The sequence below is a fragment of the Watersipora subatra genome, chromosome 9, assembly GCF_963576615.1.
Source record: "Watersipora subatra chromosome 9, tzWatSuba1.1, whole genome shotgun sequence".
In the NCBI taxonomy this organism is placed as follows: Eukaryota; Metazoa; Bryozoa; class Gymnolaemata; order Cheilostomatida; family Watersiporidae; genus Watersipora; species Watersipora subatra.
This window is the reverse complement of record NC_088716.1, coordinates 4,519,808-4,591,896: the sequence shown is the minus strand read 5'-3', so window position 1 is coordinate 4,591,896 and position 72,089 is coordinate 4,519,808. Positions and strand designations below refer to the sequence as shown.

The window sequence follows — 72,089 nt, the reverse complement described above, 5'->3', positions numbered from 1 at the left end:
CTTTTCAAAGATTTGGCAACATTTAAATATGCTTATATGCGTTTTGTATTGTTATTATAATTTAACGACTCTACAAAACCATGGTTAAATTTGTTGATGAGATTTCGAGACAAGAGTTCGTCTCATTGTTGATGAATAATTTTCGTAAGTGGTGTGCACATGCATTTATTATAAAAACTCTCAAAACTTCGCTCCCGCTCGCTCCGGCTCCTCGCTCCCGCTCCTGCTTGCAGTCCCTAAACTGCCTCACAATTAAAAGGCTAAACAGTTCTGATCACACCCATTGCTCTCACCATATACTGTATATCTTTCATTTGCAATTGCACCTAATAAATTACTATTTAAGACAGTGCTTCCTTAGCTCACAATGCTCCTGTAATAAGATTGCTTTTGCTAGACTACATGGAACCCAATGTTGTTGCTGTTTTCGGGTTGTTTTTTACCAGTTTTTTTGGAACTTTTTGCCGCCACATGATATCGACAAAAAGTGGTCTCAAAAATAAAGTTTGGCGCTCAATTTAATGATTACCACATAATAACAAAAATGCCTATGTGCAATTTGCTATCTTTCCAACAACGCCTAAATGAGCTATACAATGCTCGCTATCTCAGTTTCACATTATTTGCTATGAGTTGTAGTGAAGATGAAACCAAAAACCAATAAGTCATAAAATTTTAGCCCAGCACTCAGTTGAAAATTAATTTTGTAAAATACATAATAAAACTTCGTTTCAAGTATATGCTTAATAGGCTAAATTCAGTTAAAGTAAATTAAATGTATATGTTACATGTAGGCTATATGTCTTTCTCCAAAGTAAGAACTTCCCATGGTACGAAATACACATAGTACTTTGTAATGTTACATTTACATACAAATCAAAGCCACTCAATAAGCTAAGATGGTTTAGGTAACTGAAGTTACTAAGGCTAACATATTATTTTCCAAATGAAGTTTAGTATGTAAATATACAGTATGTGTATAAAACTTTGATGACTTTTACTAAAGATGTTTGCATTAGATAATTACTATGGGTTTTCATACTCCTCTTTTCAAATTTTTTCTTATTCAATGCCAAGTCCTAATGTAATATTACATATTACTTTAAGTCTGGCCAGTAATTTGTCTTGTTTCTTAAAGTAATAAGAGAGATTAAAATAATATAATTTTATGCCCAATAACTTTTCATTTTAATTGTAGCAAAACACAAATTACTTAGTCATTAATTGCTAATTATTTCCTATCTAAATTTAAAAACCTTCAAGATTGTTTGATTTTTCCTTTTAATTTATTTCGGCAAAAAGCTTTTTCATGATAGGAAATTTAATTGTTACATTGGTTTGAAAAAGTGTAAAAACGCTTACAGTTGCTTTATTTTTACAGTTGATTTATTTGAACTGAAAAATTTTGCTTTCCCTGATATAAACTTTGAAATTTAGAATGCTAACTTTTATTATATTTAAAATAAAGATAAATTTTCTGTGCAAAGATTTCTTTTATTACCCAAACAATTTTGGACATTCATCAAGTATAAAAGTATATAACAGATACAAAAGCAAAAAATAATTGGCTTTCTGCTTATTTAAAGTTAAGAAGAAACTCTGTGGCTTCAAAGTTCTAGTTTAAATAAAAACAGTTTAGGCCTAATTTAATTTTGCAAAACCTAAAGCTTTAAAATTGTGACTTGATTAAATTTTATTCATACTTTTTTCTGAAAAAGTATCAATAAAACTAATTTGATAAATATTGTTTAAAAGGTGTTTTGAAAAAAAAGTGTGTTGATAAGTTTTTAGCGTTTTCTCAAGTTTTTACCTACGCACAAGAAGAAGTAAGAAAACAAATAAATTGTCTAATAAAATATGTAATCAATTCCACAAATTGGTACTAGCTCGAGCTTATTGAAAACAATACTGCTTCATCGTTTGATGGAAACATTTGCTTCAAATGTAACTTATTTGAAAAATAACAATGATTTTTGTTACATAACTCTATATAAGTTATTGTTGTTGAATAATTTGCTATTTGCTCCGTTTTTCCAGCATTTGACCTACATGTACAATGATGCACTTGTACCAATTGATTGCACCGGTCTAAATATTAACTATTACATTTTAAAAAGCTTAGATTTTGCTAAACTTTGCTAAGTTTTAACAGGTTTACTTATTATGTGAGTTTAAATGAGGGATTTATATCCTCGCTATAGTTATAAATGTTATATTTAACCCTGAATTTGTTTGATCATGTACATTGTAGTTCCTGAGTTACCTGGAACAATCACCTTTACCTCTACAAAAACTAGGAATAATGATAGACAGAGATGGCAATACACTGCATCATGGCAGGTAATATGTTTGTACTAAAATCTAGCAGGCTTGAAAATTACAAATGTGTTATAGAGAGATTCAGTTAGAAAAGTGAGATATGGTAATTTATGCTAATACTCAGAAATTTAAAAACTGGAAACAACAATACCTGAACATTTATTTCAGCCGCCAACCAGAGCCAACTGTGGAGACAAGTTGAACTATCAATATAAAATAAATAAAGGCTCACTAACAGCTAAACAGGAGACAACAATTGCGGTATTCTATGTTGATGGAGTAGAAAAGTATGAGTTTGCTGTCAGAGCTGAAAATGGCATTGGTCCATCTGGGTTCAGAAATAAAAGTGGAACATCTGGAGCCCTGAGTAAGTTTAGTACCTACATGTAGTATGACTCTTAAGAATGAATATCAAATTACACTTTAAAAGGTCATGCAGAAAACAGTATATGTAGATATTTTTGACATATAGGCCTATGTATTTATTTGTGGTTTTTGCAAAACCTATCCACATTGTTCAGTGTATTAATGATTTGATTAGTTTAGTTTTATATAACAGTCAGCTAAAACTACTATTAAGGTATTTTGGTTTTTATACCAAAAATAACACTAAAACCACCAAACCTATCATTTGCTATGTGCTTTTCTAAGAATGAGCAATCAAACATTCATGTGGAATATATATGTCATAGACAAAAAGTATGAGAGCAGTGCGAAGTTTTTAATAAATCTAATACATAACCAATATAATTGGCTTGCTAATGACATTATTATTGAAAGGGTGGACACATACCGATGCAGAGTTAGAGTTCACTCTACAGAGCATCTACATAAAATTTCTACTTTGATATTTTTATACATGTAATTATATTTTTATATTTTTATATGTTAATTATATTTAAGTATTTTCTTGATAAACTTTAAAATTTATGTTGGTTTCTTTGATGCCGTTGTGAAAGTTGTGAAAGTAATTGCTATATGCAGTTTAGGAATAATTCTAAACAAACATGGCTAAAAATATTCATCTTTACCATTATGCTAGTTATTGTGAAATTGTTAATATCAGCAGCTGTAACAGCAGAACGTGGTGGCAAAGTCAGTAATGATAATAAAATTCTTAGCCATCGCAATCACAAGACCAACCCTGCTAGAAACCAATATGGGTTTAGCTATCAAGAAGAGCCCAGGATACCAAAAGCAAACCGAATAACTGATAGAATAGACGGAAGTACCAAGAGAGGAAACCGAAGGACAGGCAAGACGTCCGTGTAAATTAACAAAGGAAAAGGAATGGCGCCAAGCAACAACTTAAAATTTAAAAAGGGAGATGATATCATTCAGAAGTTAGAGTTATACCGCACACACTTTCTGCATGTATGCCCTTGCTAGTCATGCATGTATATTTTTATACTTATTTGTTAAATATATATCTCATTGCCGCTTAGCAAGCGGTGTTGTTGTTTGACAGTTTTGTGAAAGGTAAAGTGAACCAGCAGTTTTCTTTACACATTCTTCTAATTTAATTTTGTATTACACACTGTTTTATAAACAAGCAAGTAAACAAACCAGTGCTAACTTAGTCATTTATTATTCAATTAGAAAACAATTTCAATTCAAAAAACAAACAATTCAATTAAAACCATATTTGGCACTCATCTCATGTGAATATCTCTAGACTACAGGTTGAAAAAGGGTTGAGACCAATGTAAAGTAGGTATATGCTATGTCAGTTGTATACATCTACACAATCATCTCGTAGCCTAGTTTAAGTTGCAAAGTTTCTAATTCGACAACATATCAAAGTTAAAAACTCACTCTTCAATCTTTAAGTCAGCAATAAAAGCTAGGAAATAGGTTGTAGTTTCTGTGATTAGATATCCATTTTATATTAGCATTTACATATATGTTCCTTAGTCGTTTGCTATTTACATGCATATTTTCTCATTTTTAGATCCGCAGTTTAAATCTGTCCAACCAACTTTGACTGCTACAAGTCCTTACTGTGTCAGCTTCACCAGAGTAGAACCGGAATTTCCTGGAGGAACCATCACTCAGTATCAGGTATTCAGCTTCTTTAAACTAGGTGAGGTCAAAATTTTCTTTCTTTTCCAACAAATATTTACACAAGTACATACAGAGGGTAAGTAGCATAATATAACTCTTTTATCAGAAGAAAATCAGTGAGTCTGTTGTCCCAGCTAAACTTTCATTAAATTAGTGGCAGATAATGATCTAAAATGTGTTTTAAAATTCTAACCATCATTTTTCTGAATAATTACAGTGTTTAGGCAAACCATCAATAAAGTGATTTAAACTTTGTAAACTAAGCTAAAAAAATTAGTTGAACTGACTAACTACAATGCCATATCTGAATAAAATGAAAGCAAAATAGCGCTTACATGTTATTTTCATACCTCAATGTGTAGGGTTATAAAACCTACAGTATATTATTTACAGCCTATAACTTTTTTATGAATGGTTCAACAGATATATGCATGTTTTTGTTTCTAATGAGATGTTCATGTCGTCAAAGTAACATGTAACGACTGATAAAATTTTTAGAATAATTAATAACGGTGTTAATTGCCATAAAAAGAAGTGGGTTGAGTAAATTTGAGTAAAAACATAAACAAACTAACAGGAAATGGCAACCAGTTTGCTGGTAATTAAACTAGTCGCCATTGTACTAGGACTACTCAGCTGGCAGTATTACTTTTCGTACTACACTACCTTAATCAGAGTTTGTCTAAAAGATATCTTGAAGCAAAGATGCTTAATATTGTTGCTTAACAAAGCACTTAATGTAGATTTTTGGTTCGGACATTTTGAACTGGTTAATCATTTCAAGCATTGTGCAAGAACAAACCACTTTCAGTCAAATAAATTAAACTATACAGTATAATAATACTTATTAAGATAAATGTACCAAAATATTTAGTTTATTTTTCAAATAACACAATAAGTTAAATGAGAGTTGCTTTTAAACTTCGATTCTCTTCAATCACCTGGTCTTTCAAAAAGAAAAATGCTTTGTGAAGCGTTTTATTAATTTCTTAGAGGTCAGCTAATAAAAGTTATGTTTACCATAGACTATCAAATAGAAGATATAAACCTATAAACACCATTTTTTAAAAACCACTGCAGTTGCAAAATTTATCTTTTAAAGATTTTTTTTAGCTGAGAAGGTTGTAAGAATTTAAATAACTGGTAATTTTAAGAATAACTTCAAACAAAAATTTAACAGTACAAGTTCATAAATGATAGCAATTGTATTGATGCTAACAACTCGAAAAATAGCAATAGTTGTCATTAATATCATTGTCATATTTTTACATATGCTGAGCATTGTTACACGGTCTATTATGAAAATATTAGCAGTTGCAATGAACACTAAATGTATTACAGCTTTAGATCTGCTATAACGCTTATGATATTTACTAGTAAATTTCACACATGATGGTGAATCTTAAAGGTATTAGGTACAGTCATTGTACATATTAATTATCACGTACATGTATGTTAAACACACATATGAGCATGTTTCTGCTAGTGGCTAGTTTCCTTTATCGAAACTGGATATTTTTTTTTTGGCTCTGCTGATGCTGCCAAAATATTTACTGGCGATATTAGGTCCCGTTTTGCTCAGAGTCACTAGAATACTTACAGTATAAATGCAATGGTGCTGATAGCAAGTGGGATGATGCTGGCAACTCAATAGAAATAACTATATGTGAATATCTACCATACAGCAATGCAGAGTGTCAATTCAGGGCTACAAATATGGCTGGTTGGGGTTATTCTCAGAAGAAGACAACTACAACTCTTTGTGCAGGTAAAAAAATTTAAGCTTAGTGAAACACATGCTTGCTTGAAATATTGTTGAAGCAGTAAACTTTGCTTTATCTTTAACTTGAACGTTTATCAGTTTTTTGGCTTAGTATTTGCAAGCTAATAAATAAATATACTAGACTATTTATTCTGTACAAAAGAAAATGCTCAAGTAATCAGTAACAATACTGATCAAGAGGGTAGTTCTTAAAAACACAACTACACCTCAATGAACAGGCAAGAAAAATTAGGCACAGCGAAAAATGTGCGTATTTGAGAAACTGTTAAAGTGATCAACAAAGTCTCTCTAAACCCAACCGTTCTTTTTGCAACTGTAAATATCGAGAAAAGTTTAAAGTAAATATTAAAAACAATAAAAATATACATAAATTAGTTGAACTTAACCAATTTTAGTTCAAAGTAGAGTAAACCAATTAAAATATTATCATTCATTTTAGCGAGGAGTCTATGCATTATTTTTCGTCACACGCTTCAGGTTTTATTAGATTGAACTTGTACTAATAACATGTGTTCCACACCACTTGTTATTACTTGAGCAATTTTTATGATAGTTTATAATGCAAAACTACAGTGAAAGTTTTACATAAAAATATTGGACTACTAGCCAAACTTCTGACATTCTACAGGTAATAAAATATTTGTCCAACAAATTTCAGTCGCTTACCTTATGAACTAACAGTGCCAATGTTTACTGAAGCAGTAGCAATGTTTACAGCCATCTTAATAACCGTTAAGCATAACAATCAATAGTGCTAGTGTGATGGACTTATGTGTGGAGCCAAACTAAGCCGAGCCAAGCCGAGTCTAGTCCAATCAAGTGGAACAAGAGGCAGGCTCCCAGCAATATAAGCTCAAACGTTTGCAGTAGAGAAGCAGAGCTGTCTGTGCCTGTATCATTGACTGTTGCATGTTGTTCACTGTAACTGCTTATGATCAAAGCAAAATAAATGTATATACTCTTCACTCTTCTATACTGAGTCTTATGCTGGTGGAGTAGTAAAGGGAAGCTCACAAAACCTTTGCACTGGTGGCAGCAGTGGGATTAGGACGATCCAAAACAAACTCTACCACGAGACTCGTACTGGATTACTGGATTGCTAAATGAACTTTTGCTGCTATCAAAGTGACAGTAAAAAGAAACCCAGACGACAAAGGATAGGGTCTGCCTAAAAAACGGCAGCACTACTCCTACTGGAAAAATTTCCTGTTAAGAGGAAAAATACAGAATGGACGTGGACGGCCAATGCAAGGACGTGGTGTTTTGGAAGATTGTATGTTCATGGTAATTGCCAAATTTTTTTGAAATGAAATTCAAAAGGTCAATTATTCAAAACAAAAGGTTGTATAAAAATCAGACCTAATCTACTACTATCTCAAACTTATGTTTTACAACAATAAAATAAATATAAACTCAAGCTGTAGACCTAACCGACTGTACGTAATTTAACTAACAACAGCAATAAAGAAATACGTTTATTATACATCTCTGATATCTCTGAAATGCAATATTTCCTGCTGCCATGTAATATACATTTTGAAAACTGGTTGTGTTGTGAATGTAGAATGGGTTTGACAGCGATATGTAACAGTAAGTAAGCAATCATTAGCATTCATGCGTCTGAAAGCTTTCTGCAAACTGGAGTGAAATAAAGAAATATTCTTGTCATAAAGGGGCATTGTAGTTCCGCCCTAGCTTTTAAATAAGATGTAAAGAAATCTGACCAATGTTCTAGATAATTTTAAAAACCTTCTGTAATGGGACAAAAAATGTAGGCTAAACACTGTGTACCACATTTTCGTACCTGTAAATCGGTCTACGCCTCAAACAGTCTATGTTAATTACACAAACCTTTGGCAATTAAACAATGCTATAGACTGGCGAAATGTCTGCGTTTTTCTCGTAAAATGCTGGTGACTTAATATTTATACTCTCTGTTGCACGGCTTTATCTGCATTTTATATGCCGGTCTTAATTTTAATTACAATAGGCTTGTAAATTCTTTATTTCGATTTAAGGCCGAATTAATCTGTTTATTTTGGTATAATCCGATCAGATGGGTTAGTTTTAGGGTCTTGCGGTATCCTTTCAAAGACTTGGTAACCTATTTAAAAAGGTTTATATGTGTTTTGTATCGTTCTTATAATATTTAAATGACTCTACGCAAAAATGGTTAAATTTGTTGATGAGATTTAGGTACAAGGGTCTGCGACGGCCGTTAGCGAATAATTTTTGGGAGTTGTGTGCACATGTGCATTTATCATGAATCTCCCAACCAATCGCTTTGCTCATGTTTGGTCAAGGGACAACTTTTAGTCTTACTAAAATAAAACCTTTATTCTCTCTTTTAATCTGGTATTCAAACATACGGCCGTCAAAACAGACATGACTTTTATAGCGGTAAAGGTTAAAGATGTGCATGTGTACAGTTCTTGCAAGATTATCCATTAATTGACAGCATGGGAGCTTTAACTGAAAAAAATTGTTATTTATTTGAAACTTTTGAGTCTGCATTATGACATGCCAGATTTTTTCCATTAATCTAGTATAGAAAATTACCAAACTCTCTCACTGTTTATACATACAGTGAAACTCGGATAACCCGCCCTCGGATATCTCGAACACATGGTTAACTTGAACGAATTTGTTTGGTCCATTCCCACGCAATGATAAATTGCTTTAGATAACTCGACTTTAACTTCGTTAACTCGAATAGTTTTTTGCCCAACGGCTACTTAGACAGTTGTTATCGTTTTAGAATATCATCTTATTCCAAGCCATAGAGATAAACATCAACTGTTAGTAGTTCTTAGACGTCGTTATCAGCACTATCGGCAAAATATTTTTGTTGACGGCTTTTCCAAAAGTTTGCAAAAATCAAATTTAATAAACATCCGCTTGAGGATAGCCTTCCGAAAGCAAATAGAAGCTAGGTTACCTTCATATAAACTTAAAGAAAAATTGGCAAAATCGGTTTTTGTTAAAACGCTCAAAAAAAAAATAACAGTGTAGGTCTTTTCTTACTGAGCGTTTCAACCGCTATCAAGTTTTTCCTAGTTTAATCTGAAAACGTTCTGGCAATCACACCACCTAAAACAAACAAACAAATCTCAAGTAATAGGAGAATATTTATACTTTCTGACAAAAATTGTTAAAACATTACATAAGAGGCCCCTTAACTTTCAACGAGCAATCAATGCTTTTGATTTATATATAGTTTGTATATGTACTGATGAATACATGCACTTGTGACAATGTTCTCAAAACTTGAACACTCTGTTAACTCGAACACTTTCTCTCGGTCCCGTGAAGATCGAGTTAGCCGAGTTTCACTGTACTTATGATTTTAACCAAGAGTTCACAAGATTCAGCTTTGTTTTAACTAATCAAATCAGGAAGAAATAGTTTTCAAATTTATTCTTCATTTTAAGGCCTTTCACTGTCAGTTATTTCTGACTTCAATTTTTCTTTGAGCAGATTACAACAGGAGTAGCTGCAATGGAAACGCCAAAAAAGACTCAACTATTGGTGCTTCAGGCCCTTACTGCAGTGTCGCTTCCAACAAGAATAAAGGCGTGTGAAAATAAGTTGACAAATACTGTATGCAGTTGTTAAGTGCAAAAACTATTTTAGATTCTAAATCAAGCTGTGACTGCTAAATCTGCCAAATAGAGTAAATAATAAATCAAACACAACTTACCCAATAGTACTACGCTCTATGCTGATTGTCTTTATTTTGACTTTCAAAGAAATTCCTTTGCTGGCTCCTTTAGCCAACTCCATATTAGACCTTTGAGAGTTCGTAACTGCAATAATAGTGAAAATATATAGGCAGCTACTGGGTATAGCAACTGCACCTTCATGTAGCTGTGTTAAGAGTTCTAAATTCAAAATAAAAGTCAATAGTTCTAGAGTTTAGGTAAAATGAACTTTTCACAATGCATCAATTTCATCAACACGTAGTCTTACCCAAAGAGTGCTGTGCCAAAAAGCTTGGCAAATTCCCCAGATGCAAAGGCTCAAAAGAGATCGGCCTTCTCAATCTGATCCAGGCTGCAAAAATGGAAAGCGTTACCCTTCGAGATGACCTCTGCCCAGCCACCATCCAAAGGCTGATGGAATGCATCTTACACGGTCTGTACTGGATGACGCTGTTGTTATACCTCAACGAAATCATAGTCATTGCATCGGATTTCAACACGCTCCCGCTCCAACTTGAAGAAGTCTTTCAAAAACTCCACAGGGCTGGGCTGAAGTTGAAATACTCCAAATACGAGTTACTACAGCCCAAGGTACGCTATCTGGGCTACATAGTAAGCAAGGACAGAGTCTCCACAGATCTCGAGAAAGTCCAGGCAGTCGCAGAGTGGCCAAACCCGTGCAGAATTAAGGAACTCCAAAGGTCCCTTGGAACAGTTGGCTACTACCGCGAATACATTCTTGAATTTGCCACGATAGCACACCACTTGCACCGGTTGATGGCAAAAAGAGAAGCCTTGGGATCAATGGAGGTAAAGCAGACCACTTTCAACAAACTTAAGGACAGCATCAGCTCCGCCCCAATATTGGGCTATCTGAACCCCCAGACACAGAATATTCTGGATACAGATGCCAGTGGATGCGACGTGGGGGCCATGCTGTCCCAGGAAAACAGGGGTGCTAGAGAATCATCACCTACTATAGCAAGACTCTCACCTCCTCAGAATGAAATTACAAGGTCACTCGACAAGAGTTGCTCGCAGTGGTCAAGGCAGTAAAGACTTCCGGCCTATTTGTATAGACTGGAACTCCTTCTACGAACCGATCATGCATCTATCTAGTGGCTGTGTAGGAGGAGGGAAGTCTCGAAGAAGGTGGCCTATTTGTTCAAGCCATCACAGAGAGAGCCTATTTGGGAACAGTTGTTGTTAGCCACGTGGGTAGCGACCAGTTGCCTTGGTGGGAATCCCGCTCTCAGCAAAGGGGAATTGACCCAGGGCCAAGTCGCATACCCTGGGGCATCGACTGGTAGCTGGCACGGAATTCCTTCTCCAACTGTAGTTGGATTGAACCTGAGTACCGGTAGTGTCCCCGAAGGGGCTACCAGCCACACCCGAGGAGCCAGGACCAAAAGGCAAGCTGGCAAGACTACATGCCACAGGATAGGACACAGAGGCTGTCATGTATCATGCAATCGCCACAAAAGAAGAGGTGCCAGCAGAACACCTGGAAGTAAGGAGCAGAGAGCTGGACATACTATGCCACATGCCGGGCTCCCCACGCATCCGACAGGACAGCGTGCTGAAGGCATGCATAACCCCGCAGGGCTGCTGTAGATGGTGCGCCGTCTGCCCGCCAACCATGCGGGAAACGAGGGTGTGGCAAGCACACGCCCTGGCCCACTCTGGGGTGGGAAGGGTGACAAGCCACTGCCAGTTGACCTGGTACAGACCCAGACTGACATCCACTGTCAGACGGCTTGTAAACAGTTGCAAGGTGAGCCAGGCTGCAAGAAAATGAAGAGATGAAGGCAGCCGGAGGAAAGCAGAAGGTCTATGCCAGAAGATCCTGGCAGAAGGTGGCCGTGAATCTGGTTAGACCGCTGCCGGCCACTCTAAGGACAAACAAGTGGGTGCTGATCTTCACAGACCACTTCACCCGATAGCAGGACACGCTGGCATTGCCCAACGCCACGGCACCGGTGGTCGCTAACGCTCTGGACAAGCGGGTGTTCTGTTACCTGGAGCTACCAGAACATATCCACATGGACCATTGGCCACAGTTTGAGAACCAACAAATGGCTGAGCTGTGTCAACTTTGAAACGTGAAGAAAACACACACTACTTCATACAACCCACAGGCCAACGGAATCGTACAACGGAACGACTGTGGGCTTGGGGATTCCCTGCAGGCATTATTGCTAGCCCAAGAATAGGACAAGTGGGACCTGTTGCTCCCTCAGCTGATGAAGTGATACCGAGGTATCATAGACTATGCAAGCAGAGAAACAGCCAATATGGAGATGTTAGGACGGAAGCTGAGGTTGCAGGACCAGCTGGAAAGTCACTCTTCACCAATCAAGTTCTTCCCTACCCACAAACATGCACTAGGAGTACAGCACAGATTGCAAATCGTGCATGGGAGATAATCATGCATTCCATCTGGTTCCGCTCTGGCAGAATAAGATGGAATGGAGACAGGAGGACCAAAAGAAGCCTTTATTGTACGCCCCCGGCAACTGGGTATGGCCCATGAACAAGCCCCGGTGATGGGGAGAACCCTAAGCTACAGGCGAGGTTCATGACCCCATACCAGATCCTGAAAGCCTGAGGCCACCACACCTATTTGGTAAAAAGGCAGGGCCAGTCCTCAAATCAGAGCGAAGCGAGACTTAAGCCCAAACACCCCTGTCTGGAGAGGCTGGGGCAGGCCCCTGCCACCCTGGAGCCAAAAAGGAGCCCTAACATGAAAAGAGCCCGACCCCGCAAGCCGGAGAAAAATCCTTTGGGAAATCGGAAACGACTTCCTACCAGTAATGTGCCACCCAAGCTTGGAAAAACTGCTGATTGAGGCGGAAAAAACCCAAGGGCAGAATGCAACACCCACAAAAAATTTGGCCGGGACGGAAGGAGTAACTAAAGACCGAGATCGAGATGACTGATTTGGTCACACTCGGAGAATTTCCAGGAGAACCAGAGTCAAACCTGGGGGACATCGGAATGGCTCCGACGCCGGAGATGCCGTCGAAACCTGTTCATCACAACCCGAGGCCAGTCTGGACTACTAGCAGGCTTGAACGGTACGGGAACGGAATGCGCTACTCAATGGGATCGCCATAAAACGGTTCGGAGGCCGAAAAAAACATGATTAAAAGCTTACCCAGCCGCTACCAAAGCTATCCTTTTAAACCGTTCAATCACTCCAGACAACATCAGTATGCTCAAGAATATGGACAGCACGTGTAACACCTCTCTTTAGAATTTACGGATTTTAGTCACAATTAGCTTGAAAGAAGCTGGAGAAGCATTACATAGGCCAACATCGGCAAACGTGATGGCCTGCGAAAGAAGTATTGGAAAGGCAGACACGACACAAAAAAGACAAGGCCACTCAAAACCCGCCGCGTTGGAACTGACTGATGCAAGGGTCGAAGCACTATTAAAGGGAACTTTAACAAAAGATGAGAATGAGGTGTGCTGGGTGGCTGCCATGAGGACGACAAGACGAAGGATTGAGCCACCTTTCCCATACTTGGCCTCTTCTCCTCTAGCTAAGGCACTCCGCCCGAGCCCTCTGTCAGAGAGATATGACAGAGGGGGAGTCCTTCCCTCAAAAAACCTATAGCAAGGACAGTCAAATACCTGTCTGCCCGGACTATCAGGCGAGTGGAGGAGCAGGCGCAGGAAGGGAGTTGCCGGATTTGCCGGTTTACCACCAGCAACCGGCGGATCAAATTCCACATACTTCAGCACGTGCAGTGTCTGCGTGTCTTTGCGATTTCCAACACGTGTCTTGAGACCAAGTGCTGATCTACCACGTGACACACAAGCCATGAGACATTGACCTATATGTCTATGTGGTTGATCAGGACACGTGGGAGCAATTCGGTCAGGAGAGTATGAGAAGCTCCCTGTCCATGGCTGCATGCACCCCCGATAGTGGAGGAAAAATGTGACACTGCCAAACAGAGGAGAAGAGCGGCCGGCGATACGGCCCCGTTCACCATTCAGGACGCGTCCTGTTCTCACGAGGCTAGGTCAGACAACTCAGGACCGGCCCACCCACCATACTCTGGCCGAGGTGATGGGCAAGGCACACGCTAGCCAGGTGCTGCTGCAAACCCAGCGTAGCAGAGCCCCGTTGTTGTCACAGGATGGACAGGACTGGAGGAAGGCCACCAAGGCCATGCAATAACAAAAGAAGAAGGTCATGTCAAGAGCGCCAGCTTCTCCTAGAGGAAGTGGAGCGCCTCCGCTATGGTACCCGCTAGCGAAGCTAGCTCTACCCAAATATATTAATTGGAGACCATAGTTGTCAACGGTGAGAGTGTGTGATGGACTGTATGTGTGAGCTGAACCAAGCCAACCCAAACCGAGCCCAGTCCAATCCAGCGGAGCAACAGACCTGGCTCTCCGCTATATAAGCTCGAGCATTCGCAGTAGAGAGGCAGAGCTGTCTATGCCTGTATCATTGACTGTTGCATGCTTTTCACTGTAACTACTTATGAATAAAGCAGAATACAGGTATATGCACTTCACACTAATTTTTAAGTTGGTAGAGTAGTAATGGGCAGCGCACAAAAACCTTTACACTAGTTAATAACCCTAAGTGCTTCAAACAAGAGTAAAATCAAGTGCTTTCAGCTCGAGCAATTTAACTGATGCAATAAATGTCATCGCAATGATTCTTCAGTATGGTCAGTTGAACGACTGTACTGTAGAGTTTGAGATCGCTAGTTTTCAAACTTAGAGGTTTCAAGGTCAAACCCTCCGTGAAATGAGTATTTCCTCACTAAATTTTATTTGTGATTACTGAAAACCTTACACAGACAGACAAAAAACACAAACATGGAGATTTACATATAGATAGAAACTATTGAATGTCCAGCGTTGCTGAGATGATAAAAGTTTGTTGCCCAAAAAAATTAGTTTTATTCAAAATATACATCAGATGCCATTCTAATTTTCATATGAAGTTTATTGTGTATTCTCTGTACAATTTTTATTTTTGTGTACGGTGTTTATTTCTGTCGAATTCATTGTGTAATACAGCTCTCTCTATATATATATATATATAAATATATATATATATATGTATATATACATATATTTGTATATACATGTATATATGTATATATATATTTTTATATATACATATATATGCATATACATATATATTTATATATACATATATATATATATATATATATATGTATATACAGTATATATATATAACCTAACATAGTTATATATATAACTATGTTAGGTTATGAAAAACTATATGTACATGGAGTATATAACAATCAATATTTGACAGCTCCTGCTTTTACTGCAACTCCTGCAGTGGTTGAAAATTATGACTCTTTCAGAAAGAAAAGAAGAATTACTTTAACTGTCGAGGTGAGATAACCTACCAGCCAAATTAATATTATAGTTGTGGTAGACCTTGTGTAATAAATGATAAGATGAAATTTTAAATTATTTGGACTTTCTCAGTGTAATAAAATTCAGAGTAACAGGCTAGACAATACTAGTGGTGTATTTGCTAATCTAATGTTTTTGTGTTATTAAACCTGAAAGAGGTGTACATAAAAGGACATAATTGTTTCTAGTTTGAATGAATATCTCTGTATATCCCTGTATATCTCCTAAATTGAAAGATTTTTACTGATAAATTACATTATTTTGAAAATTGCAGAATGTTCAAGCACACTGTGCCTCTTTAAATCCTCTGCAGTACAAGGTTCCTGAAAGAAGTTATTCTACAAACAGAGTTATCAGAAACCTCAATGCCCTGACTGACTATAATATCACTATCAGAGCTACTAACAACGAAGGCCTCAACAGTAAATATTACATATCTGTGAGAACAGGAGAGCTTGGTGAGTAAAAATTCGAATGTTAAGCTAAATGAAGCATTTAAGTTATATTACATGTTTGAAATCATAAACAGAGGTAAGCCATATCATTGAAAGTATAGAAGGTTTGCACAATAGCCTACTTTCAGGTTCTTATCTAACATTCTCTGTACGACTGAATATTGTAGTAGCTATTGATGGTACAAATAATGTACATACAAATGTATCAAATCTTCTTTGTATGATTTAACATTGTTGTTGCTATTATTGGTACAAAAAATATGTTAACACACACAGCCTGGCCTTAATTTTGGTAAAACTTAAAAATTATTTTATTAAAGAGCCATGGAGTGTGCCAGTCATTACGGATAAATACTCTGAGAATATGACCTGTGTAATCATTGAGTGGGATGAGCCTCTGCAACCAAATGGAGTCATTACCAAATATGAGGTGAGTCTAAAATTTTTATCAATAGTGGTTATTGAATTTTTACAAAAAAATAGGCAAATGCAATCAATTATATGGCAATGGTTACTAAAACCATTTAAGCATATTCTCCATCAACTTCATTAATACTAAGATTTTATATAGTTTTTGATGCAATAAGTAAAAGTGTCATCAGTTGTGACAAATGCTCAGAATATGCACTTGCAGCATAAATGTGCAAAAACTGGTGAATCACATCCAGACTGGACATCTACTACAAAGAACTCTTTAACAGAATGCACATATGAATCAGGAGATCGTGTGAACTGCAGTCTACGAGCAGCCACCAAAATTGGTCCCGGTCCAACAGAAGAAATTATTGTTCATGTCACATGTGATAGTAAGAAGTTTTTTTTTATCATCATGAACGTTGTATACACAGAGTTTTTTTTTAAATATATTTGTAGTTGATTAATGTCTAATTTTTTGATCATGGCACTCAATAGCTTCATTTGATTGTGGAACAAACTGTTTGCTAAACAATTTGTTAGTAACTCCATTTATACACTAGAGACTAGTGAGTTGACTACCCGCTACACTAATCGTTACTTACTAAGACGGGCTTTCAAGTTAAAGTTAGGTTTAATTATTATTTTATATGTACTTGTACTGCTAAATATGGGTTTTAGTCCAAACACTTGATTATGGCAAAATACTATTTACTTTTTACCAGAGCCGTCTCCTCCAGTCTTTTCTTTAAGTTCTAACGGAACTTTCGATGACACAGTGACAATCAACATCTATCTGGAAGTAAGCAGTTTTAAGAATACAATGTTAGTATTTCTACCGCAACAGTGATGATAGAAATCTATAGCGATTGATCAGATATAAATTATTATTGATAGTTTTTTACTTGAAGGCTAAGGTTTCTGTTTGTTATGTTTTTTTTGTGTCGTTTTGATGTCTTAATGCAATTTCATGACAAAAAATTTAAAATATAAACAATCATGTGATGTATTTAGTCAGCTATTTTTTGTTATAGCCAATTTAACACAAGAGATGCTCTATTTTAGTGGCAGCTGTAATCAAATTACATGTTATTGTGCATGACGACAAATGTAATATGGCATTGTTTCTATTGTTAGACTTCATTGTCTTTTGTTCTTTACTACTAAATATGGGAATGTATATACGCAATTTGCCAATTCATAACCTCTATATTGCATATTGACACAGCAAAAAGAGCTCTGTCTATAAGTAGGAAAATTAAAAGAAGGGTATTTACATGTATGAGCATACATGGTAAAAGATGTCATAAAAATTGTAATCTTACAAAACTTTCTTAGCACCTGCCTTAATGACAACTGTAACGTAATAGTGCACTTCATGTAATTCTTATTATTACATACTGAATGACCTTTTAGTTGGCTTAAGAGTTGTCTCTTTTACAAATACCATCTATTATAAGGATTTATTGCTATTCAAAATTTGTTGTGCCGATTTAATGTTGTTAAATAATTTATGACAGCCACTACTTTTATAATTTTGTCAGGAATCTAAACACAAATGCCAATATATCCAGTCCTACTCGATCACCATCACTGAGGCTAAAGAACACCTGTTCTTCTCTGTCAGCAATGCCTCTGCTGGTAGTATCCTAGTGCCAGGTGCTCTCCCATTCACAAACTACTCTGTTTCTATCACAGCAACTAACAATGCAAATATGAGCAGTAAAACAGAGAGGTTTATCATCACTGCTGAAACAAGTAGGTGTAACTATACTAATAATATTTTAAATTATTGATTACCCATTATTTCTTTCCAACTTTATAAGACTGTTGGACGTAGATAAACCCTTTTAGGTGATAAAATTACTGGCTGACTTTGCAATCAATAAAAAAGAAAAAGCCCACTTGCTAGCTTAACAACTTTAATCAAGTATTTGTTTTATAGAATTTAGCGGTGATAAAGGCAATCCCTATGAAAGTCAATGTCAAAATACTCAAATACAATATAGAGACTACTTAACAGTATGACTAGATAACCACTTTAAACATTCACTCTCTTGCACATAGCTTTTTTATTTTATGTAGCCATTAGTTATCAGGTTAAATAGTGCTTTCAAAAACAGTATATAATTTATGATTACAACCAAGAACAGCCAAATTTGTTACATTGAAATCAACTTTTGATTGGATGTAAATATTGTAAAAGATAACTAATTAAATGTTAGCCTACTTTTACAAAAAAATTCTAAATAGTTTGTGACAAATACAAACATTATGAGCAAAGCTTTGTTCCCGTAACATATCTGACTGTTATCACAATTTAAATTTTTTTGTAAATATCTTTACTTTTATAAGGATGATGAAATCTGAACTAAAATTAATAACTGGAGAAATTAAAAAAACATTATTGCTAAAATAGCTATCAAGATACTGATTTATTTTTTTATAAGTTTTACCGGTCTTCTATAGATAATAAACAGTAAATATAATACACTAAGGCATATTGTTATGTGAAACATAACTCATTCTTTCAGCAACTACGTTTACTCAAAAAATTATTTTTTAGGTAATTATGAATAACATGTCTTTGGCTAAGTAGTGTTGTTTATTGAATCTATAGTTTTTGAAGTTCTAGTTATCTACAGTGATATTGACTGAACTGGAAATTTTGTTAAACCAAGTGCATTTGCACTGTTGTTGTGTCTATTTTTTGACACCCTTTTCTCACTTTGCGTTCTAAAAACCCATTAGATTAATAAGTTAGAAGATACACAAATTGTTATCAAATCCAACTAGTCTATTTCACATCAGTTTCTGTTTGAGACGTTTTAATTCTTCAAACATTAGTACAGCTTTTGTATTTATAGGAACCAATACCCAGTTACATTTAACCCGAAGGTTGCAAGATACATAGATGCTTATAAGAGTGATTTTACAACGAGGCTGCAGACATACATGCGTAGCAAACAAGATATTCAAGAAAGTTAAAATTACACTAAAGCAAAACTGTTTGGAAGAAACTGAAACTATCAATGATAATTGCAATTGTACTTTACATGCAACCTTTCATACCTAAATACTATTGAAATAAACACCCACTTCATGGTTATTGGAAAACACAAGCTTTGTACAAAAAGTATTAAAAGTTAGTTGCTCATTAAATACTATCAGTAGTTGCAGAATAAAGTGTTAAATTCTGCAAATAATGTCCGACTATACAGTGTTCTTTCTTTATTTTCCAATTAAATAAAAATTAACAATTTGTCTATTCCTAGAGGCACCAGAGGTACCAATAACGATGCTAGTATCCAATGCAAGTTGTGTTACGGTCAACTTATATAAACCAGAGATTCCCAATGGAGTGATTCAGAGTTATACGGTAAGAGAGGCTAAATTGTCTAATAAAAAATAATTAAAAAACGACTGTGTTGGTGATTATGCATAACATTCTTGCTCTGTTATAAGCTATTTAGAATTATGTAAATTACGTTTTTCTTCCTCATTTAAAAACCCACTTCATATCATACTTTTGTTTGAGATTTTCAGTAGATCTCATATAAAGATTTTTGACATTTTCGAGCAATGGATGCATGCTTCTTTGATACTAAGAATAACTTTAATGTTTTTATGCCATAAAAATTAATTATCTAAGAAGAATTTTGTGGCCAATACCTTTTATTATTTTATTTTATTTTTGCAAATTCTGTGTTGTAGGTAAGTTGTACCCACTCAGAGTCAATCATAATTAATGTTGAACTAAAAGCTGATATGGATGAAACAGCTAAAATAAGTTTATGTGGGATTCCTTCAGCTACTCTCGTTAGATGCAGTACTTCAGCAACCAACTCAATAGGACAAGGAATGGTATCAGAAAACCGAGTATATTCACAGCTAACAGGTTAGTGTTCCTATAGCACTAAAAAGTTCACTCAAAAACAGCTATGATAAAACTTTGTTGTATTCACATTACTCATGGCGGCTATAAACTTTGCCTACATACATTTATATATAATAGAAATTTTTAGGCATTTTGTACAAAACTACCATGTGTTGATGGAATTGATATATTGTGACCAGTTCATTTTACCTAAAATCTAAAACTATCGAATTTTATTTTGAATTTAGAACTCTTAACACAGCTACATGTAAGTGCAATTGCTATACCCAATAGCTGCCTATATACATGTGGTTTTACCATTATTGCAGTGACAAACTCTCAAGGGTCCAATATGGAGTTGATTAAAGGAGCCAGTAAAGGAATTTCTTTGAAAGTCAAAATAAAGAAAATTAGCATAGAACGTGGTACTATTGGGTAAGTTGTGTCTGATGTATTATTTATTCTATTTTGCAGAATGAACAGTCACAACTTAATTTGGAATTTAAAATAGTTTTTTGCATCCAATAACTGCATACAGTATTTGTCAACTTATTTAAACGTGCATTTTTCCTTGTTAGAAACTACACTGAAGTAAGGGCATGAAGAAACGATAGTTGAGTCTCTTTTGGCCTTTCCATTGCAGCTACTCTTGCTCTAATCTGTTCTAAAGAACCATTAATTTGGAACTAACGGAAAGTGAGAGGCCTCAAAATGGAGAATAAATATGAAAACTGATTATTCTTGATTTGATTTAGTTAAAGAAAAGCTGAATATTGTGAATATTAATAATAATAATAAAGCCTAATATTGAGAACTCTTGGCTAAAATCATTAATATGTATAAACAGTAAGTTATTTTGTTAAACTTCTATACTAAATGAATTGAAAAAATCTGGCTTGTCATTATGCAAACTCAAAAGTTTCAAATAGATAACACTTTTTCCAGTTCAAGCGCCAATTTCGTCAATTATTGGATAATCTTGCATGAACTGCACGCATTCACATCTTTAATTTTTACTATTACAAAAGTCATGTCTGTTTGATGGCTGTTTGTTTAAATACAGGATTAGAAAAGAGAATAAATGTTTTATTTTAGCGAGACGCAAACTTGTTACATTTAGGGTAATAGTCCAACACTCAAATAATAACTCCAATAAACCTTCCTCCAGCATTTGAAAATAATTGGGCAAATACTTGTTCTCTGTTCTTTGTTGACATAGCTAACAATCTTCTAATGTATTTCTCTCAGCATCTTTGTGCTCATAAAAAATAGACAATGAATCAGTTTATTTTACAGCACGAGTCAACTCCTACAGTAGCAAGTGGAATTTTGCAAATGTAGCTGCTATATTTTCCTTTTATATTGATCCATGGTCAAAAGCAAGAATGCATTCTTTAGTCTCACAATAATGGGACATTGTTCATGCATATTTATGATTTCAAGCTATTTACAAGACTTAGCCTTAATTAATTGTAGGTCATACCTTGTGATGTTAACGAAACAGCCAAAAGGTCGAAGAAAAAGAGACACAGGAAATTGTGGGTGCACAAAGGAGTCAGCAGGTGACCGGTACAAAGAGTCAGCTGAGTGTTACTGCTACACTACTGCTGAGCTATCCGCTAAACAAATTAGAGACAAATACATATTCCTGATTGGGGATGAAAAGAACTATGGAGAGTTCAATAATGGAGAGCTTGAAAAGGAAGCAGAATACCTGATATACATAGCTGTCAAGGTAGAGACTGAGGTTAGTTAAATGAAACTTTGATAATGAACTTTTGCCAATGCAGTGAATAAAAACCAGTGTTCTATTACGTACATTCACTTTCTGTTTTGGTATCGATAATTTCCATCAACACCTTTTTTTGATAGTTGCCAATAGTTGGTTCATAAAACTTGAATTTCTATAGTACTGTAACAAGTTAAATGAACTACTAAAAGTCAAACACGGTATTTTATGCATTTTATTATTTTGGAAATGTAAAATCTTCATTGCTACTAAAGACCATATATGATAACACTTTGGAACTAATTGCAGCTTTTTATTTTAGGAAGGACTTGACCCACTTATAGAGCTTCATCCTGACTACATCACTGCAATAGGTTAGTAACATTGGTAAACATTGTGTATTTGTGTACAAATTATTCTCAAATTGTTTAATCATTTCATTAGAATCAAAGTTTATGAACAGCTTCAATTTCAGTTAATTCTACTAATTTTCTAGCTCCTAAAGGTGACCGCTCAGGTGGAGTCATAGCAGGAGCAGTGGTGGGTGGTCTTGCTTTAGCAGCTTTGGTCATTATCTTACTCTACATACTGTGGAGGTGAGTAACTAAAAGACATACTTAGAGTAAATTGGCTACAATTTGTTTAAACCATGCCAATGAGCCGTTTTAATAAAATAACTGTTGTTTCTCTAAAGCTATAACTCTTGTATGCATATCTATCAGCAGCTTAAATGTATAGAAAAATTTACTTAGGCTGATTGTGTTACAAAAGCATTTTCATAGTTTTTTCTATTTGTATTTATTAAGAATCAGGAACAAGTCACTTGAAAAGACAGACAGGACAATGGAGTTTTTAACTGAGGTTATAGACACAGGTAGTGAAAATCATGGTAAGGAGATGTAGTCCACATAGAAATTGGTAAACACATTTTAATTTCAATAAATTAGATACATACCGACATTCTAGTTACGTGCAAGTTTAATGTAATAAATAACGGAGACACCATAACAAGTTTCTATAATGTTCGAAACACAAACAATTTAACAAACCCAAAAAATTTATTGATTGCTAACATCTTGTCATCTTGCAATACTGATATTGATTTAAAACTTGTTCATATCAAACAAGTATGTGATGTTTCAGCAAATAGAACTCGTGAAGTCACTGCCAGGCTTTCAGCGCAATTTGAAGAAACAACTTACGGTAATATGGAAGAGCTAAAGCCTAATTCAGAGGCAATACCAGTTCACAAACTTGGATGGTACACAAAGACCAACAAATCAGCCATCAGAGACCAGTATGATGTGAGATCTATAATAATACTATGTTCATTTCATTAAAACGAATAATTTAATAATAAAAATCATGAAGTAATAATTTAATGTCAAATGCTTAATGTTAATGTAATTAAATTTATCATGTCATAAAACTAACTGATAGAAAAATGTCATTGTGACCACCAAATGGAGCAAATCATTATACTACAGAGCATTGATTTTTGTATTGCTTTTCAAATAACTATGTTTCCTACTCACAACTGCTCAGTCATACCAAAACATAAATTTTGTATGAAAATATTTTGGCAAAATGCTTAGCCATATATGTATTTTTACGAAATAGAATTATGCCTGTCGCTGGTAGCAGAAACCATATTTTCAAAACTGTTCTATCTTGACTGCTGTAAAATTTTAGAATGGTTGAAATGCATGTTTATTACAAATATAATTAGACTGTCATAACGCAATCACGGTTAGTACAGTGGTAATTTTGTAATGTGTATTGCAACTATAGCTATATTTTATTTTTCACAGCAGTTAGTAATATATCACACAAAATATTACACATGCGTAAGTTTTATTATGAGGGCAGAATTAATGCACTAAAAATAGAAGTCAATAAAAAATAATAATTATCCAACAAGATCTCCAAGTATTCATCCACTTTATTATAGTAAATACCTAGGCACCTTTATCACATTGATACTGCTGCTCAAAATTTTATGTCCTTTGCTTATATATATTGTTGTGAAGCTCATTACGCATACAACTAACAACTTATCCTATGAGTCAGCTATTGGTGATTGTAGATATACATAAACCTTTGACATAAAAGCTTCAAAGCCCTTTTGGCACAACTGCCCTCACCATAGACATATCAACACGCCTAATCAAAAGTACTTCTCACACTACATAATTAACCACAGTGCCCTTTCCTAGTAAAGGTTTTTTTAACTTCCACTTTTGCCCTCAAATGTTTTACCATATACATTTTGGATGCTTATTGCAAGCTGGAATGTGGAGAAAAAACTGGTATTTGAAATTGACTTTTTCTATTGTAATATTATGCTGTAAAGTTTTCTTGTATTTTATTACTATAAATGTTTTCTTTAATATAATATGCTATGTTGGTGTGCTAGGTTGATGGTATGGTTTTTAATTTGACTGATTTTTTTGAGGTTTTTGACTAAACATTTTTTTATTATTCACAAATCAAAAAGTTGACCACAACATTGAGAATGTTTTGATGTTTTTTTGCTTGGTTGTAGACACTCAAACGACAAGCCTCACCTAAAATGGACGTTGCCCTTGAGCCTCAAAACAAAGGAAAATGCCGATACAAAAACTTATATCCCGGTGAGTCTGTGAGACAATGGTTTCTTTGATGGGTTATCTTTATTGTGGAACAGTGTTTTATTTCTGTAATTTTTAACATACAAAGAATTCTGCCATCACTAGCTAATTAGTTGCAACAAGAAAATCTCCATATAACCCAGCCAGCTATAGCGTGCTTTTACTAGTTGGTATATATTTCAGTTGGTGTGCAATTTTAAAGCACTCTTAATAACCTTGACTTGTTCAGTAAGTATTATCTGCGTGATAATGAAGTGAAAGCAAAACCTGAAAAGTTTTGCAAAAAAATCAATATTATTATCATAGTTATGGCAACTGCATCTGTTTCAGCTGATGACCACAGAGTAAAACTTTGTGGAATTCCTAAAGGAAAGAGTGATTTTATTAATGCTTCCTTCTTGAAGGTAAAATAAACCTATTTTAATGTTACTATAAGGATCATCAAATTTTATGACTTGCTACTCATTACTAAACCAGCAAAGTTTTATTAACTCTATTTATCATCAGTTAAATGTAGAGTTCATAGATTAGATTTCAAGATTTGAATTTATCTGGCTAGTCAATGTTTTAGAGCAATTAAATTATAATGGCTTCAACTAAAAGTTGCTTTCTCGTTGCTGTCATTGAGTTAAATGTGAGCAAAACATGCATTATTTGCACATATATCTAAAAGTAAAGTTGCCCAACATCTGAAAAAACTTCTTTATGTGGATATGTTTTAGGAAATGTTGAATGCAACAGTTTTTGGTGCTTTATCTATTGTACTTGTTATTTAACCTTTACTCTTTTTAAAGACTTGAAGATTTGATACCAACCGTACCTCATATTTTTTGCCTCCGCATCACAATTTAAGACATGATTGCAATTTCCTTTCTTTGACTTTTTCAACTGCCAATTTGAAAGAAGTTTATAGCAATTAATAAAAAAGTTGGCCACTACTTTTGTGCAGCAAGTTCACTAGATATTATCTTTGTATTTAGTACTTCATATGAATTTTGTAATGTTGTAGTATTTATGGTCGCCTTTTTAAAAAAATTCTCAATTGTGAAGTATATGTTTATTACCAAAGTTTTAGCGAACTACTGTGTACACTAGAACTTTGTCAAGTATTTCATATTAGTCTAATTGCTATAATATTGTATACTAATTACATTTCACAATCATACCTAACACTCCTTACACTGTTGTAGGGGTATTCAAGGGATAACCAGTACATAGCTGCGCAAGGTAGGTTATTAGTAGTCCTACAATCATAACATGTGGTTGTTGCTGATTAATTTTTATTGAATATTGGTTACTATTACTAGATATTAAGCTTTATTACGTAAAAAAAGTTCACTAAAATGTTTAGTAATGTTCTCATCAAGTCATTTTACACCTACTTGTAGCGAATAACAAACTTTTATTTGTTATTTGTACAGATGGATGTCAATGTCAAAGAAGCCTATTACCCAATATGATTGAATATCGCAAACTTATATAATATCTGCTATCTTATTCAGGCCCTTTTACAAATGAAACGGTTGCAGACTTTTGGTTGATGATCTGGGAGCAGAGGCCAAGTGCTATTGTCATGGTTACAAGAGCCATTGAGAACACTAAGGTAGTGTTATCAGTATATTTTCAACTCAGTAGACATGCACTTAACTTCACTTAACCTAATGAATGAAAGTAAATAAGATCCTCAACATTTGATTTTACTTCATTCCAGGATTGGCATTATATATTGGATATGTTGTATAGTAGGGTTTATAAGGCATTAATATGTTGTATAGTGGGGTATATAAGGCTTTAATATGTTGTATAGTGGGGTATATAAGGCTTTAATATGTTGTATAGTGGGGTATATAAGGCTTTAATATGTTGTATAGTGGGGTATATAAGGCTTTAATATGTTGTATAGTGGGGTATATAAGTCTTTAATATGTTGTATAGTGGAGTATATAAGGCTTTAATATGTTGTATAGTAGGGTATATAAGGCTTTAATACATTGTATAGTAAGGTATATAAGGCATTAATATGTTGTATAGTGGGTATATAAGGCTTTAATATGTTGTATAGTGGGGTATATAAGGCTTTAATATGTTGTATAGTGGGGTATATAAGTCTTTAATATGTTGTATAGTGGAGTATATAAGGCTTTAATATGTTGTATAATAGGGTATATAAGGCTTTAATACATTGTATAGTGAGGTATATAACGCATTAATATGTTGTATAGTGGGGTATATAAGGCTTTAATATGTTGTATAGTAGGGTATATAAGGCTTTAATACATTGTATAGTGAGGTATATAAGGCATTAATATGTTGTATAGTGGGTATATTATGCTATAATATGTTGTATAGTTGAGTATATAAGGCTCATATATGTTGTATAGTAGGGTATATAAGGCTTTTATATGTTGTATAGTGGGTACATAAGACTTTAATAGGTTGTATAGTTGGGTATATATGGCTTTAATATGTTGTATAGTGAGGTATATAAGGCTTTAATATGTTGTATAGTAGGGTAAACAAGGCTTTAATATATTGTATAGTGGGGGATATAATGCTTTAATATGTTGTATAGTGGAGTATATAAGGCTTTAATATGTTGTATAGTAGGGTGTATAAGGCTTTAATATGTTGTATAGTAGAGTATATAAGAATTTAATATGTTGTATAGTGGGGTATATACGGCTTTAATATGTTGTATAGTGGGGTATACAAGGCTTTAATATGTTGTATAGTGAGGTATATAAGGCATTAATATGTTGTATAGTGGGTATATAAGGCTTTAATATGTTGTATAGTGGGGTATATAATGCTTTAATATGTTGTATAGTGGAGTATATAATGCTTTAATATGTTGTATAGTGGAGTATATAAGGCTTTAATATGTTGTATATTGGAGTATATAAGGCTTTAATATGTATTCTATTGAACTAAGCATTATTTTTTGTCTCAGCCTAAAATTTTATCACTCATAATTTTCTGGCTTTATATATAATATATTTTCTAGCCGACCTCGTTAAACCTTTTTTAATCTAATGTAACTGTACAATAAAACCCAAGCGATGCTGTTTTCGAAAATGGCTTTTTGCATACTTGAACAGTTAATGGGCATTAAAAAGAAAAATTAAACTTTATCCGCTGACTTTGGAGTGACGCAATTCGAACTGTTACATGTAGTTGGTAGATCCAAAGGAGACAAAATCGTTTCAGTAGGCCTACTAATTACGTTACCATACACTTGAAAAAATTAATACACATTGAAATGGATTATTGTTAGCAGGCTAATGGAAGTTGTCTAGTTCCTGATTGTCAGTTCGAAGCGATTTTAATTCCGACTTTGCTGCCATTTTCATAGAGAAAATGTAACCACTTTCACATAAAGAATGCTAAACGGGAAAATGGCCGTTGTTTATATTTCAGTCATTTTGAGAAGGTTTTCAGCCAACAGCATATCGGCATATTTGTTATTTCAATCATAGTTAAATTTCAAGCATAAATCTGTTGAAATTATACGTTGAAGTAGGATTTGTATGCTAAAACCGACAGCCATCATGTTCTACTACGTAAAACAAAATAGTCATATATTAGGTACGCCGTAGCCCGAGGGCGCGCCGTACACCAAAGGTATAGTCTGTCAGCACTTGTTGAGTGAACTCAATTTTTTTCCATTTTCAGAAAAAGTGTATGCAGTACTGGCCGCTAGAAGTAGGAGTTGCCAAAGTATTTGGTGAATTTTATGTTTCTCGAAAAAGTTTGAATTTGTATGCTGAATTCTCAATGAGTCATCTAGAGGTTGCTAAGGTGAGTTTTATCTGCTAATTATCAAATATGAAGACCTATAGTCTAATATTTGACTGAATGTGAAAAACTTTAATTCGTCCTGTCGGTACATTTGTGTGTGTTATGCTATACTTTGTTCTTTGAGACACTGGAATAGTTCAATATAGTAATAACTTTTAAAGCCTTATACAATAATGTGATCAGATATCCATTTGAAAATAGTTTTCTGTCTAGTAAACATGAAGAACAATTTTTGTTCTTACGAAGCACTTGTTTGCAAAATGATATGATATTCTTATATCTAAGTAGAACCGTATTCTTAGTAAATTAAATTCAAGTATTATTTTTTCTTTTAGTAAACTACTGTTTTATAGTAACAAAATTGATAATAAAAATACCTCTTTCTGTTGTGCAAACAAAAACTTTTTCTACTAAAGCCATTTTTTCCATATTAGAATGGAGAAAAGAGAACCATCACTCACTTCAACTACTTGTCATGGCCTGATCACGGTGTTCCTGATATTGAGATGTTTGTTTCATTTCACCGACTCATCAGTTCTAGGATTAGTAACAGTGAAACACAGCCTTTGCTTGTCCACTGCAGGTAAGATTTTATTCACAAAAAGATGCACAACACCTATTTGAACATGCAAATGCAGTGTAGCGCCTTGCAACTAGCAGTAAAATTTTGAAGTAAACAAAAACTTATAAAAACTCCTAACTTATAGCCTCAAATTAGTCTTATACAAGTCTTTCTGAGCATTTTGGTTTATCTATTTGTTTGTATAATAATTCTCCATAATTCAAAATATTTTCAGTCAGCAGAAATAATGACTTTGTTGTTCAACTAAGTAACAAATGTCAAATGTACCAATAACACATATACAGTGGAACTTCGATTCTGAAGTGCTTTGATTCTTGACGAACTCGGTTTTCGACCAGTAAAATTGAGATTGGTTTGTGTCGGAACTTGATAATAGATTCGGTTCTTGAACAAACCGGAGCACGCGCTTTATAGTAAAACGTTTGGAACAGATCATGAACCAGCATAGAAACATTTGTTAACAAAGGAAGAAGCAAGCTACGCTTAATAAATTATTTACAAAAAAAGCGAAACCTTCTGGGATGAAGTCCCTCGACAGAAGATATTTGCTAGAAAGACAACTCCTTTAGTCAAGTTACCCTAAATTGTTTCGGAGAAAGATTCTGCTTCAAAGGTGTGTGTGTGTGCGTGCGTGTGTGCTTGTGCGTGTGCTTGCGTGTGTGCCTGCGTGCCTGCATGGGTCTTTGCGTGTGTGCTTGCATGTGTGTATTTTATTTCATCAGTAATGAAAATATAACTTTAAGCAAAAAAGATATAGTTATAATATTGATTAAGTCAAACAAAAAAATTAAAAGCTTAGTTTCTATTTGTTAAGGCATGATGAGACCCACATGCGCAGTAGTGCTGCAGCTACAAGTCCAGGCGCTGATCATACAGGAATTGGCGAACCCAAACAGCAGTTCTAAATTAATCTAGGCTTAACAAATGACTTTTAACATTAAATTTAAAACTAGTAGATGCAGTTGTTTTGCGTAAGTCTATTGGAAGACTGCTTCATTGTGATGGTACTCTGGATTCGATTGTTTTTTGATTTGAAACAGTATAAAATAATGGTAAAGGTAGATTGGTTTCTAAAATTCTGGTGTTATATCGTAAGTATTTTTAGGTTTCGTCATCACTTGAATAAAATTTTGAATGAGCTATCAAAATAATTTTATAGTAGTGAAGTTTATCAGCAGGCAGCAAAGACATCTAAACAAACAGGAACCGAGATGAAGTTAGTTTTGGTTTTTTAAATATTATGCGCCATACACGTTTTTGTGATATTAGCATTTTTTTTAAATAACAAAATTGAGCATTTCTCCATGACTACAGACAGTAAATAATTTTTGAGTTAATAAACGCATTGTATATTAGTTTCATTATGATAATACTTTGGGGTAAAAACTTGGAACATCTACTATTCAGGCCTGACATAGATCCTATCTGCTTATTCAGCTTATTGATGTGTATATCCCATATCACGTGATTGTCCAAATGAATTCCTTAGAACTTGATTGAAAATGTCTCCTTCAACTACAAACCAAATAATTTTATCATTTTTTAATTGAATTTTTTTTGATGATTTCTCATTACATTGTACATTGTTTTGTTCATGTTTATAGTTAATTTGTGTGTATTACACGGTTGTTCAATTTTTTAAAATTTATTTCTGACTATACCAATGTCATTATTCAATTTGTTGGACTCAAAAAATAAATTCGTATTATCAGCATATATAATAGGTTTTAAATAATTAGTAGATAACACAAGATCATTAATATATATTAGGAATAAGGTTGGACTCAGGATAGAACCTTGATGAACACCTAATTTTATACTTGAAAAGCTAGATTTATAATTTTCTATGCAGGTTACCCGTTTGGTATATTCCAAATAAATTTTTATCCAGTCAACAGAATTTGATGAATAGTGCATATATTTTAATTTTTGAATGAGTATATTGCGGTTAATAGAGTCAAAAGCTTTACTAAAATTACAAAAATCAAACAATATCCTTAGTACTGCTCTGCCATGGGTCATTGCCAATAAAACTTTATTTGTGAGCTTAATTAACACTTGGCTAGCCTTTCAATCTTTTCTGAAACCAAATTGTTGTGTCGTAAGAATACTGTTATTTTCTAAATATTTGCATATTAGGGCATTGACAACTTTCTAAAATTTTTTTATTAAAAACTGGAAATATAGATATTGGTCTATAATTTGATAAAAGTTTTGGTGAACCCTTTGTAAACAAAGCTTTGACTCTTGCTATCTTAACCCTTTCAGTCCATAAACGCATTTATGCGTTTTCTTGGGACAACTGCCGTAGATGCAGTATTGCGACTTTCCCAACAATTGCGTAGTTACCTGGTTTTATTTTTCATTGACAAAATAACCCATGGCTTTCAAGACTTTTATAAAATTGACATTGTTGTGTAAAGATTTTTCTATAAAATCAACCTAAAACAGCAAAGCAATTTTAAACGTTTGTTTGAGGATTTTTGATCTATAAACAAATATTTTTTGTGTGAGTTCGTTAACTACCACGCGGGAGTTGGAAAACAGGTAATTAGTTTTGTTGATGACATTATAGCCTGTTCACATTTAGATTTTAGTGATTATACAAATAATTAAAGTAGCAACACAGTCTCTGATAGTAGTGAAAGTGATAATTTTGTATGAGTAAGGAACACTGTGGATGATCGTTTTAGCTTTGAATCGATTGTAGCTTCACATAGCTTTATCATCGCACAAAGTATAGATTGAATTTTTGCATAACAATATTGGTTGAAATGTTGGAAAAATGAAATATGTAACAAAAATGTTCTAGATAAAGATTGAACTTAAAAAAATACTGTATACCTATCATGAAGCAATATCAACATTTCTTTGGTACAATGGCTAGAACCAGGCCAATAGCAGACTTTTTATAAGGTTAACAGTGAAAGAGTTATCAGCAAATATATCTAACTTTAAGCTGGTATTTATAATATAAGCTAGAGGATAAGCTAAAGCAGGTGCTGCAATTTTCACAAGCTTTGCTGGAATTGAATAGGGCTTTATTTGCATTCAGCTTATGTAACCGATTCTCATCATCATCCTCACCAACACTGCTAAACTGAAACTGCAGGTCTGTTGGTAACTGATACAGATTTTCCACACTGTCCTGAAAGCCTGGAGCGTAAAGTAAATGTGTACTTCCTGTTTATTATTTTTTTACACAAATTTTGGTGTAAACGATCTGTTGCACTTATCACAGTTTCGCTATCAATTATGCACTTTTTGGTATTGTATCTTAACCTAGAATGTGTTCAATGTTTCAAGAGCATAACATACCAAATTTTTACTATTTGTTTTATGCTTTCATCATCATAAATAGAAAATGTTTTATTTATAATAAACATAATCTATAGCTACCCATTTTTATTCATAGTTAGTAATAAAATGTGCAGTTTATGTTGTAAAATGTTAAAAAAATACTTTACTGAAGTGGTTTTTTGAGCTTGGAACAGATTAAAAGTTACATATTTTAGTTCTAATGGGAATAATTATTTCGGATATCAAACCACTCGTTTTTTGAACAACTTGCTGGAGCAGATTATGTTTGAGAATCGAAGTTCCACTGTATCAAAGTTATCTGGTTAGTTTTAAAAAAGAATCGTTTCCTTTAGAAACTACGACAAAGTTGGAAATGTTATTTACTTTGACAATTTACTGATTCATTGAGTTTTTTTAGGATTTGCGACAATAAAAGCAGCAATGCATATAAGCCTTAGCATAACTAGAGTTACATTTAGATTGTAAACTTATAAAATAAGGGCGAGAAAAAACTTTTGAATATGCTTATTTTTTAATGGCAAACCCTTAAAATACCTCGGCATTTTTGCAAGCAAAACCAAGTTCAACCATACTTAGCTTTTAGTTTTACAATTAGTTGCCTCATGAAAGTCTTTTTGTCGTTTGTTTAGTAGTCAGAGTAAGGGCAGGATAACTAGACCGGCGCATTTAAAAATTTTGATTTTCGCAATACTTAAATGCATTACAAGAAAAAATATCTAATGGTTAACAAAGTCTATATTAGCAAAGGGAAGTTTTGCTGACCGTCTTTTTTAGTATAAGGAACTATCTGGCTTTGCATAAACTCACCAGAGTTATGCAGTCATGCCTTTAATTGTAATACATCATATTATGTTTTAGTAAGTTGTATAGTATACTGTATTATAGTAAACTATGATGTGGTTTCATGAAGTATCACATTATGTTTCTGCATACAATTTACTAGACTCTAAATATCTGATTTTGTTATTGTGTTCAAAACTATCACACAAAATACATGATTTGGACAGTAATTAAGGGATAATAAAATATTGCTTTTTAGTGTTCTGAGCAATAAGCTTTAGAAATTTAGATCAAAAGGCTAACAACTAAACCAATCATCTACTGCTAATCTTGCAGACTAAAATTTACCATAAACAGACAGTTTTCCAATATATTAAAAATGTTTCTTATTGTAAAAAGTTATTAGTTTACTCTGTTAAAAGTATGCGGTCATCTATTTAAATGGCAACTCAAGAATCTACATTCATATTCATTAAGAGCACTTGCAGTTAATAAAAGTATTTGTCTATTGTCATTGAAACATCTTACCTTAAAATTAGAAGTAATCTTGAACGATGCTGTTCTAAATTTTAGTATTTTATCGAAACTGGAATGCAATCATAAACACATTGAAATTAAATCACTTTGTTTTAACAGACCATTTAAAACTAACAAATACAGGTAATTAGAAGTAGTCCACAGTTCCATGTTTATGTCTTCCACCACGTAACAGATTAAAATATGGCATCAATGAAAAATCGCTATCCATATGCGTTTTAGTGCTGGTGTTGGGAGAACTGGAACTTACGTTGCTCTTGACTACCTACTTGACCAGGCAGCAGCAGAAGGAAGTGTAGATGCTTTTGAGTGCTTGAGTGAAATGAGAACAAGAAGGCCTTGCATGATACAAACTGTGGTATGTACAAAGCTTCTTAACAAAAAAAATGAAAATAGGCAACATACGACATACATACATGTCCTAGAAACTACGTATATTTTACACAACAGATCAGAAGATTCTAGATGGGACCATTGCTTTCATTATTGACAATGAATTGAGTTGATAGAATAAGTATGTAGCCTTGGTTATCTATCTAGTTGTCTTCAAAGATGCAGTCATTCATTATTCATATCTAAACACTTCAGGAACAATATGAACTGCTACATGATGCTCTCTATGAGTCACTATCAACTGCGAGGTTTAACTGCCAACCAACAGACATAGAAGCTAAAATGGCAAAGCACGTGGAACAACCAGGAAGTGATGTTGACCTCATCTCAGCTGAGTTCAAGGTTTGTAAAACTTTGCAGAGACAGTATTTAGAGCTGGGGGTTAAAATTGTAGATTCACATGAAACTATTAATAAGGCACCAAAAGAGGTTATACCTTGCCATTAACATGTAAATTATGTGAAACTTCTCATAAACATAAATTAGGAAAAGTCTGTCAACAGTTGATCTTAATTTGCAGAAAAATAAGAATGATACTGAAACGATTACATTATTTCATAATTCGCTTAGACAAATTCTTCTGAGACAAACTGTTTTCCTTATCTTGTAATATTCCTGTAAAACAATGCTGAATACCACACCAGAAGACAAGCTTAAAGCTCAAATACAACACTATTTCTGAGCACTATTACAATTCAGTATGTTTATATTACAGCATGCAAAAGAAAGAACTGGTTCTGTTGAGCATTCTTTTCTTCCAGGAAAGGACCCTGCAAATCATGATAAAAATCGATTCCATGAGATACTCCCATGTATGTATCTGTCACACCTTCTCTAGCAAAAGAATGTTTCACAACACTTGCGAGCAAACATGCTGTATCAGAATTGTTTTCTTTGGTCTATTGCAAACTTTTCTAATTGTTTTAGCTGAGAGCTCCATGCCATTCCTCACAGATGGAGCAAATGGAAACTACATCAATGCTGTATTTGTTGATGTGAGTACATCGATTAAGTGCATCTTGAATCAGAGGTTTTTGGGCAGTATTGGTAATTACAATTCAACTCAGGCATCGGCTTTTAACTAAACTATACAGGCTTTGCTAAAACTTATACTATATTCTGTTTCTTTCACTCAATTTGCATAACAGGATAGTGTAAGAATGCTGAAAAAGCTGAATCCTTAAAGTTCTCAAATTTTTCCTAGCACATATATAAATGTCTCCTAATTAACCTTTTAGTGCCAGTTCCTTACATCTTCACTTCTTTTTAGCATGGCAATTATTGTGGCAGTCCAGGAGTTAATACCACAATTGTTAAGGTAAAAATATTTTTCAGCTTACAATCTATTATTTTAGGGGTACAGAGATAAAAAAGAGTGGATAGCCACTCAGCTACCACTAGCCAACACTCTTGCTGACTTCTGGCAGTTGATTATTGAAAAAGACACTTCAATCATTGTACAACTTGAGCCCAGCCCGGTGAGTGTGGCAATATAAAGCCTACTGGCTCCTCTAAATCAATAAATTCAGTTTAAAGGAAATTATGCTTGAACGGCTGGTGAACAATTTTATTTTTTTCTTGTGTAAGCAAAAATAATAATGCTTACTTAGCACCCGCCATATTGTCATGCAGCTCTGAGCCTTGGGACAAAACTTGCAAGTTGCTTTTGTTGTTTAGCACAAAATATATGGCAATTTGTTATTTATGATATTTTTATTATTTACAAACGTGAAAAACAATTTATTTATAAATTACAGTGCATTATTTGCATTGGTATTCATAAAACCTTTGTAAGTGAACGCTTATGCACAGTTTTATATCAGTTTAAAATTATTTTAGTATCTTCATTTCTAGATTGCTTTCTATCCAATGAAAGATTCAACTTCTCTTGAAATCAATGATTTTGTGATAAGAAGAGAAAACACAACTGAAGGAAGTGCAGCCAACCTAGTTGATCTTTACCTAAAAACAAAACAGGTGCTTATTTACTTATTCAATTTCACTCTGTCATACATACTGTATGTTCTGCCTACTGCTGCTCATATTTGGTATTTTGTGTTTTTAGTTTTCATCAGAACCAAATTTTAATGCTATAACTGGATTAAAAAATAGGTTGTTTTTTGGTTCATTTTAAGTAATCACCGAGTTATAGTGAACTAGCAGTCTACTGAAAAAAAATAATTTTGAAAAGATTGCCAATGAATAATTTAGAATTTTGGAACAAAGACAAGTGTTAGTGTGAAGTGGTTGAAATTATGCTGTGAGTTACATTGATTGATTACTAGACCAGAATGCAAGTCCGAGTGATCATACTAAACGAAAGAAGCTCTGAGTCTCTTCCTACACCTGATGCGATTATCTCCTTGCAAGAGACAACTGCAAGAGTGCAGCAAGAGATGATGTGCAAGACAATGTGTGCCACCTGCTTGTAAGTATTTTTGCATGAAAAATTTCCTTTGAAAGTTTCAATTTTTCAATTATAATATTTGAGACAACATATAATTTTATTTATTTCTTAGCTTTCAATGATTTATGATTTTCCATTGCAAAATATATTATACTTTTTATGTTTTTAATCTTTGCATTGATGCTGGCAACTCATCGTATGTTATACAAAAAAGTATTCCAGTGGCTGATACAAATATTTTGCCTCTATCAGGGATGGTAGCACCAAGTGTGGACTTTTTATCTGCGCCCACAATGCTATAGAGCAACTAAAGACAGAGCAGCTGGTTGATGTCTACACCCCGACTGTGATGGCTCAGCTAAGACGACCTCAGTTCATCTCTGCCATTGTTAGTAACTTACTACATTTTTTTTTTGCTAGTGTATGTTCTTTTTTCCTGCATTTGCAACATTCCTCTTTTCAAATTTTTCTTAATCATTCATATGTTCGAAATTCATTGACTAGTCTCTTGCTCATAAGAACCCAATTATGTTCTAGAGTAATTTTTCATGCTTAATGGAAACCAGCTTCTCCACAAAATAAATAAACAGCTGCTAATTAGAAAAATTTTCTAAGTATGCTTATTAGCTATATTTTAACACCAAAAACTTAAGCGGCTTTCTAAAAATAATGTAGTTATTTCCTATATAATAAGAAAGTAAGTTAAGGTTTGCCTGATGTATTTTTTTCACATCAGTTTGGTGCACTTGCATCATTCTCATTTTAAATAGTCTTTTGCACAATAATCTGCCCTACATCATCATTTTAACTAGAAATTCCACTGTCATACAGCCCACGACCAAAGTGATATTGGAAAAAAGAAAGGGTACTGATGGTTGAGAAATGCAATATTAGTAGTCAAATGACACTGCAGTGCAATAGGATAACTGCAATGGTAGCTGTAATGTACTGGGTGTGGGTGTTATTATATACAACAAACAGCAATAATGAAAGAAAAGATTATATGTTTATATCTCTCTCCCTGCAATAGGAGAAATGCAATATTAGAAGTAAAATGCGCTGATATTATTAGAATAACCAATATTATTAATATAGTAATACAGTAATAATACAAAACAAATGAACAATTTTGTTTACATTTAAAAACGTCATAGCTAACAATATCAAGAAGTATCAAAAAGAATATCCAAACTTAGTAATAGTAATACAGTAATAATAGAAAACCAATGCACAATTTTATTTACATTTCAAAACGTCATAGCTAACAATATCAAGAAGTATCAAGAAGAATATCCAAACTTATAATTAAATATCGTAATCTCATAAAAATCGTTAGAAAAAATATCATCGTCATATCCTTTACTTACACTGCGTTGGACATCAGTTAGAATACCAAAGTACTCAAATGTGTCTGAAATGTCAGTTAATTTGAAATCGGCAAAAATGAAACGATTTCAGTACTCCTACGTTAATCACCGAAACCTTTGACAATGCTATAGACTGGTGAAAAGTGCACGTTATTTTTTCGTGAAATGCGCACGATTTAATCGTTCTATTCTTTGTCGCTCGGCGTTTCAATTTCCGGTCTTAACTTTTATAAAAGGGAGGCTTGACAAGTTTTAATAACGATTTTCGTCCAAATAAATCTGTCTATTTGTGTATAATCCGATTAGATGGATAAGTGTTAAGATAATAACGACGGTTTGCAAAGACATGGTAACATATTTAAATATGTTTGTATGTGTTTTGTATTGTTATTATACTTTAATTACTCTACAAAACGATGGTAAAATTTGCTGATGAAATTTTGATTCAAGGGTTCGTCTCATTGTTGATGAATAGTTTTCGGGAGTTGTGTGCACATGTGCATTTATCATAAATCTCCCAACCAATCGCTTCGCTCTGTTTGGTCGTGAGATTAACTCTCTAAATTACAAATTTGCTCATAAAAGTATAAATTTTTATTTTAGCCCTGCACTTACCGTTTCAACTATTTTATGTAAAGTTATAAACCCATATTTAGCACACACATAAAAGTTTTACTGTCTTTATGTGGCCAAGAAATACTATTATTACCTTGTTTAATTGTGCTGAATTCATGACTAAAATGAATGACTATCAATATCTTTTACAGGACCAGTATGAATGGCTATCAATATCTTTTACAGGACCAGTATGAGTGGCTATCAATATATTTTACAGGACCAGTATGAATGGCTATCAATATCTTTTACAGGACCAGTATGAATGGCTATCAATATCTTTTACAGGACCAGTATGAATGGCTATCAATATCTTTTACAGGACCAGTATGAGTGGCTATCAATATATTTTACAGGACCAGTATGAATGGCTATCAATATCTTTTACAGGACCAGTATGAATGGCTATCAATATCTTTTACAGGACCAGTATGAATGGCTATCAATATATTTTACAGGACCAGTATGAATGGCTATCAATATCTTTTACAGGACCAGTATGAGTGGCTATCAATATATTTTACAGGACCAGTATGAATGGCTATCAATATCTTTTACAGGACCAGTATGAATGGCTATCAATATCTTTTACAGGACCAGTATGAATGGCTATCAATATCTTTTACAGGACCAGTATGAGTGGCTATCAATATATTTTACAGGACCAGTATGAATGGCTATCAATATCTTTTACAGGACCAGTATAAATGGCTATCAATATCTTTTACAGGACCAGTATGAATGGCTATCAATATATTTTACAGGACCAGTATGAATGGCTATCAATATATTTTACAGGACCAGTATGAGTGGCTATCAATATATTTTACAGGACCAGTATGAATGGCTATCAATATCTTTTACAGGACCAGTATGAATGGCTATCAATATCTTTTACAGGACCAGTATGAATGACTATCAATATCTTTTACAGGACCAGTATGAGTGGCTATCAATATATTTTACAGGACCAGTATGAATGGCTATCAATATCTTTTACAGGACCAGTATGAGTGGCTATCAATATATTTTACAGGACCAGTATGAATGGCTATCAATATCTTTTACAGGACCAGTATGAGTGGCTATCAATATATTTTACAGGACCAGTATGAATGGCTATCAATATCTTTTACAGGACCAGTATGAATGGCTATCAATATCTTTTACAGGACCAGTATGAATGGCTATCAATATATTTTACAGGACCAGTATGAATGGCTATCAATATCTTTTACAGGACCAGTATGAATGGCTATCAATATCTTTTACAGGACCAGTATGAATGGCTATCAATATATTTTACAGGACCAGTATGAATGGCTATCAATATCTTTTACAGGACCAGTATGAATGGCTATCAATATCTTTTACAGGACCAGTATGAATGACTATCAATATCTTTTACAGGACCAGTATGAATGGCTATCAATATATTTTACAGGACCAGTATGAATGGCTATCAATATCTTTTACAGGACCAGTATGAGTGGCTATCAATATATTTTACAGGACCAGTATGAATGGCTATCAATATCTTTTACAGGACCAGTATGAATGGCTATCAATATCTTTTACAGGACCAGTATGAATGGCTATCAATATATTTTACAGGACCAGTATGAATGGCTATCAATATCTTTTACAGGACCAGTATGAGTGGCTATCAATATATTTTACAGGACCAGTATGAATGGCTATCAATATCTTTTACAGGACCAGTATGAATGGCTATCAATATCTTTTACAGGACCAGTATGAATGGCTATCAATATATTTTACAGGACCAGTATGAATGGCTATCAATATCTTTTACAGGACCAGTATGAATGGCTATCAATATCTTTTACAGGACCAGTATGAATGGCTATCAATATATTTTACAGGACCAGTATGAATGGCTATCAATATCTTTTACAGGACCAGTATGAATGGCTATCAATATCTTTTACAGGACCAGTATGAATGACTATCAATATCTTTTACAGGACCAGTATGAATGGCTATCAATATATTTTACAGGACCAGTATGAATGGCTATCAATATCTTTTACAGGACCAGTATGAGTGGCTATCAATATATTTTACAGGACCAGTATGAATGGCTATCAATATCTTTTACAGGACCAGTATGAATGGCTATCAATATCTTTTACAGGACCAGTATGAATGGCTATCAATATATTTTACAGGACCAGTATGAATGGCTATCAATATCTTTTACAGGACCAGTATGAGTGGCTATCAATATATTTTACAGGACCAGTATGAATGGCTATCAATATCTTTTACAGGACCAGTATGAATGGCTATCAATATCTTTTACAGGACCAGTATGAGTGGCTATCAATATATTTTACAGGACCAGTATGAATGGCTATCAATATATTTTACAGGACCAGTATGAATGGCTATCAATATCTTTTACAGGACCAGTATGAGTGGCTATCAATATATTTTACAGGACCAGTATGAATGACTATCAATATCTTTTACAGGACCAGTATGAATGGCTATCAATATCTTTTACAGGACCAGTATGAATGGCTATCAATATATTTTACAGGACCAGTATGAATGGCTATCAATATCTTTTACAGGACCAGTATGAATGGCTATCAATATCTTTTACAGGACCAGTATGAATGGCTATCAATATATTTTACAGGACCAGTATGAATGGCTATCAATATCTTTTACAGGACCAGTATGAATGGCTATCAATATCTTTTACAGGACCAGTATGAATGACTATCAATATCTTTTACAGGACCAGTATGAATGGCTATCAATATATTTTACAGGACCAGTATGAATGGCTATCAATATCTTTTACAGGACCAGTATGAATGGCTATCAATATCTTTTACAGGACCAGTATTAATGACTATCAATATCTTTTACAGGACCAGTATGAATGGCTATCAATATCTTTTACAGGACCAGTATGAATGGCTATCAATATCTTTTACAGGACCAGTATGAATGGCTATCAATATCTTTTACAGGACCAGTATGAATGGCTATCAATATCTTTTACAGGACCAGTATGAATGGCTATCAATATCTTTTACAGGACCAGTATGAATGGCTATCAATATCTTTTACAGGACCAGTATGAATGGCTATCAATATCTTTTACAGGACCAGTATGAATGGCTATCAATATCTTTTACAGGACCAGTATGAATGACTATCAATATCTTTTACAGGACCAGTATGAGTTTCTATATAGAGTACTCATTGATTATCTCCAGGCCTTTGGAGAGTACTCTAACTTCAGATAATCTTCTGATGCTGGCTGATAAAATAAGACAATACTTCAACATCATTGATAGTATATGGTATTTCTGTGTGCGGTTTTATTTTTCTGGCTTCATTATCTTTTTATGACTTTTATATTAGACCCCATTTATTCAAATAAGCACAAAGTTTGAATATTTTAAGTTAGATGTTTTAAAACCAACACAGTTTCATATGTAACACCAATTTTATTGGGACGCGTTATAATTTTTAAATGCTTATTTCTATTAAGTGATATCACTAAAAGTTTACCCAAATTATTTTGTGCTTTGATGGTACTAATTCAACTCAAATTGTGTTATGCTTAGCATAGAGCCCTTAATAATATTCGAAAACATAATAAATGTTACGACCTATGACACAAAAACTATCTATTCTTCAATAAATTATGAGTTTCAAAAATTTCTACTCAAGCCCAACAACAATTATGATATTAGGCTGAATTGGTCAGTCGTAATTATTCTGGATACACAGGGACAGACAAATTAATTTCAGTGAATACTTGCCTCCCTCTAAGAAGCTGGCTAGAGCAAAACCTACAAATTCCCCTTGCGCATCTAAAGAGCATCGTTAAGTTATCCAAAGCTGCTTTTTCAGGCAATCAAAAAATTGTATTAGTATTTTTCGAATTCAGAACATTCTTTTCATCAGCTGCTTTTGTATGAGAAGACTAGAAGTCTTATCATACAAAGCACCCACTTCCCTGTATAACACTCGCTGAGATGCTTTCGATTAAAAAGATTTTGGACAGCCCATCCTGGTTAGTTATCGGATGATAGCAGAGCAGAAGTGATCAAGATACGTTGAAATGGACTACAGAACAGGTTGAGAGTCACACTAAGTCCATGTCTTAGGACATAGATCATAAGATCACCAACATCATAAGATTAGCCCGTGTCTAGCACAAATATCAAGTTGAAACAATATTGCATGTTTTTTTGTCTCTCTAATTAAACAGTAGACGAATTAGTCCTAACTCATTTTGCAACAGATTCGGAACTACGAAAAAAATCTAGTCATACACTATGTCATGCAAATACATCTCACATTCCTTTTTTGGTGATGATAAACTAGCAAACGTAAGACATTCCATGTAATGTAGCTAGATGAATTCATGCTTTCAAATGGTTTACACAGACATCAATGAGATAATCATGAAAATACATTAATGTAAGAAAACTGTTGTATAAAACTATTTAGTCATGATCAAATCTTTGACTATCATACATTTAGCAGCACTTAAATTTTATCGAAATGAGTTTTAGTATTATCGTATGTTTTGACAATTATATTTAATTTAAAGGATTTTTTTGCATTTGAAAATAGTGATAAAAATAATTGGGACAAACACGATTTCTGAATCTTTTGATAGTGACTAAAAATTATTAAAGAAAAACTGAGGTCTGTAAATGATTTTGGCAACATTTTACCAATTATAAAAAGGCAAGCAAGTTTGAAGTTAGCTAATAGTAATAGTTTGTTGGTTTGTTTTTTTAACATTAATTCACGACACAACAAAATGTTAGAAAAAAGTTAATAGCAATAAGGGATAGATACTACCACTATTGTTAGGATTACCATAGTTTTAAAGATTAATCTTGTAATGAAAGGTGTGGGACACGATCTAGCGAGCACGTTTCTTTAATATTGTACTCGTTTTGGCTGTGAACTAATTGGATTATTGAGAGTGCAATAAAATAATAACGACGAGTTAGCTGATTGTTTATGTATATTAAAGTGCCAACAGTTTTACCACAAGCTATTTCGGCAATAAAATTGGCGACACTGAAGTTATCGGATGTAATTTCAAGATATGAGGATTTACAAACGAGTGGAGATTTTGCTGACTGGCAAGAGAAAATCGAATTGATAGCAAAGATACAGAAAATCGACGATTTAACAGCATTCTTGCCTTTGTTTCTGAATGAGCCAGCATTTGCTGCTTATAAGCAGCTAGGATATGAAACTAAAAATGATTACGCGAAGCTGAAGCCTGTATTGCTCCAGGCGTTTGGTGTCAACTGCTATGCTGTTTACGACCAGCCTCAGAGACGCGTCCTACAAGAAGGTGAGACAGTAGATGTACATCTATCTGATTTGAGAAAGCTGGTTAATCTAATTGGACAGACGGACGCTGACCCCTTGCTGAAATGAGCATTTATGACTGGCCTTCCATTGGACATATCTGTTCAACTGAAATCGATGGCTTCGGTAGAAACCCTGGAGTTGACCAATTTTGTCACGCGCCCCAGACTGATGTTTTCCAGTAGATCAGGTAGTCAAGCCTGTGCTGTGGACGACAGCCAATATGTACACAAACCAATATTAAGTTGTTATATATGCGGAGGTTCTCATCTCGCCCGAGACTGTTCACAGAAAAGGGGGTGAAACCGAATAGTGGTGCCATCCCCAAAAATTCCAAGCATGCTATATCTGTGGTGATCAGTCCCAAATAGTGAGAAGTTGCCCCCAGAAACTTGTGCCAAAACAGGGTCAAATGGAAAACATGGAAGGCGGAGCATCAGCACTGGATGCTTCCCCCTGTCAACAATCAGCTAAATCGTCGTTATTGTTTTATTGCACTCTCAATAATCCAATTAGTTCACAGCCAAAACGTGTGCAATACTAAAGAAACTTGCTCACTAGATCGTGTCCCATGCGCATGTCTCCACAGGTCAAGGTTAGCAGCACTTAGTTAGCATGACAGCCTTACGTAAAGTTACATGTATAAAACAACACTTCACCGCAAAATAAGTTTTGCCCAATGAATTCAACATAATCACATTAAGTAATTACTAATCATTCTTAAACTCATCCAGTTTTCATTGAAAGTTCATATCTAGTAAAATATATTGTTGCACTTGATGCCAAACTATGATTTGTGCAAAATGATTTAGATCAGGGGTGTCCAAACCTTTTGCAAAGCGGGCCAGATTTGATGTGCTAAAATACCGAGGGTCAACCTTGGGGGACGTTTTTTAAATTGTTCTTTTTTTCTTCATTGTAACTTTTTTCTTTTTGTTGATTGTTGCCAATTTAAAAAATTGGGTGTTCAATCAGTCAATTATTCATATACTAAACCTTTGAACCCTGGCCATTTTGGTCAATGCATGTCAATAACCATGAGAGATCTGTCCAACAATTCAAAGTTTCCCAAATTTAATTAAACATATCTAAATCTGCTCATAATACAAATATATTTTGTAAAATACTTGTCAAAAAGTCGGACAACTCACAGAAAATGTCTTCAAACAGAAAAAAACAGTACTTCACCATTATACAGGCTAAAACCATAAAAGTTCGTACAATGTTAAAAAACTCGAAAAAACATTTACAGTAACCTCATATCTATTTAGCACTTGTTTAACATCAATTCATGGCACAAAATATACTAAAAAACTATAGTTAGTGTCATAGAAAGCTTTATTTGCATGACAATCATATATAACCTACCCAAAAACGCCTCAAATCGATTTTTTTGTAATATTGTTCTAATAAACGTTGTTATTAAGATGAAGGAAGTGGGTGTAGATATCTGAAAGCTGATACAAAAGAAATTGAAATTTCTGCTCTAATACCTTGCGCAAGAATTAATTTCATCGGTTTACGCAGTTGCTAAGAAGTAAAAGAAAAAGCGGTTACTTGGTTACTTACAGCTTTTATAAACAGTACCATGTGAATGCCGGAAAACCGGTCGTTATGGATAGCAGCACTTAGAACACACCGGTAACATCACTGCTGTCTAATATATTAATACTGCACCCAGGCCAGACGTTACTGATTTCATGACAGAGGCTGCGGGCCATATGAAAATTGACCACGGCCTGCATTTGGCCCCCAGGCCAGATTCTGGACCTGTCTGATTTAGATCAAGTTGGTTATATGAACACTAGCATACACTTTTGGTCACTGCCTGTGTAGATAGATAAGTGACAGTTTGAAATTCCTACAGGAACAACAGGATCTGGCCTTACCTGCAAAATATTACACTCTAGAAGGTAATATCTAGCAAGTAAGGAAGGCAATAATTCGTATATTTTGATTTGGTAAATTTTTTGAAATGAGTTCATATTTATTTGTGTCTGTTTTTTAACGTATCATTTAATCAAGACATAAGCATCAAGATTAACCACAGTTAACTTCAATATGGGTCAATATTTAACAATAGCCAATCATATCAACATTTTATACCTATCCAAAAACTATTGTCAAGACTCCTCTCAGTCTAACCATTTATTGGTGTGTTTCGAGCTATCAAATACACTAACATCAGCGTAAAATTCAATCTTCATTTTGTTATTTTACTTGTATCTGTTACTTGCGCACGTTACATTTGACCTGTTTATGTTATTTTGAGATTTGGTTAAAATTTGTAGTTGTATTGTTCTGTCAGGTGGTTAATTCAATGAGCTTGTTTAATTTTCCAGAAACTATCTAGTTCATGTTGATAAATAATATATAGCACAAAACACGAGAGCTAGTCATGGCACCACTGGAGTCATTCTCTCCTCCTTCTTCATCAGAATTTATTTGTACTTTTTCATATCCAATTGTTGAGGAAGTTCTACCAGAGTATTTGTAACTAAGCAGCATTATTAATTGCTGCTACATTTCCTCCTGAGTTTATATAAAGCTAACATCGGTAATCAACGAATTTCCCAAGTATTACCAAAATGTTACATTATGTTATGTTATATTACTAACATGTTAGTCACTCTCACTTATCTGGATTAAAAGCAAATTTTTCTAGCAGCCACCTGTATGAATAATATCAGTTTATGAACTATATCAGTTAATGAGTGAATGAGTGAATGAAAGACACACATTGATATTGAAGCACACTGCTAACAAATTTGGACAGTATATCTAATCATCTAATTCATTCTAATTTGTGGACTAGCAGACTCAGCAGGAAGTTCTATACACTCACAGCTGATCATACTTATACCATTTATTTGTAAATTTTGTCCCATAAATGGTTTAAGTAAACAACAGGATTTACAAAAATATTACTAATCAAACACATGTATAATGTAAGTTTATTTTATTTGATCATTCTCAAGAATTTATGAACTAAATTTTAAACAGTTGATAGTAGCATTTACTATGAACATGTAACATCTGTGCAGTTTGTCAGTCAGACAACTCTTGTGTGTAATCTAGCTTTCAAAAATGTATCACTTTATGATCGAATACAGCTGGTCTAGTGATATTGGCATGCATCAAAATTTAAAACCAAGCAGTACATTCAGGCTTATGAAAAAACAAAACCTTTTTGATTAACCTAGAATTGCTTCTAAGCTCCGTGTCACATAGTTTATATCTAAGTTATATTTACAGAAGGAAGAAGTTTCGTCATTCTCATAACTTACTGCCCGATTTTTAGGCGTGACCTGTTCTGAGAGTCTAAAAATCTTTGATGTTTTTTTAAGACAAATACATTATATCGTTGACAGTACTCATTACCTATTAGATAGTATGTTTAGTTGGTCTCATGATTCTGTTTACATTATAATAATATTTGATATAGTGCACAACTAGAACAAACATTTAAATATTGATGCTGAAATTACTAAGAATGATAGTTATTTTAAAAGTACTCCAGTTTTAAACAAAGTCTTGAAGTGGTCCTACTTGAAATTATAACGAGCTAAATAAACATATTGTGCTGCCAGGGTAAATCCTGAAAATTGGTGAAACCAAAGGTCTTAGCGACATTTGAAGCTAAATGTAACATTGAGTTATGCAAACATTAGATCTTCTGATTAATACTTAGACATAGTGATTTTTGGCAGAATGAAAACTGCAAAATCATGTTAATATTACAAAGGTGAGAAAATATGGCTGCTGACTAGATATCCCATCACTGTCAGTACAATAAAGCATGGCTATTATACCTTTAGTTTTATATGCTTGTTTAAGAGGAGTTGAATTTGGCCTACCAAAATCCGGCTATGCAGAGTAGTCCTATTCAGATGTACGTGTATCTGGTAATGGACCTTACCATGCTGGCAGGGCAGTCAATGGAAAGACAGATGACTTCTCTCTCACAGTGCTCGCCAACAGGTAAACTGGTGGACTATGAACCTTGGCTTTAAATACAGCATTGGAACTATAATAATGTATAACATATTTGACCCAGAAGGTAAGTAAAACTAAAGAGTTTATAAATAATGCAATTTTCAGGTCATTCAGCAGAGATGGGCACTCAAGTTAACATGCTTCAAAAATAAATGACTTTTCACATACAGTAACAGGCCAACAAATAAACTGGTAGTCTGTGAATCTTGGCTCTAAATTCAGCATTGGCAGCATAACTCTGTATAACAGACCTTACCCATTTGGTAAGCTATTTGTATCTTTCTCAGTTGTTATGCTTCAAAATGTAAATGATGCAACATAATATATTCTTTTATTTCAATAAGTATATATATATAAAACCTAATATGTGAATGTTTATTAGTGCAAAATAGTTAGTTGTATTGTCTACCAACTGTTTACACTGATGGCAGCAAATTATGTGTGTGTGTGTGTGTGTGCGTGTGTGCGCGCGTGTGTGTGATTGTGTGTGAAATTATAGTGTCCTAATTGATGACTTCCATGTCAACTACAGTATTATCACAGTTAGATACTGTGGCTAATAACTTTATTAGCCAAAGATAAAGCAATGTTTACAATTGAAGTATGTAGACTTGTTCTTAACGTAAATCTCACTAACAAAAATACCATATTTGTATATGGATAAAATTGTTGTCATTATATTATTTCAATAATACTGCTGAGATTACGTATACAATCTAATAGGCCAACATAATTTTTATCTTCAACTATTACTGCAATAACAAGATTTTAACTCAAGTTTTTTCAGCTAGTGGCCAAGCAGGTAAACGTATAAGCTTTTCCTTTCATTATTGTTGTTTGTTGTACATAATAACACCCAGTACCTTACAGCTACCATTGCAGCTATCATTGCAGTTTTCCTATTACACTGCAGGGCCATTTGACTGCTAATATTGCATTTTTCATCCAGCAGTACCCTTTCTTTTTTCATTATCACTTTGGTTGTGGGCTGTATGACAGAGAAATCTCTAATCAAATATAATTCAGTATAACACTAATCTGTATAACTATAAATAGATATCGAGAGCCAAAAGTATGTGGAGAAAAAATTTACCTAGTACCATGATTCTCTTATTAAGTGGAGAGCCTAAAAAGTATTGATTTGTAAGAATGTTGGTTTCACATAATCAAAGAAAACTAAGAAACACCAAAAACTTTTATCCAGTCCAGTTGCGTTAGAACCCAAATAGCGTTGCTGTCAACCCCTTGAGTGAAGCCTGCTGACGCAAAGGTGAGCTTTTGTTAAAAATAATCCATTTGAAGAATAGAGCAATCTTAACATTGAACAAAATCAAGTTAGCAATTGAACCTTAAGAAAAGCCAGAAATAAAGGTTCACAAAAGCGTCATCGTGTTTTATAGAGTTAATAAAATTTAATCGCCAAATTCTAATATCGAGGGAGTCTATTGTCAATATTGCTTTGCCAAAAACCATCAGCCCTTATACGTCGAGGACAAAAAAGTATCGCGTGTCATGAAGCTAAAAGAAAGCCATAGAGTTGTAATTCTTACTCCATTTTTGTGTAAAAACGTCAAACGATGAACAGGTTATAGAATAATATAGGCATTTTATAAGATAATTGAGGCGTGTATTAACCGGAGATTTCCGTTATTGCGCCCTAAATACTTAGTAGCGGCTAATAGTCCAAAAAGTACGGTATTCTATAAGGCGGACACTCAATCAAACGCGCAGACAGACAATGATTGTCGTTTATATAGTAGATAAGACGTGCACCTTTGCACTGAGTTTATGTACAGTATATTTACTATCAAATTATATACGTGTACAATATATTACTAAACACTAATAAAATATAATTCAGTATAACACTAATCTGTATAACTATAAATATATATCGAGAGCCAACAATACGCGTAGAAAAAAAGATATGTAGTGCTTCTCTTATTATTATGCCTAAATATTGATTTGTAAGAATGTAGGTTTCAGCTAAACTAACAAAACTAACAAACACCAAGAACTTTTATCCAGTCCAGTTGAATCAGAGCACAAATAGAGTTGCTGTCAACCACTTGAGTGAAGCCTGCTGACAATAAAACTATCAAGTGTTTGAAGCCAAAACTGAAATGATGATTAGGTAAAAATATTGACGCATGAAACGTTATGGAATAGAGTCTGCTGTGTTGGTATTATCGTCAGCCTCTTTAAGTGAAACTAGCAAACAGTGTAGATTCTTCCACAAGTGGTCGGTATAAGGTTAACACCAAGTCTGAATTTTTAAACATTTAGATAAAAAATTAGTCAATATTAAAAAACCCAGCTTGGTCAATGTATCCGTGTGACGTGAGGGAAATTATTTTCACATGCATGTCAGCTTAGGTGCAGCTGGGTAACTGCGTTTTTATATGTATATGCGTTTTATGCGTTTTATATTTTTGGCTGACTTTGCTCCCGCTTTACTAAAAAATCATGAGCATCACAAACCAATTTGTTACAAATATTTCTTAGCAAACTTTGTATTTTGATAGCTAGTCAATCAATTTCTGTTCTTTGCAAATGAAATACAATTACCTGAAATAATTTTTGGTACAATTTTGATGTTACTTATTCATCAGTTTACTATGCATGCATAACTCGTTATTACGCAACATTCTTTTAAATGATTCATAGACGTGACAATTTCATTCTGTTTTAAGTTTTTGATTTTTAGATAGCTAAAATATTTTCTCTGAAGTCTTTAGAAAAATCAACTTAAACACTAATGCTGAAGCTCGAAAACCTGCAAACGAGCGGTATAGCAAAGTTTTGTTCAGGTAGAAAGATAACACAAACATTATGCTATGTGATTCAGAGATGCAAAGATTGTTGTCTAGTTCTTTGCATGCATCTTAATTATGATTATAGTTCTGAAAACAATATTTAGCAACAAAGCATTTTAGAGTAACTCATTTTGTCATCTTTTCTAATAAAATTACAAGTGATGAATTATCATCTACTCTAAAATCTAAAGAAAATGCAGGTGTGGAAACTCTCCTTTAATTAGGGGTCAAAAAGTGCTTCATTTTTCAGAGTGTGGTATCTACAAACGTATGTACAGTGGGTTTAGTTACTTTGCTAAAACATGAAATTTCTTAAGAGCACATCAACATTTAAATGGCAGTTCTGAGTTGTTTTCCAACCAGGGTAACTATACATATTATGTGTCTGTGACTATGCAAAAAACCAAAAAACAAGCTTGCCACACATGAAGTGTCCTATCAAAGATTGTGATTATATGTGGTCTCTGATGGAAAATTGTGACAAAAGCTTTTTTTTCATTTAGGAGCTGACGAAAACCCTTCAGACTAGAATATAATAAACTATGATTCAAAAATCTAAACATTTGTGGCATCTTTTGAAAAGGAACAAAGAAGAGGAATATGATAGCACTAATGCGAAAGTGTCTTAAGTGTGGATCGTGCTGATGTCTTGTACATTAGGTGATTGCGGAGCGAAATCCAAAACTGACGCAGGAATAAAACTACATCAAAGGTCAAAAGATAAAATTTGATCCTCACTAACATGGATTGTTAATTCGAGCAATTTTTTCAGACTGGCCATTATTTTTTATAAAGTTATGTCAACTTTTAAAATTGGTAATTTTCATTGTTTGATAAATCAATTCAAGAACTATGATGCCACAAAAACAGAAACTATAAGTTGAATGCTGACTAGTATCCTTATCTAGATTTGTGAATTGTTACTCACTGTTACTGAAATAATGGCCATTGATGCATTGTCATCATCAACCAATGAGATGGAACCTTTCAGACTGTTCAGAGCGTTGTGCCACAATGCGCAACAATCACCCTGGTAGAATACAAGGTTACTGATCAGAGTTATTCTACAAACAATATCATCAGAGACCTGCATGCCCTTACAGCCTGCAGCATAATCATCAGGGCTACTAACAATGAAGGTTTCAGTAGTAGATAATCTGTTACTGTTACAACCGGAGAGCTTGGTGAGTCATTCGGTGCTTTTCAACAAATAGAAATTTTAATCAGGAAATATATTCAGCACAAATTAATTCTGTTGAAACTTATGAACATTTTGGTACACAAACTTACGTAGAAGTACTTCAAAAGCCTATGAATTCAGACAAACCTAGTACCACCACATTCTAAGGTACTTCACCATCCAGACTTACTGCAAAAACGATATTTCCATTTGTAAATAAATAGCATTTTATTTACTTTTTTCACTCCAGTTCCTGAATACAGTAAAGCATACCCTTGTTACGCTGTTCACTTGTACTATGAAAGATGGAATCACAATTGAACAAATATATGTTACAAGATCTCTTAAAAAATAAAGTTACAAAATGTAAAAACCAAAATTTACATGTCTTATAAATGATCTTTTATAAACTGTCATTTATTTATCTAAAATTTTATCTAAACTACAGCAATCATACCTACTCTCTGACCATTGCATGATGTGTTCCCTTCTGCCAAATATCAGGTTACAGTTTGGTATGAAAGCAACTAGCAGTCCATTGCAAGCTAATTGTTATCGAAAAAATTACAGTAACCCTTGTTAGAAACAAAATTTACTGACTCCTGTTATCGTGGCTACATAAAAATTTCAATTAACTTATTTACCAAACTGCCAGAATAACCATTAATTATAATTCATGATATCATTTCATAGAACCATGGAGTAAGCCAATCAACATAGAGACTTACTCAGCAAATGCGAGTTGTGCTGTTGGTGAATGGAAAGAGCCTATTCAACCTAATGGAACCATCATTAACTATGAGGTTAGCCTTATTATTATTGTAAAAATATTGTGGTATTAATTAGTATAACATTTGTAATAGTGACCCCCCAAATAAATGTTAGTCGGTCAAGTCAACATACCCCACCAATAAATGATGTAATTTATGTAATTGATTTTGATTTGATGTAATTCATAAATTATATCATACATAAAAAACACATCATAATCAAGTAGAACAGCATCATCTCTCTTAACATGCCATTATTTAACATGTAATTCACATAAATATTCATGTATGTATTTATATATGAACATAAATGTTTAGTCTGTTCTTATTTTATGCTTTATATTATATCATATATTGTTATATATAAATTTATTGGGCTTGCCATATATATATATACATATATATATATATATACATATATATATATGTATATATATATATATATATATATATATATATATATATGTAAGTACATTTAATATCGCAGACCGCATATATAAAACTAGTGAGCAAGAAGCATTTATCACTATTAAAGACCACAAGGCAAACTTCCCCGAGAAACCGACTTGCCAGCTTATTAATCCTAGCAAATCGGAGATAGGCATAATCAGTAAACAAATCACGAATCGCATCAACCAGGAAATACTCAACCAACTGAATTTAAATATGTGGAAAAATACAACTTCGGTGCTAACCTGGTTTAAAAACATCACTAACAAATCCCAGCACTCTTTCATTGTATTTGATGTTGTTCAATTTTATCCCTCAATAACGGAATATCTACTTAACAAAGCTTTAACGTTTGCGTCTAAATACACAAATATATCTGACTTGGACAAGCATATAATACACCACGCAAAGAAATCTATACTCTACAGCCCTAATGAACCATGGGGTAAGAGATCAACTGCAAACTTGTATGACATAACAATGGACTCTTATGACGGAGCAGAAAGCTGCCAACTTGTCGGAATCTTCATGCTACACCTTATCACTGAGAAGCTTGCAAAAACTTTGGCTTATATCGAGACGATGGTCTAGGACTACTAAAAGATAATGCACAAAACATCGAGAGCACTAAAAAATAACTATGTGAAATCTTCCGTAAACGCAGCTTACGTATCACCATCGAAGCAAATAAGAAGGTAGTAAACTTCTTAGACGTAACTTTGAACCTTAACCACAACAGCTTCAAACCGTATAGTAAACCTAACAACACAACCACATATGTACACATAGACTCAAACCATCCATCATCAATCATAAGAAACATACCTGAATCCATTCACAATAGACTCACCAACATTTCGTCAAACAAGCAACTCTTCGAGGAAACAAAAGCCCCATTTCAAAATGCATTTTCTAACAGTAAATACAACTTTTCTTTTAAACAACAGAGCAACAAACTCAATAAAGAAACCAGTCAACACAGAAACAGGAAACGCCAAACAATATGGTACAACACCCCATACAACAAAGCTGTTAACACCAAGATCGGTAAACAATTTTTCCAGATCCTGGAGAGTGAATTTCCACCAGAACACAAAGTACACAAAATCTTTAACAAAAACTCTGTAAAACTAAGTTATAGCTGTACTTCAAACATCAACCACATAATTAGCGGGCACAATAAACAAGCACTATTGCAACCAACCAACATCGACAGAAAATGCAACTGCAAAAATCGGGAAAATTGCCCTCTAAATGGATAATGCCTTTCAAACTGCATAGTATATCAGGCAACTGTAGAGTCTAAAGAATGCAATGGGCAAGAGACACAGACGTATGTAGGCCTCATCGAAACAACTTTTAAAACAAGACTAGCCAACCACAAAACATCCTTTAAATATCCTACCAAAAGGCTACAAACAGAATTGAGTAAATACATATGGGACTTAAAAGACAAGAACATTCGCTATAATATAACCTGGAAGATCATCAAAAGAGCGCGGTTTTACAACACATCAACAAAATCTTGCCAGTTATGTCTATGGGAAAAGTACTTCATCATATTCGAACCGAAGTTAGCCAGCCTTAACACCAGAAGTGAGCTGATATCCACATGCCGGCATGCCAGAAAACACCTAATTAGCTCAATAACCTAATTTGACTACATATTTGCTGTATACTATAATATATATATATATATATATATATCACACAATGATATTAAGCCCTCAGCTTTATTAAGTAATTTTATAGCGTTTACATTATACATTTTAGTCATTCTACCTGAAGATTGCAACACGATTGCATGAAACTAATAGTAGTAATGATTTTAACCTGTAGTTTTTAATAAACTTCATACACAGCTCTAATTTACTCGATTATTGAGCACTTTACAGTGTAAACCACATATACTATATATATATATATATATATATGTATATATATATATATATATATTGTAAGCAAAATATAAACCAAATATATACTATTTTTGTATTTTATATATAATTTGTCAACGCTCCTATAACATAGACTTGACATGCCATACCAGTTTTGTGTGAAGTATTTGCTTTTTACTAATCAAAACATTTAGTATTGTGTAAAATGACAAGTCAGCGAAAATCAAATTAAAGTGTAGCATAACAAAAGTCCCTTTTTTGTGCTACATCTTAAGCATATAAATATTTAAAAAAACTACTTTGAGGGTTTGTAGCAGCAATATACTTACATTGGCGTGAAAAGTCTGCCTTAACCTTTCTCATCAATGTAGACCTAACTTAAATTCTCCTTAACTTATGGTAACTATCTGTTACCATTGGTCATTAACCAAACAAAAGTGACAAGAAAACAAAGAAAAATGTTCAATAAAAACCGAGGATAGTACATTTATTGCAAAATCATTAAACTACATTAAATTGAGTCTAAACTTTCCCTTTTTGTCTCCAGCCTCGAAGCTTCATGGTTTGCTAGCTATAATTTTCATCATAAAAGTTTTTGTTTGATGGTGTCATTCAGGTATAAAAGTTTTGGTAACTTTGCTCAAAATGAAAACTATTTTAAGTAGCTATTGGTAGATAATAATTAACTTATATTACTAGCAAACTTGCTATTGAAGTTTTGTTCTGCTTGTATATTGTCTTATAGGCAGTAGCTAAAATTAACCCACAAGCAGAACTGTGATAAAAAGCAATATTATGAAACATTATATGTTGGAACTGCTCTAACTTACAAAGGTAAATATGAAATGATATGTTAGTCGCAATGTTGCATACAAAATTCAAAGTAGCAAGTTTATGGCATATTTTCTGGAGAAAAATTACAAATTTAAAGATTAAAAAGTTGACGATGTTTAAGAATTAGTATAATAATATTATAGTTGTCTTAATCTTCTACTATTTACAATTAATTTAGATGAGCGTACACTTTTGAACTATAGAAACTCATTTGTCACTTGAGATTACAAAATTATTTGTAGAACTTTAAATATATTGTAACATATATTTGGTTTCTTTGGACAACCGTGAGTTGATTGTTCAAATTTTCAACATTTGTATAATGTCCAGCACGAGTGGCTACACAATAAAAAAAAACTCTGGAACCCTTTTGATGGCAAAACTCTACATTTAAAAAGACTTATTTAACCAACTGGATAAATATAGTGCACCAGATTCATGATGGCTGTCTGTTCTACACTAAATATTTACTTAGCCAGTCACACTAAAATTGGTAAATCCAAAAAGGCTCACTCTATACCTGCCTCCTACCTCATTGATGTCTTATAGGTTCATCTCAGATTATCTGTTGTATAATTTTTGAAATGATATATTAGTTGCATTATTGTACAAAATTTTGTTTCAGAGTTGCAAGTTTATGGCAATTTTTCTGGAATAAATTTAAAAATTTAAAAATAAAAAAGTTCTCAATGTTTAACAATGATTATAATAATTTTATAGTTCTCTTACTCCACTACCATTTACAAATAACTTATTAGACAAGTGTATAGTTTTAACTATAGAAACTCATTTGTCACTTGAGGTTACAGAATACTCTGTAGAACTTAAAAGATATCGTAACAAACATTTGGTTTTTATTGCCAACCATTTACAACATTTGTATGATCTCAGACATGAGTCGCTACACAATAAAAAAAACTTTTGAACTTTTTTGATGTCACAACTTTATATTTGCAAAGGCTTCCTCAACCCACTGGATGAATATAGTGTGCTGGATTCATGATGACTGTCTGCTCTACTTTAGATAATACCTTAGCTAGTCTCACTAAAATAGGTAAAACCATAAAAGCTCACTCTATACCTGCCTCCCACATCATTGATATCTAATAGGTACATCTCAGATTATCTTTTGTATACTTTTTCAACTCTCTTCCATTATTAACTACCACATTTTATAACATCAAAATGTCAATATTGCTACAATTAAGTAAGCTGGTGAGTGATAAGCTGATGTCACTGATGTTTGTATTTTACAGAACCATCATCTCCTTCGTTTTCTCTCAGATCTGCCAAAGTTTCAGATGAACAAACTTCAATCTTGATTTATTTAAGAGTAAGTTACTGTAGTCTAGTACATGGAACTTTTTATGTGCATGGCTTTTAAAATGATAATAATGTATTATTTAGTATTGTGAACAAAATAAATCTGTTAGAAATCAGAATACAGATAAAAGACCATACCTACCTACATCACTAAACATCCATCTAAATCATCAGTCTATTTTTTCAAATAATTTAACATTGTGTAATTTAAATAAATTTACTGTAAATTTGATCGTTGCTATATTTTCTCACACAAGTTTGGTTTAACGATAAAACCTCATCATTGCAATAACTTTAGTTTCTCTCAATGGTAACTTTTAAGTAAACTGTTATGTGTTTGGTGTATATTGAATCAAATACTATAGAAATATATTTTTAGTGTTCTTGTTTAATTGTTTTGCACTTTATTTTGCAAATGTAATACCATGCAATGCAATATCATGAGCATTTTGAATTTTTTACTGTTTGCACCAATAATCACGCAATACTGAACTTTTTGAAGTATTTTCTGGCAACGCCGAAAAACAGTTGAACTGGGAAGTTTAATAAAATGTGTATTGCATTGGCATGTGCGTGTTATTGAAAAGCAACTTTTATCATTTTAGGAGTCAAAACACTACTGTAAATATTTGGAGCCATATGTAAGTCTCATCATGGGACCTCATGAGCAGTTGTTTCACTCTTCTTCATATTCGATTGCTGGTAATATCACAGTAGAAGGTGCAGTTCCCTTCACCAACTACTCAGTTACCATTGAAGCCATTAATGATGCTGGTCTGAAAAGCAAAACAGAAATGTCAATAATTACAGCTGAAACAAGTAAGATTCAATTGACAAGCTCAACACATAAACATATTTAAGATTAACAGTAATTTCATTTGTGAAATACCACTTACCAGGTCATTTTGCTCAACATCCTATGTAATAAATGGTAATAGGAATAGGAGTACAGACAAATGAAGTAGAGTAACCTAATTTTTTGTAAATAGAACCAGTATTGCTGACATATTGCCATTCATGAGAGGTCTGAGTTAAGTAATCTCTTTAGAAAAACAGGCTTTTTTATATTTAAGCTTTGAATAAACCATTGGTTGCGCAAAATGATTTAGGTCATATTTTAATTACAATAGTTTCCTTCAGCTCTACTATCAATCTTTGGAAAGTTTTTGTAAAAACTGTCAGGATTTTTCTCCTTGCTCTACAAACAGACCCACTGTCCGATTTGCTGTATATCAAAATTGTATTTAAAACAATACTACTGCACTAGATGGTCATACAATATAAAATGTAACTTACATGTAAGCCAGACGAGATATTATTATAATTATTATAATTAAAAGTTCTCATGCAAAAGTTTTAGAAGATCAGTAGCTTAATTATTTACAAATGAGAAAGTTGAGAAAATATCTACCGGCATGCTTAAATTGAATTAAATAGCAAGACACAAAATGCTTTAGCACTACCAGCTCGCTTTTAGTCTAATAAGCAGTTTATCATGTGTGTTACAGAATTACCTGAGGAGCCAAAATAATTCATTAAATCAAATGCTAGTTGCATTGAAGTTTTCTCAGAGAGACCGGCTGTTCCCAATGGCGAAACTTTAACCTATGTGGTGAAATCGAGTTGGTTGTTAATTATGTTATGAAAGAGCTTCAATTGCCTAACTGAAAAAAAACAAACATTAAGCGCATATGTGTGCTCTCACAATCTTAATCATAATCATATTTATCTTTTTTCATTAGGTCCATGACAAAAGACTGTACCATGAATATAATTAAAATACCTTGCTTTTGAGCCTTACAATAGACAATGTGTTTAAACAAAGTTATCAATGAATAACTGCAGGTAGATTTATTGGTATTTGAAATAAGACCTAAAATACAGTTTCAGTTTAAATTCTGTACAAAAAAATTCAAAGTATAGTTGCAAAATCATCATCATGATAGCTATAGTAATTAAAACAACAAACATCTACTTATTGTTCTGGTGGGTGTAGCAACATATATTAAGGTAATAGGGTTATGGTATTGCAGAAAATACATTCCAACTTTTCATTCTGAACTGACTGGCTAGACAGTTATACAAGCTTTTTGCTTAACATTACAAAGGCTGGTAATTGCACGGTTTTTTGTTATCTTATGTGAATGCTGTGAAAAATATCGATTTGGGCTATATGATTTGGATGCAGTCGCATATAAGCAACTGGATTAAATAAATGGTTGTCAGTCTAAAATAATGACTATACAAAAATATTTCTACATGTATCTCATTCCAATACAGATAGACTGATAGAGATCAATGTCATCAAAATAGAAATCATCATAAGCTTTAGGAATGGGAAATATAACCCAAGGAGAGTCGTCATCAGCGAACACTACATGCTTTGAAAGGAAATCAAAAGGGAACATAGAAGGTGGCCATAGAAAGTGAATTTAGCAACTCATCAATTGTTAAACAAAATACTAACTGAAAATGGACTTACCAAAACTACTGTAGAAGGCATTCAAAAAACTCCAATACATGTTCTATCAAAGCATTGTTTTGACAAATTATGATCCACAATTGAACATCGAAGCCATTGAAACATCGAAACCTCATGTCAAACATCAGAAGCCGACTTACATGTAAGAGCTGTGTTATTCCACCACTACCAAGATGGGAGTAAACAGCCTTAAGCTTAGGTAAGCAAGATGCCCACTGCTAAAAAAAAGAAATAAAGTCAATTTCACAAGTAAACATCTTCAATCAACATCGCAATCAAAAAAAAATTCTCCCAAAATTTCTTTGGCTAAAAATTTATATTGGTAGAGTGCTTTTACATGACATCAGATTATTAATCAACAAAATTACCAGCATTCGTAGACTGCATAGATGTGGAAATTAATCCCATACAAATCTACATGAATTTGAATACAACAGCAGGATACAACTTTCTGATGCAATATAAATAGAAAAAGCTATCATACTGTCATTATGAATATACAACAACTACTGTTATGAAGTCATTAGGAATCTGCAACATAAAGGGTGGTTACCATTCACTTATATGACATCATGGTTAGTGTAGCTAAAGCTTAGAAACATTTTTGTCATAACAAATATAGTTTCAGAGATTTGGAAAAAGTGGACTATTATGTCATGTGAAAAAATGTGCATCGCACAGCCAATGGTGAATTACCTAGAACATCAACACTCAAACATAAGGATTGTTAAAAGATACAAGGTAAAAACAGTAAATAGGAAGCCTGCACCTTGAAATGCCTGTACTTTTTTTTGATAAGATTATTATCTGGTCCTTTTACAAACCATTACTTGGATCATTTTAGATCTAAAACAAGTTTCCACTAGATCTGTCAATTGTCACAGCACCACTTCATCTATTGCTAAAGAAAACACTATCTGAAAATGGCCTTATCAAAACTAGGAAGCGTTCAAAAAACTCCAAGAGGTGCTCTGTCAAAGCTTTGTTTTGACAAATTATGACCTACCATTGAACATCGAAGCGATTGAAACGTCGAAACCTCATGTCGAACATCAGATGCCGACTTACATGTAAGAGCTGTGTTATTCCACCACTACCAAGATTGGAATAAACAGCCTTAAGCTTATGGAAGCAATATGCTCACTGCTACAAAGAGGAGATACAGTCAATTCTACAAGAAAATGTTTTCAATCATTGTTGCACTCAAAAATTCTCCCAGTTCTTATTCAGCTAAAAATTTATATTGGTAACATATCATAAGCTACTCCTATGCATTGTTGAGTTAAAAAATGATGCGTCAGCCATAGCCGCTAACAGATTGTCAAGATGGGCACTCACATTTTACCAGTAGCAATATATAGTTGAGTACAGGAAAACAAGTATTTAACGGAAATGCAGATGTATGAAGTTGTTTGTTTGTGAGGTCAAAAAGCTACTCTGATTGGGTAAATATGATGAATATATGAACACAATCTGCACCATATACAACAATAGATAGCCACTGAATTCTGTCAATCCAAAATTTCTCAAAAGAAGATGAATATAGTACTTTCATTCAGCGAGTGATGAGATTTACACAATAAGAATAGCCTAAAAATAAAAAACATGAAAACATGTGAAAACTATCATGTTTCAAACTACAATATGTTGGATGCATTTCTCTTTAGGGCAAGAGTCGTCATACCTCTTTCAATGCAAATGCAAGTTTTACGGATACGTCTTTTAGGACATTCTGGGATGCCACGCATAAAGCAGAAAGCAAGGACAGTTATTTACAGGCCACAAAAATATATTGATCAAAAATCATGTGGTAAAATTATCTCAATGTGCTGGACATCAAAAAAAGTCAAAAAGCATCTTAATCACACATTTATAATGAATGACAAACACTGGAGTCATATTCACATTAACCCTAACATCAACTTTATTGAAACAAATTAGTCAGCCATGACAAATGCCTACACCAAGTATCCTGCATTTATCTCACTTCATCAATAATCAGTAAGGCTAACACAAATCTTTTTAAAATGGGCTTTGCACAGTCGGTATACCGTTACAAGTGTTTCAGATAAAGGACCAACATTCACATCAGAAGAATTATAGCAGTTGTGAAATGAGAGGAGTCGCTCATCTCAACAAAGCCCGGTTTTATCCTGCAACAAATAGAGCAGCAGATAAGCTTGTTCAGTTTTTTAAACAACTTTTAGGAATTCAAAGAAGGAAAATGCAGCAGCCTTCCTGAAATTTCTGATGTCGTACATCAGAGCACCATTACCACATATCTACTACTCCAATGAAGTTCTGAACAAAAGAGCAACTACCAAATAAAATTAATACTCTACTACCATCACTACCTCATAGGGCCCAACAACTAAAATTCCAATCACAGAAAGGTCAAAAAGTGAGAAAATACACTCTTATGCTGTTGGTACCTCATGCTTAACCCCCTAATACAAACCACGCTGTAACAAACTACTTAGAAAAATTTCTGTCACTTTTTACTAACATTCTCAAACCAAAAAGTCAAATTCAAGATTCATCCCCAGTTATCAGCTTAGAACAGACACCTGGATCAATTGAACATTTGGCACCAGAGACCTGAGAAAATGAAACAACCTGATGAACCATCCTCTACTGAAGACCCAGCAGCAGAACCAGCTATTCATCAAAGTCATGATTCGACGACCATTGACAGCCACACCTAACAAAGAATTATAAGTGGCCAACGCGTGATCAAGATGGACCTGACTCACCAAGACGTTTTGTGAGGCTAAATAATACATGTGAGCGCTGACACTCTAAGCTAGAGAGGTGTTATGATATTGCAAACCATACATCTAAACTTCTTCAACATGAACTAATAAGCTAACTGGTTAGGCAAGCTGTTCTACTTGAGTTCACACTGTTTTATGGTCGGATGGTTTTTTTCTTATGCGGCAATTGTACAGGAACCAGTTTTGGCTATATGATTTGTAGACAGTACCATATAAATAGGATGGCCAAAATAGTTTCAAGACTTTACTCGGGGCTCTACAATAAAGTATTCTACAAACTTTTATAAACTTCTACCAACCTTCTCAAACTACAAACACACTAAGTTTTACATACCTACAACTTCTATGAGTACAAAAGAACGTTTTAAAATTTGTAAAGTTTTTTTTCAACCGGTCAATCAGTAACGATGAATATTTATGCTTCGAGCCTGACATTCTTATTCTCGTATATTTTTTTTCATATTTTTGAACCGTTATATTTATTTGCATTTGTTTCAATGCAGAAAAAATGCTAACAATATTTGCATTCAATTGATTTTTATGATAGTTTTTGATGAGCAGTTTACAGTATTTTGACATAATCAAACGTACAAGCTAAATCGGTGTTTTTGAACCAGTGAAGATAACACTGTAAGTATGCAGTACTGTAATAAGATAGGTGTTTGAGACTAATAGGGTATTGTGTAAGAATTTTAGCACAGTTCTGCAGTATCATGCCAAAAATCTAAGCTTTGGATATGTTATCAGTAATAAGTATGTTTCTTTAGGTATCCTGCCACTATTTGGAGTCTCAAGAACTGACTGTAGAAGATGCTGAGGAAAAAGATGGTTCAGGAATAGCGACGTTTTGTCAAATTCCATCAGCCACTCTCATTACATGCATAAGCACTGCAACAAACTCTGTTGGATATGGAAGAGAAGCAACCATTCAAGGATACAACCAATTTTTATGTAAGTTTTATGCTATTGTTATATTTGTTGCAACATAAATTGATTTATACGAACATGAATGGCAGAAACAGGAAAAACTTAACATATGTTTTCTTGTATTCTAACAAAACAGTTAAAAAATTGTGCATTGGCTGGAAGGGAAAATAATTTGGAAAATAAAATAAAAAAATTCACTTTATTCTTCTATTTCCATTTCTAAACTATTAGGTTGTCTAGATTAAATGATACGCCTTCAGTTAAACAAAATGAAATAAAAAGTAGAAGCACCATCAAGATAAAAACACCAGGTAACCTAAAGTGTTGCATTTAAGTAATTAGCTTTATCTTGAGTTGTGGTAACAGTTTTGGTGGCTTTTATTTGGCTTGGCAGTTATCAACACTCAGCAGCCAGCAATAGAGGAAGTCAATCAAGCCATCGCAAACACTTTAGTAAAAATCGAAATAAGGAAGGTCAAGACAGAACGAGGAACATTTTGGTAAATTATCTCCGAAAAAATATTTTAGATTTTATTTATAATTGTGTTATTCTTTGAAATTTTGTAAAACTAGTAAGCATTTAGTTGTTAAAAAACATGGCATGGCTCTGCTAAGTTGGACGAAATCCACATAATTTAAATATGAGTATAAATGACTGCAGATGATTTTTTCAACTTTTAATTTTATTGTTGGATCATTGCCTCCAATTACATTTCACACACATATGACGTATCTGGTGTTAATCACGAAACAACCAAATGGTGATGACTCAAGAAATATGGAAAAATGTGGCTGTTCCACGCAATTGATGATTAAGAACTATGAAAACCCTGCAGAGTGCTTGTGCTATACAACAGCAGAATTGACAGCAGGAGATGTAGGAGAAGAGCTAATATTCACCATTAGAAATGGAGAGACCTATGGTTTTTTGAACGCTGAGTTAGAAGCAGGTTCTGACTACATTGTGAATCTTGCAGTCAAGGCAAAGACAGTGGTAGGCATTCTCAAAGTGAATCCGAGGCCATGCATCAGCACAAGGAAAAAGTTTGACTTTCTCTTTCTAATGTATGCAACAAGGTGGTTCGGAAACTGATAGAGTTTTGTTTAGTAACTCGATGTAATAAAGAGTTGCATATCTCAACTTTTGCACTTTCAATGAATGCTCCTTTTGCCTGGCAAGGTATAGTCAAATAAGTTTGGTTAATGATATTGCTTATGTGTCGTCGAGCTTAACAAACACAGATTTCTGCAGGTTTTAAAACTACTTTGGCAAAGTTTTACCAAATAACTTAAAAAAGACTTATTTTGTTTCTTTTATATTTAATTAGCATTAAATTATATATAATAAAAACTGTTTTTTACTCACTATTTACAGCCTTTCTATATTTATCCATATTTTAATACATTGCATATCTAACCAAATACTAGGTTTATAAATTTTAGTGAAAGTTTACGCTGTTGCATTTTAGTGACTGTCGACCAAATTAAGTTATGGTTTTGCTCTACTGGCTAAATTGCCAGAACTACCAAAATCTTTATTCAGAGTATCACCATCATAACCAGTCATAAATATGATCATATTTATGACTGGTCCCTAGAGTACCAATTGTAAAACACTCATACATTTGTATACCGGTTAATCTCTCACAGCATTAATACATATGGGTTTCTGATTGACAAATCTTTGAACTTTTTCTATTGTTTTTGTCTCGGCTGTGTTGGTACCCTGCCTATAACTCAACATCCAATATCAATCAAAGTTGAAAGCATCTGGTTTAAGTTTTTAGGTTTTTATTTCTAGGATAGGAATTTGGTTTCTAGTTATTTTCCTATAAGAAAACCCTAAGTTAAATAAAGCATTTAGTAATGAACTATTTACTTTATTGTTTTACCAACATATATAATACAGCTGGATATTCAAAGGTTGACTTTAAAAAATTACATTATACTTATTTTGTATCAAAAGTAAGACATGGTTCATCATGTCTCACTCTGATGGGTTGTAGGTGTCAAGTATGTGGACAATTCAATTCAGGATTCATGATGGTTGCTGCTGAAGTTTGCTTCTCTGACACTCCTCTATATGTATCTTAGTTATTTTACTTACATAAGGGTCTAATGAAAGCCAAGTCATTTGTTAGTCTTAGACAGTTTAGTGTTCTTTCTTCCTACTTATGAGCACCCCAGAGTAATATTTTGGTCTTATTCTTTTGCAATCTGAGAGGTAATTAGCTTTTTTTCATTGCTGCTTACTGTGTTATAAGTAAGAGGAGTGATTATGCTATTCGTGCTACAAAGAATGTCTAGGTGTCAGTCATGTCCACTCAACAGAGAGACTTTGTTTGTAATCATATGCTATCATTAGAGTAAATATCTATTTTATAAACATGGTTTCAGAACGTAGTTCATCATGTCTATACTAATTCCCTACAGGATGAAAATATTTGTTGGTTATAAAAATTCGCAATTTCGCGAACAGTCAATTCCGCGAATTGATAAGTTCTGTGAATAATTAGTTCTATTTTTAATCACAAGGAAGAATAACTACTGCATGAAATTAAAAACAAGATGCTAGGCTAGTTTTTGATATAAATACTAAACGTAATTGAGTTCCAAAACATTTTAAAATCATTGCCTGGGCTTTGAGCTAACACCATTGCCAATGCATCACATTTCTTTACAAAATTATTCAAAGTTGTCACAAGAAATACAGAATGGCTTCATCAGGAGGGCAAAAATAGCCGCTAGGCAGAAGTACTAAACGTAGCCGAGTTCCAAAACTTCTTTAAAATCATCGCCCGGCTTTGAGTTTTATTGCCATTGCATCAAACTTTACAAAATTATTCAAGTTTTTCACACGTTGTTCGGCATGGCTTTCATCGCAAAAAACTTCCACTAGTCTTTTTACATTGAAATCAACTTCATCAGTCTCTAATACCGAAGTTGAGGACAATTATGATTCTGATCTGGACATTATGGTATGTATTTGATTTGCAGTGCAGATACATTTTTCCATAATTAACCGCATTAGTTAATTATTTTGTCTAAAAACTGATCGCTTTAATTAAATATTTCAGCTATTGTTTTTGTGCTTCCTTAACACTTATTAATATTTTTTCTTTTTTGTGTTTACTGCAGATTGAAAATGAAACCACCTAATCCCATTACGAAAATTAGAGACAAGTAGTAATATTCATCAAGGCAGGAATATTGGCAGAGAAGCAATCATTCAACCTAGACCCCTTCATCGACAACAACTCCTTGATATCGCTGCAGCAAATATGATTAAATTATATATTTTATTTCAAGTATAAACATATTATAATTTGTTACAAACTTGAGGTTACGAATAAAATATTTCAAATACAAATGAAATTTTACAAACGAGGAATGGAGTAAATATAAACAGTTTAGTTTATATGGCGGTTGTCTAGCAATAAAATTAAACTGGTACTCTTGATAAGTGAATACTAGGATGTAATGGTGCTCTCAGACTAGTTATTTTGGTTATAGCAGCTCTGTCACTGTCCTGGGTAGATGTTAAAGGCGATTATTTTGCTACTACATGACTGGTAAGGGAGTTATCATCAGAACTCTCCTCGTGGCTTACTATTGCAAAGTTCTGCCGGTTGGCCAAAGATTTGTGCTTGTAAAGGCGTTTTTGTTCCGATTTTAAAACATTTATATTCTCATCGTTAGCAGCTCTGGTCACTTCCACTTCAATTTGAAGACCTCCCTGAATGATTGTTTATCTTCTAAGAATGACATCTACCACCCTTGCAATCATTGTGCTTCCATGTATGATGAAAAATCTCTCACACTAAAACAAATAATGAAGCAGTAGGGATGGAAAGCTTAAATATTGTGTTTTACCGAAGAGCTAAAGTAAAATTCAACTAATTTAGTAAATGCGAAAAACTCATTACTTACCACAAATTGTTGGTTCATCAAAGGCCTCCAAATCTAGGAATATTCGTAAAAACCTCTGAACGCAGCAAAAAATTTATAGCTTAGCACGATCACCCCGTACGTGTAGTTGTAAGCTAAATATAAAACGAAACACGTAATGTGCGCATGTGTAGGGTTAACTTTATTGCTAGACGTAATAGAGTTAACTCTTCATAGAGAGTGACAGTTTTCAGCCGCGAATAAATTAGTCCGCGAATATGCATGAAATGGCAATTTTTTGCGAAAAATAACTCTGCGAATAAATTCATCCTGTAAAGTATTGTATCACTTAAAAATGTCATTATCAATATCTCAATATGATGTGAATCTGGCAAATCAGCTACATGAATGGTATAAAATAATCAACTCATGTGAGATACAGCATTGCTATTTGGTTTCAGGCAGTTCTTTAGATTTGAGGCAGCATGGGATAGTTCTCTACACAACTCAACTCTCCTGAATAGAGTTACTCCATCCAATGAGAAAGTCTATGCTACAATAACTATGTACATAGAGGTAAGAGTGAAATGATCAAGTTTGTTTAAGTCTCCGAGTTGTAGTTTAGCATTCAAGTCTAAAAATGGATAAACCATTTTGTTCCTTTTTGTCTACCAGTTATACAAAGCTTTATGTTTATACTCAACATGCTCTAGAGTCAGTTTCACTGTCACATTTTCTGTAAATTCAGCTCAACATTAAATGTCAGTTCACTGGGATCAACTTGAAGTACCCTAGGACACTTATGTATCCGCGTCATCTAACTGGCATTTTCGCGGATTCATCATCTCGCTAATATCTTATGAGCGAAAGTAAACAATCCTAACAAATAAGCAAAAACGCGAAATTAAATAGCTTTGTTTATTGATATCCTCAATAAAATTGTCTTATTAAAAATGCAAGTAATTTTCGTGTCTGGTTGGGCTCATTCGGCAATCATATCTTTGTTCATCGATTAAATCAAATCACCATTCGTCTCCTTAACAAAAATAGTTAATGAGTAATTGCCTTCATCCTCTTCTAATGGTGATAACATACTGTCAAGACATATTCCATGTCAGGAGTCCAGAATTCTCAATAAATATGAAATCCTCTCAACCCCCAGGTGATATCAAACTGACCCATGGCCACTGCGTGCTACATTTACTTGAGATCTAGTATTGGTACCACATCAGTCAAAGGGGTAGGGACCTAGACGTCATTGGTAGTCCAAGAAACAAATGGCAGCAAGCAATCAAATTGCATTATCGATCTCGTCTACACATTTTAACCTGCAGTTTACAAACAGAATCTAGTCTCAAATTGAAAAGAAAGTTTTATTAGTGAACTGGACCTGAGGAATCTAAATATGTTTGTTCCACCGCATTTATTTTCACATCACCATATTTTTGCACTCATCAGAGCTGCAAAATTTTATAGCGTCGAAATTTTACTCTGTATGCTACTCACAAAACTAAATACTAGCGAAATATAAGTGTCCTAGGGTAGTCGCTCTTGGTTTTGTTAGAATCCTATGTGAGTTGTTTTTGCCAAAGTGAAATAATTAGGTTATTCCAGTTTTGCTAGGGACTTCCGTGAATTTGGATTTTAGCGATCTAGGAAGTTATTACCATAGCGTACACCAGCATTTGCTGTCTTTGTACATCAATGCAAGTTCTTGAACTTTATTTACAAATGAAAAAGCAAAATAATAGCCTTTTAGATTTCAACAGACTGCATTTTCCAATTAGCTTGAAGCTTCACAACAGTCACACTGGTGATAGTCATTTGCAACAAGTCGTTTTGATTAGTTGCTTTTGCTCAAAGACGAGAATCATAAAGCAATGAACTACGGTTTGCTGTTGACTAGACAATCTTAATCAAACTCATATCTTGTAAACTAAGACTCATGTGATAAATTTACTCACACTACTGGGTTGTTTTGGTTTTCGTCGGTTCACATGTGTTGCTGATTAGTAAGCAGTAATGTTCACCTTTGTCTACACATTACTCGCTGTGTCATGACACTCCATTTGCTTTTTCTGTTGATTTTCAATAGCCCCTTTGTTATTGTCGGTGACACTTTGTGAAGGAGCAATTCTTGAACTATTGGAACAAACACAACAAAAACACTTAGCCTATGAGCCCGTTTATTGATGGCTAGATTTTTGTAAAACATCGCCTTGCTAGCTTTTTGTTACTCAGAGGCTAAATGGTTGCGGTAGTTCAGAAGGATTGCTCGTGTCTTATAATCTATCTATAGTCTTTTATTTAACAAAGGAAACAAACGTCCTAGTTTAAGCCATTTCACTTGTGTGAAACTACACGATGGACCAACTATTTTTTCTTGCTTTACAGAAACTTCATTTCAACTTACCAACTATGACTAGTATAATCAATCCATTGAGTAAAGGTTGATGATTCTCCAGGTCTATACACTTACCTAGATTTGTACTTGAATTCATTGCTCTCTCTCTCTGTAAGAAAGATATTTCTGTCTTATTCCTTTTACCGCCTGACAGTTCCGATTATGGTTTGACAGTGTAATAAATACCTCCTAGCTATTTTATTCTCTCTACATGGGATTCTATCGATGATTTTTGTTTTAGATGGAGAGTTTTCTGTTGCCTGTCTGTATTACCAAGGATGTTTGTCTGCATCTCTTTGGAAGGGATGCTAGGATACTTCCTTCAAGGTTTGGTTCTGCTGGTCTTTAATTTAATGTTACTCACCACTACCTGATTACGTCTTCAATGTTTTAATCTCATCAGAAAATTCGATATATCGCTCACATACACGATATGACTGTTTCATCGGGTGCGGGTATGAGTATATTGACCTAGTGTACCCATATGCTGCTTCTCACTCTTTATCTACCTGAACAAATATTAGCCCTCACTCATTTCAGCTTGTCATCTGTCCAGTCTTACAATTTATATTCTTCTCTAAAGCCTGGTTCCCATATACGTCGCAAAGCACCGGCGACAGCACCGCAGGCTATTAGCGGTGAAATGGGAACGTACGCGCCGGGTACCGCCGAGGACTGTCGTTAGTAGCTGGCGGCAACGCAACTGTTTAGGGCTGTTCAAATTTCGCAAAAGGTCGCAGGTAAAATCTTCCCGAAATGCACTGTACGGTTAAAGGTCACCATTATAGGAACGGCATGGCGAGCGAACATTTTATTTGATTACAAATTATGTTTACGATATTATTAACGATGTGGCTTTTATGTGAACAGATACCGCCTAGCAATGCAAGCATTTTGTTGGACATTTTACCGCCGGAGTCACGTAAACGATATGGGAACCAGGCTTCACTGATTGCTCCTGTGCTGTTTTACCTGCCTGAGCTGTTTGCTAAAGGTTTCTTTGTCTACTTGCTTTCCTCGCTAAATTTTGCCATGTTCAGAGATGTATTTAGTTTCTGAACTATTTGCTGCATGCCAATTGATACATACCAGAGGGTATGTTAGTCTACTTAAGTCATTTTTAGTGTGGTGAGACATTTAGTAGAAATGGTGGAACATGTTGATGGCGCCACGTTCCACCATATTCCACCAGGAGTATGGGGGAACGTGGTGGAATTTGGTGGACCATATTCCACCAGGAATATGGTCCACCAAAATTCCACCACCATCAGCGGAGTGGTTGACTTTTGATGAAACATGTTTGTTAATGAATGACAATACACAATTACCTTTGAATGTGTGACATCATAATCCTTTATTCAGTTTGTCCTTTCTTCATATTTCTGCATGTTGAAATGTCAGTCATATATTGTGTACATTATCACCGACGATTTGCTTCAGGATATTTGATATCGCTAAGTATGCACAAGCTGTCATTGTTTCCTTTCATTGCTTTGTTTTCTTTCACCGCTTGCAGTTCAGTGTCGAGTGGCTGGGCTAGTTTACACTGCTTTGCTAATCTCAAGCACTCACTTCCTTTTTAATAGGAATAATTCATTGCAGCGAGCTTTCAATGTTGCTGTGACATTCATTCTGAGCAAGTGTCCTTTAGTAGAAAGTTTCTGTGGCTTATATCATTGCTCTACATACATCGTGTGATTTTCACTATTTAATTTTACTTACTGTAATATTTTCAATATACATCTGCTTTCTGGACTTTGCTGTAGGGCAGTGGTTGAGACGAAAATCAGCTATGTCTTGTCTTACCCTTGTATTAACTGATACCAGTAACTATTGTATGTTGAGATTTATAAGTTTAGAATAAAATGTAACAATTGAAGCACATGAGCATTCAATTCTGTTTTCTGCCAACTAATTCTGCCAACTAATGTGCGTGTTTCAATAATTTGTTTTTTGACTTGAGGTCATTCCCTCATTCTCAATATTCAAGAAACAAATTCTAAATTTATAAAGCATTCTGCTAGAAATATTTAGCATCACCGGAAGGCCTTTAGTCATAAAAAGATGTAAAAATGAGATTAACAAAGTTACTACATCGGCTTTCACTTCTATTTTCCCTATCCAAAAAAGAGTTACTTGTTTTTTAAAAGATTTTTCTCTTAATATCATTAATCTACGTAGGAATATGTTATGGTCTAGAATTATTATAACTCTTTGAAGAAGATCGTTTTGTAGTTTTCATTATTTATTAGCAACAGGTTTAAGGAAACCTATACACAAAGTACTCTAATAGGTACCTGCCAAATAGAAAATGTGATATCACACTCATATGACTATTATACAGTTGTATGTTGCTCATAAGTAGCAACTCTGTTTCATTCTTGTAGCACGAGGTTCAAGTCCTTCAAAGCTCTCTTCAGTTCCAGCCAGACAGGATCTGACAGGGATCCCAAGCACATGACTAGACTGAGCTCAATTTATGAGCTGACTTTTAAAGACTCCAACCTTGATTCCAGCCCTGGTAGGAGTTAGCAATTTCTAGGTTTTTTTTAGATATACGTGTTACTATTGACATTTGATAGCTGTTTTTAATCTCAGATAAGTTCACCTGACCTGAGTCTGAGAAAAATAACAAAGGATACTTACCATATAGTTAAGTATTTGAGTAACTTACAGTAGATGACCTCCATGAAGTTATTCGTAGCAAATTTAAATAAATAATGAAGTAAACTTAACTACAGTCAAACATGGATAACTCGCCCACG

General features: G+C 33.9%; 1 protein-coding gene and 1 long non-coding RNA gene across 2 annotated transcripts; both read left to right on the top strand.

Moving 5' to 3' along the window:
- Nucleotides 1–14,018: 14,018 nt before the first annotated feature.
- On the top strand, nucleotides 14,019–64,125 carry LOC137404716 (receptor-type tyrosine-protein phosphatase kappa-like). The gene is made up of 35 exons (XM_068090948.1): nucleotides 14,019–14,124; nucleotides 15,182–15,264; nucleotides 15,563–15,746; nucleotides 16,064–16,173; nucleotides 16,378–16,549; nucleotides 16,883–16,959; nucleotides 17,702–17,915; nucleotides 19,433–19,536; nucleotides 19,872–20,055; nucleotides 20,364–20,469; nucleotides 21,511–21,781; nucleotides 22,086–22,137; nucleotides 22,260–22,359; nucleotides 22,570–22,652; nucleotides 22,907–23,067; nucleotides 24,309–24,396; nucleotides 24,724–24,797; nucleotides 25,584–25,620; nucleotides 25,896–25,996; nucleotides 28,066–28,191; nucleotides 28,626–28,774; nucleotides 33,635–33,770; nucleotides 34,001–34,147; nucleotides 34,521–34,617; nucleotides 34,733–34,800; nucleotides 35,161–35,283; nucleotides 35,660–35,782; nucleotides 36,091–36,233; nucleotides 36,465–36,600; nucleotides 41,407–41,462; nucleotides 43,309–43,565; nucleotides 47,420–47,563; nucleotides 52,268–52,377; nucleotides 62,873–63,056; nucleotides 63,890–64,125. The coding sequence occupies exons 1-35, from the start codon at nucleotides 14,019–14,021 to the stop codon at nucleotides 64,123–64,125; spliced, it is 4,542 nt and encodes a 1,513-aa protein (XP_067947049.1).
- Nucleotides 64,126–69,560: 5,435 nt separating this feature from the next.
- On the top strand, nucleotides 69,561–71,792 carry LOC137404287 (uncharacterized). The gene is made up of 3 exons (XR_010979661.1): nucleotides 69,561–69,651; nucleotides 70,765–70,782; nucleotides 71,712–71,792. It is a non-coding gene; the product is annotated as an uncharacterized lncRNA (long non-coding RNA).
- Nucleotides 71,793–72,089: the final 297 nt, after the last annotated feature.

Coding starts and splice junctions, on each gene's coding strand:
- LOC137404716 (XM_068090948.1), top strand. CDS start 14,019: ATGGACAGGACTGGAGGAAGGCCACCAAGGCCATGCAATAACAAAAGA. Junction 14,125..15,181: donor AGTGGAGCGCCTCCGCTATG/GTACCCGCTAGC, acceptor AATATTTGACAG/CTCCTGCTTTTACTGCAACT. Junction 16,174..16,377: donor GAGTCATTACCAAATATGAG/GTGAGTCTAAAA, acceptor ATGCACTTGCAG/CATAAATGTGCAAAAACTGG.